General features: G+C 45.7%; 1 non-coding gene across 1 annotated transcript; it reads right to left on the bottom strand.

Annotated features, from left to right (window-relative positions):
- Window positions 1-46,450: 46,450 nt before the first annotated feature.
- LOC145407577 (5S ribosomal RNA) lies at window positions 46,451-46,569 on the bottom strand. Its single transcript, XR_013898736.1, has one exon. It is a non-coding gene; the product is annotated as a 5S ribosomal RNA (ribosomal RNA).
- Between the last annotated feature and the right edge of the window lie 25,520 nt (window positions 46,570-72,089).

Genomic DNA, 72,089 nt, shown 5'->3' with positions numbered 1-72,089 from the left:
AGTGTTGTAATAACCATATACACACTCGCCTGTACCCAAAACACACAGCTGGCAGGTGAAGTTAGTGAAATATCGCCATTTTTATGCTGGTCACCGTGGAGTGAGGATGACAGCGACGTCGCTCCTTTCTCTCTCGTTAGCCAGTAAGATGAAGTTGACGGGAAAGCAAATATCTCCGTGGCAACGCAGACTCCCGGTCTTATTGCAACTGACACTTGAGAATTCCTAACACATGTTGCTTAGCGATTTACTCTGCATATTAGACCTAGTTATTGAGTTTGGAAGTTGGTGTATGAAACGAAATCTAAAACTGCATACAGCAAAGACTAAATTTACGGTCTTTGAGAGGAATGAAGTCAGTGATGCTATACTCATTCTACAATAACTTGGCCTAAAACTCCCATCACTCTAATTTGAATGGTGAGTTGTAGCCAGAGATTAACACTAGAGTATGATGCTAGTCACGAATAAGTGCTATGGAATGGCTGAAGAGACTCAGTATGATGCCAGTCACGAATAAGTGCTATGGAATGGCTAAGAGACACAGTATGATGCCAGTCACGAATAAGTGCTATGGAATGGCTAAGAGACACAGTATGATGCCAGTCACGAATAAGTGCTATGGAATGGCTGAAGAGACACAGTATGACGCCAGTCACGAATAAGTGCTATGGAATGGCTAAGAGACACAGTATGATGCCAGTCACGAATAAGTGCTATGGAATGGCTAAGAGACACAGTATGATGCTTGTCACGAATAAGTGCTATGGAATGGCTAAGAGACACAGCATTGTGTTCCTCCGCCACTGAGTTGTGTGAAATAAGATACAAAAGGACGAAAATCTGACCCAAGTTACGGTGACAGAACTACAGTGACGATGACTGGTCAGGACACACAGCGTGAGTCCCTTGCATAAGTTACCTAGATTACTGTAACCCTAGACATCCTTTACTACGCTGGGTGGTAACCATAACTGCCTCCTGGTGGTTAGTGGGTTAGGGCACAGCAACTGGCTGGGGCTGCATGGGTTTACATCCAAGGCAAGGTTAGTGGGTTAGGGTATACCAACTGGCTGGGGCTGCAGGGGTTTACAATAAGGCAAGGTTAGTGGGTTAGTATACAACAACTGGCTGGGGCTGCAGGGGTTTACATCCAAGGCAAGGTTAGGAGTTATTGTGTTGTCAATGCCACTCAGGGGCCAGTGAGGTGGGTCAGCCTCGCCTTCATTGTCAGCACTGAGTAGACCAGCCCCCGGGCCCTACGTTCCTGATGGAGCAGCACTGCATGATGGACAGATGACATGGAGCAACAAGGACGCTGGTGTAGGTGAGGAAGTGTAAGAAAGGGTACAGCGGGGAAGGAAGCCTTCTGGTTCCATGAAAACACTGACAAGAAATGCAGAAGTGAATATGAAAAAAAAAAAAAATAATAATAACGACTACAGTGCTGGCCATTTTAACATATAGCAGTGAAACTTGGACTCTGCTGGAATGACAAGCCAACAGTGTGAGCAGTGGACACGAGTTATATGTGGAATTACATGTACACACAGGCAGACATTATTATTAGGAAATAAAGGTGTGTAGCGATATTGGCCTGTGTGTGTGTGTGTGTGTGTGTGTGTGTGTGTGTGTGTGTGTGTGTGTGTGTGTGTGTGTGTGTGTTAGAAGTATCCTGATACGGTTGGGCTATGTAGAGAGAATGGAAAACGAGAAATGGACTATGAGGGTATGTATATGAGTGAAGTGGAGGAGGAGGAGGCCAAGAATGAGATAGAGATCGAAGATGAAATAATGAATATGGCAGGAATAGGTTTAGAACAGCCTGCCATGCTGAGTGAAATATATAGTCAGTCTGCCTTCACCTGACACAGATCCCTAACCCCTTATAGCTCAGTTGATGGCCAAATGGGGTTAGATAGGAGGGTGGAGATGACTAGTAACCAAGGAGATCATTCCTACACCATTACTAAGGTTTATCATGCAACGACATACTGCTCAAGGTGTGGGAGTGACATAGTTCCATCAGATGAAAACAAATCAACTATAGTGGAAAGAATACAGTATAATAATAACGCATCTTGAACTGGACTCTCTGTTATTTTGTTTGTACTTTTCCTGGGAGGGAACAGTCTTGTGGGATTCATTCTGGTCTTTGGTTCCTTCTTCCTTGTATTAAAACTCTTCATCATCATCATCATCATATCATTATCATCATCCGGACCTCCTTTCCCACCCTAGGGCAGGGTGAGGAGTAGCAACGTCCAGACAGCCCAAGTTTGCCTAATCCAAGGGACCACGCTTCCATTCACTCATCACTGAAGCCCACGGAATCCTGGCTCTATCTGATACGCCAAATAACTTTCACCACATTCTGTAGCTTCACATAAACTGTTCCTTGTATTAAAACTTCCTCGTATTAAAACGTCCATGTATTAAAACACACAAACCAAACGTAAAAACAAAATGCTACACTTTTATACTGCTCAAACATGACACCAATCCTTTTAAAATTATTGCTCTATCACACAAAGCTATCTATCAGTCTATCTATTGCTCTATCACACAAAGCTATCTATCAGTCTATCTATTGCTCTATCACACAAAGCTATCTATCAGTCTATCTATTGCTCTATCACACAAAGCTATCTATCAGTCTATCTATCTTTGCCAGACGCATTCATCTCGGAAGGGGTGGCCACAAACAAAATCACCACCTCATCCTTGGTCTCCTTCCCCTATATCTCATGAACATTGTATCTCACTCTGTCCTCTGCCATCACGCTGCCCTTCCTCTTACCCACGCCACCCAAAGTCCTATACCTCTACCCCGTCCCTCCACCTCATCCTTGGTCTTCTTCCCCTGGATCTCATGAACATACTCTTATTATATCTCATCAACATACTCTCATTATATCTACCCCGTCCCTCCATCTCATCCTTGGTCTCCTTCCCCTGTATGTCATCAACATACTCTCATTATATCTCATCAACATACTCTCACTACCCCGTCCCTCCACCTCATCCTTGGCCCCCTTCCCGTATATCTCATCAACATACTCTCATTTACTCTGTTCATTTATCTTGTCCTAAAACTGTCACCTCTCCATCTTGAATGCCCAGTTGTAATAATTATAGTTCCCCACTAGAGTATGATACTAGTCACGAAGAAGTGCTACGAAGGGGATGTAGAGCCATAGCAGTCTTTTTCTGCCACTGAGCTGCGTGAAATAAGCTACAAGATAACCAACACCTGGGCTAAGTTAAGGTGAAACAATGTCATGAAGCTAGTCACGAAGAAGTGCTATTAGTAAAGCCACAGCATTGTCTTTTTCTGTCAATCAGCTGTGTGAAATAAGCTGTACAACGACAACAATTTGGGCCATGTTAAGGTGAAAGAACTATAGGCCATGTGTGTATGTATGTATGTATGTATGTATAGTCAGTGTGTTATTCTCTGCACCAGGCCAACCCATCTCAGAGTACTATGTACGTATGTATGTATGTATGTGTGTATGTATGTATGTATGTATGTATGGTCAGTGTGTTATTCTCTGCACCAGGCCAACCCATCTCAGAGTACTATGTACGTATGTATATGTATGTATGTATATGTATGTATATACGTATAGTCAATGTGTTATTCTCTGCACCAGGCCAACCCATCTCAGAGTACTATGTATGTATGTATATGTATGTATGTATATGTATGTATATACGTATAGTCAATGTGTTATTCTCTGCACCAGGCCAACCCATCTCAGAGTATTATGTATGTACGTATGTATATGTATGTATGTATGTATGTATGTATATATTTATAGTCAATGTGTTATTCTCTGAACCAGGCCAACCCATCTCAGAGTACTATGAACATAACAGTACTGACGGAGGAAACTGATTGGATTGCTGCTGAATCATGTATGTATATATGTGTGTATGTATGTATGTATGAATGTACAGTATGTATGTATGTACGATGTATGTGTGTATGTATGTATGTACGATGTATGTATGTGTATGTATGAATGTACAGTATGTGTATATATATATATGTATGTATGTATGTATGTACAATGTGTGTGTGCTTGTATTTGTATGTATATATGTATATGTTTGTATATGTGTATGTATGTATGTATGTACAGTACAGTGTGTGTGTGCAAATATCTGTATGTATGTATGTTTATGTATGTACAGTATGTGTGAATGTATGTATGTATATATGTATAATATGGAGCCTCTGTGGTACAGTGGTAAAGTGTGCGTTTTCGTACACTGAAGAACGAGGGTTCGCGCCCCGCCAGGGTAATAAACTTTGGGAGCGTTCTTCTGGCCACGTACTGCATTGGCGGACACAAGGGGTGCTGTGATTGAACCATTGTCGCTTACTGTAAAGTATGTTTGCACCCAGTCGGCTTGCGCGGGCCGATTACACTTGGTTCACAGACTACACACACATCCAAAGCCACTCCAACACTACAATTACACTTACAAGCACTTCTCACCCTACACACACATCCAAAGCCACTCCAACACTGCAATTACACTTACAAGCACTTCTCACCCTACACACACATCCAAAGCCACTCCAACACTGCAATTACACTTACAAGCACTTCTCACCCTACGTACAATGTCCACCAGACAGCCTAAGCCACTTGGCAGAGATACATTGGCTGTATCGTCCCCACTTTGGTCGGAATAGGCCGGTCCTGCAGTGGACACTCAAACGGCTGATGATGATGATATGTATAATTTATATATTCTTCTTTATCTTTGTATTATGGTAGTCACACACACACACACACACACACACACACACACACACACACACACACACACACACACACACACACACACACACACACTTCTTCAGTCATCTGCTACGTGAAATAAGCTGCAAAAGGACGACATTTTGGATCAAGTTAAGGTGAACCAACTACAGTCATCTTTCACAGGCATTATCTACGGTAACTTTATCTTTGCCTGTCACCTGAGATACTGGTGTGGATGTGGATGTGATAGACAGCGTTGGGAGGAATACACTGAGGTGGTTTGGCCATGTGGAGAGGACTGGGAGCGAGAGACTAGCGAGGAGAGTGTGTGAGTGAGGTGGAGGCCGAGGATGATATGAAGAGATGGAGTGGAGAGGTATTTGAGAAAAGGGGATGTGAGCTGCGTGCAGGGCAGTGAAATGCCAGGAGACAGGGCGACGTGAAGGCGATTTGTTTATGGCCACATCTTACGGGATTAAGGCGTCTGGCAAGAGACAGATAATGATCCCTATCCCAATTCTAATATGATAATGATCCCTAACCCATTTCAGTTCGGTTGATAGCCAAGTGTAGTCAGTTTGGAGGGTTAATCTGACTAGTAACCAAGGAGATTCACATTACCCCATAACTAAGACTCATCGAATTTCACGTAAACACAACCTACTGTAGTATACAGGTTGAGGGGCGGGGGGGGTTGATCTGCCTAGTAACCAAGGAGACTCATTCGAATTTCACGTAACCACAACTAAGTATTCGGGCTGTGACTGACACTAGTAATATAATACTAATACTAATACTAATACTAATAATAATAATAATAATAATGAATACTGCACGGCACATTAACTGTATGAAATTTAGCTTATACTATATTACAACCATCATGCTAACTATCCTACTTAGCGATAGGATAAGTAGCATCCGGAAACATTTACGTCAGATTCAAACAGCCAGGGGGAACAAGGCGTCGCCGATGATGATGATGATTCTGATGATGATGATGATGATGATGATGGAGGAGAAGGAGGAGGAGGAGGAGGAGGAGGAGGAGAAGGAGGAGGAGATGATGATGATGATGATGACGATAATGGTGATGGTGGTGGTGGTGGAGGCGGTAATAATAATGATGATGGTACTTAAACAGAAATCGTGCTTGTAGAAATACCCGGTATTCTGTTGCCAAATATACCTTTAAACACTAGATACAGGAGTAAGGCCAATGGCAACACCAACATGATATATAAACAACAGGCTCAATTATACTGTGAACTGGTGGCCATGGAAACATCTGGGCCTGCCATCCTCACTTCTCCATCAATCATATCTCTTAACCATACTGCAGTTTCTTCCACTCTCTAACTCATGGGCACTCTCTCTCTCTCTCTCTCTCTCTCTCTCTCTCTCTCTCTCTCTCTCTCTCTCTCTCTCTCAATCATAGGCTGTCTCTTAACCATGCTGCAATTTCTTCTTCTTCACTCTCTCTAACTCATGGGCACTCTTACTCACACACTTTCTCTAAATCATATCTCGTAACAATACTGCAATTTCTTCTTCTACTCTAACTCATGGGCACTCCCACTCTTTCTCTCTAACTCATAGGCTGTCTCTTAACCATGCTGCGGTTTCTTCTTCTACTCTCTCTAACCCATGGGAACTCACATTCACACTCTCTCTCTAAATCACATCTCTTAACCATGCTGCAGTTTCTTTTATTCTCTAACTCCCCCATTCCCAACCCTGGGGTCGGGTCGCCAAGCCCTCAAAATATCAAACATGTTCAATTCCCGCTTCTGAGATGTTTGCAGCATATATTCACATATTGGTTGAGGAATCTGGAGATCGTGTTATATACTACTGATAAAGTCAGTCCTGTATGAGCCAGGCCTCCGCCCACAGCCATACAGCGTGTTAGTAAAAAAAAAAAATCAGCGGAAAATCCGTAGACTTCTGGCGGAATTCGTAGTAAAGAAAAATATATAAACGTATCTGTTGATTCTTATTTATGTATTTATGTATATATTTATCAGTATAAAATTATAAGATTGTATATTCAATGTTGGTATCCCTGAGTGCCGTACGCGTTTGGTACGTGAACAGCATCTTGTGTCCTGCAAACGTGAACCGTCCACGTCCACTCTGTGCCAGGCCACCACTCGAGCTGTATTGTCGTAACGGGAAACACTCTTTACCACCCTGTTCATCTTCTGTCGGTAAGTTGATGTATCTTTACCCGTATACTGAATTGGAATGTGCCGCAGCTTTCACTCAGTCTTTCTTTCTTTAGAACTCCTAGGTAAATATGAAAAAGAAACTATTTCACTTGCCGACTAAATATTGCACCAAAGTATGTCAGTGAAAGGTACCGTCCACCATATTTAGAGAGCTAGGGGGACAAGGAAAGAGGAGGAGAAGGAGGGGGGCAAGGGATGAGGAGGGGAAGGGGGCACTTTCCTTGCCCCCTCCCCCTCCAACACTTTCCTTCCTCGCCCTCCTCTTCCCCCTCCTCTTTTCTTACCCCTCCCCTTCCTACTCTTTCCTTGTCCCCCTCCCCTCCTCTTCTTTACTCCTCCCATTCCTTTTTCCTTGTCCCTCCCCTCCTCCTCTTTCCTTGACTCCCTCCCTTCCTCTTTCCTTGGCCCCCTCCCCCTGCTCCTCTTTCCCTGGCCCTCCCCTCCTCCTCTTTCCTTGGCCCCCTTCCCTCCTCCTCTTACCCTCTCCCCTCCTCCTCCTCTTTCCTTGGCCCGTTCCCCTCCTCTTTCCTCGGCCCTCTCCCTTCCTTCTCTTTCCTTGGCCCGTTCCCCTCCTCTTTCCTTGGCCCTCTCCCTTCCTCCTTTTTCCTTGGCCCGTTCCCCTCCTCTTTCCTTGGCCCTCTCCCTTCCTCCTCTTTCCTTGGCCCCCTTCGCTTCTTCATTCTCCTTGGCTCCTTCCCCTCCTCTTTCCTTGGCTCCCTCCCCCTCTCCTCTCCTGACGGACGGTATCAAGCAGCATCTTTTGTCTGATTTATTATTAAGTATAAACTTCATTTCAGATTCTTCAGTGATGTCCAGAAAGCGGGTGTACAAAGAATTCCTTGACATTGGGTATACGCTTCTCATCGATCGTGGGATCGAAAAACCTCAATGTGTTAGATGTGGGGAAGTGCTCAGCCATGAGTTGCTTAAAGAAAACAAGCTCGAGCGCCATCTGCAGGGAAAACACCCGACGCTGGCGGGAAAGACCGCCAGTATTTGAAGAGAAAAGAAGAACAACTGCAGCGTCAGCGGTTAGACACCCCTATGAACACAGGAGTGTATTCTGTTCAACAAGCAACAATTGCATCCTATGTCGTTGCAAAAAGAATTGCTAAATGCAAACAGCCTCATACAACTGGGGAAAAGTTGGTGATGCCAGCAGTCCTTGATGTGGTTTGTACTATTCTCGGTGATGATGCGGTGAAAAAAAAAAAAAAAAAAAAAATTGAAACTATTCCATTGTCAGGCAACACAATTAGCTGACGGATTCAAGAGATGTCGGAAGACATCAAAGAAGAGGTAGTGGTTGCCATCAAGGAGAGCGGAAAATACAACCTGCAGTTGGATGAGTCAACTGACGTCAGTGGCTATGCACAGCTCTTGGTACGAGTATATGTGCGGTACCAAGGGAAGAATGACATGGAAGAAAACTTCCTGTTCTGTAAATGTCTGGAGACGACAACAACAGGTGAAGATCTGTTCAGGTTGGTTGACAGCTTCATCAAGAAGGCCTCAGCTGGGATCAGTGCTTCAGTGTGTGCACGGATGGTGCACCTGCAATGCTAGGGGCACATTAGGTTTTCACCGCTAGGGTAAGTCAACCCCACAGTGATAGTGACTCATTGTCTGCTCCACCGGGAAAACCCTGCCTCCCGGAAACTGTCACTTGAGCTTAACTCTGTGATAGAAGATGTGATTCAAACAGTGAATTTTATTAAATCATCGCTCGGAATTCAATGCTGTTCAGCCAGATGTGCTCTGACATGGAGTCGGAATATGAACACCTGTTTTACTACTCTTGTGTCAGGTGGCTGTCCCGAAGGAAAGTGCTCCAGAGAGTGTTTGAAATGCATGCAGAGGTTGAAATCTTCTTGAACGAGAAGAAACATGCTCTGGCATCAAGGCTTACAGAACCAAGGTGGTTGCTTGAACTGGCATATCCAACAGACATATTTACAGTGTTAAATTTGCTGAATATATCCATGCAAGGAAAAGATGAAACTCATCTCTTTGTCAGGAAAGCTCAAGGCATTCAAGGCGAAACATAGGTCGTTCAAGGGAAAGATCGAGCGGGGGGAAACTGCATGTTTTCCACTCTTGAACCTTTTTCTGGAAGATGAAGCCGTCACGCTTGTGGACGAGCAAAGTGTCATTGTTGAGCACCTTGAGAAGTTGAGTGAGGAGTTTGACAGATATATTCCGGATGAAGAGTTGCATGAGAAGTACAAATGGGTGCGCAAACCCTTCGATGTCCACGTCAAAGACCTCTCAGAAGAAGAGTCTTCCATCCCAAATCTGCAAGAGGAGCTCATCGAGGTATAACATGATGAAACAGTCACTAGCAGTGTTCTGAACTACTGTGAAAAAGGAGAAACCAGTCCTTGGAGGTGAGGCTGTGAAAGTGCTGTTGCCGTTCTTTACAACCTATTTGTGAGGATCAGGGTTTGCATATCTAGCTGCCATCAAAACAAAAAGCAGAAATTGGTTGCAACCTGAATATGATCTGAGGGTAGCACCTTCTACGACTGAGCCACGAATGGAGAAGCTTACCAGCGAGATCCAGGCCCAAGGCTCCCAATAAAATCAATTTATCAGTTGATAAAAAAAAATTTTAGTTTGTCTTTGTGGAATGTGACAAAATATTATTTCAGAAGTGGATGTTTGGGTTCAAATTAAGCCTTTAAATTTCTATAACTAAAATAACATTTAATGATGTTAATTTTGTCTTTTTTCAACCTTACAGTACCTCTCTTACACGGCTATGAATCACACTTGCCCTTTACTGTTACAGCCTACAACCAGTAATATACAATAATACATTACATGCAGTGTATAAAACCAGTGGGGTCGAGGTCATGGCTAGATGTGCATGATTGGGGTCGCCTGGAATAACAGTTGGGAACCACTGCTCTAACTCATGGGCACTCTCACTCACTCTCACTCTCTAAATAATATCTCTTAATTATACTGCAGTTTCTTCTACTCAAACTCATGGGCATTCTCTCTCACTCTCTCTAAATCACATCTCTTAAGCATGCTGCAGTTTCATCTTCTCTTACTCTCTCTCTCTCTCTCTCTAACCCATGGGCAGCCACGTACATCACTGCAACTCTCCCAACCATGATGACTTAGAAGTATTATCAAGACGATGGAGAGCGAGAGACTTACGAGGAGCGTGTATGTGAGTGAGGTGGAGGAGGGGAGAGGGAGGGGGAGGACAAGGATGAGATGGAGGGATGGAGTGGAGAGATATATGAGAGAAAGGGGACATGAGCTGGGAACAGGGCAGCTAAATGGCGGAGGACAGGGTGACATGGAGTCGATTTGTTTGTGGTCATTCCTTACGGGATGAAGGCGTCTGGAGATATCTAGATAGAAGGAGTGATTTTAAAAAGTTGACAAAATGCAAAGGCCAATATATTTTACCGCTAGTACATAATAATAAAATGTCGAATACTGTATATGAATAAGCTTCCAAAAAATAAATGTAAAAGTGTATTACAAAGAAAATGCTCACCGTAAGCATCAGGTGGTTGGCATGGTAGCGAGAGGTGCCTCTCCCCTTCACCACCAATCGCGTATCGCCACTATTCTGCACCAAACTGCTCCACACAACCACCATGCCACCTGGCAACAAATACCAACAGATAGAATAAGATGGAACTGAACTGAATACTGGATTCCTAGCGCCTGTCAAACACCATATGGCACTGATTCAAAACAAAGACACATGATAAACAAAGGTAAAAAAATTGGAGAGACGACAGTAAGGGAGAGAATAATGACTAAAAGCTGTTGACTAAACTTAATTCAATCCTTAATGACCTAGAACAGCTTGCACAGCACCCTACCCGTATCCCTGACCGCCTTGGAGAGAGCTCCAACATACTTGACCTCTTCCTTATAACTAATCCTTCTGCTTACAGTGTTAATCTTTTCTTTCCGTTGGGCTCCTCCGATCACAATCTTATCACCTTAACCTGTCCTATCGCTCTGGTACGGCCTGTGGACCCTCCAAAGAAACGTCGTCTGTGGCACTTTGGAGCTGTGGATTGGGAGGCCCTCAGGCAGTACTTCTTTGATTTTCCCTGGAATGATTTTTGCTTCCATGGTCGGGAGCCATCTGATTGTGCCTTGCGCATTACGGAGGTTATTCTCTCGGGCATGGAAGCATACATTCCTTTCCCATATCCTTTGACTAGTGCAAGAAAGCCTTGGTTTAATCACACTTGTTCTAATGCTGTCCACAACAAGAAGAGGGCCTATGAAAGGTACCAGATACAACCCATCCCTGAATCACATCTTTTATACCTTTCTGCCCGGAATCGTGCTAAGTCTGTTCTTCGCTCTGCTAAAAATAATTTCATCCGTACTAAATGCTCTCAACTCTCCAACTCGAATTCTTCCCACTCCTTCTGGTACCTTGCCAAAAATCTTTCTAACAACTTTACCTCATCATCCTTCCCTCCTCTTTTCTACTCTGATGGCTCTGTAGCTATTTCCTCTACTGATAAAGCAGATCTCTTCGCTCAGATTTTCTCTTCCAATTCCACCTTAGAAGATTCCGGTGCTTTTCCTCCATCACTTCCCCCCTCTGACTTCCTCATGGCTGACATTAAAATTTTTTCAGCTGATGTATTTTCTGCCATCACTAGCCTCAATACTAACAAGGCATATGGGCATGATGGAGTCCCTCCTGTTGTTCTCAAGAACTGTGCTTCTGTTCTTACACCCTGCCTAGGCAAACTCTTTCGCCTTTGTCTATCAACTTGTACCTTTCCATCATGCTGTAAGTTTGCTCTCATTCATCCAGTCTCAAAGAAGGGTGACCAGTCCCAACCCTCTAACTATCGTCCAATTGCGTTAACATCCTGTATCTCAAAAGTTTTCGAGTCAATTCTTAATAGAAAAATTTTAAAGCATTTTTCCTATCACAACCTTCTTTCTGATCGTCAGTATGGGTTCCGTCAGGGACGCTCCACTGACGATCTTCTCACCTACCTTTCAGACTCCTGGTCATCCCCCTTTCGGGATTTTGGCGAAAGCTTTGCCATTGCACTTGACATCTCAAAGGCTTTCGATCGAGTCTGGCATAAATCTTTAATTTCCAAACTTCCCTCCTACGGTTTCTATCCTTTTATCTGTGCCTTCATCTCTAGCTTCCTTTCTGGTCGTTCTATAGCCGCTGTTGTAGACGGCCATCGTTCTTCTCCTAGATCCATCAACAATGGTGTTCCTCAGGGCTCTGTCCTATCACCAACTCTCTTCCTTTTATTCATCAATGACCTTCTAAGCTGTACATCTAACCCTATCCACTCATACGCTGATGATTCCACCCTTCACCTTTCCATTCGGTTCCCACAACGTCCATCTCAGCAATTTCTTCAACAAACAAGGGATGAGGCTATGGCACACCTAATGTCTGACTTGGCTCGTATCTCTGACTGAGGTAAAAATAATTTTGTTTTTAATGCATGAAAGACTCAGTTCTTACACCTATCAACCCGAAAAAATCTTCCACAGGTATACCCACTAACGTTTAATAATATTCAGCTTAATCCTGCATCATCCTGGAACATGCTTGGGGTTTCATTTACTCGGGACTTATCTTGGAAAGATCATATTGCATCTCTTGTAAAATCTGCTTCCAAGAGATTAGGTGTGCTAAGCTGACTCCATTCCTTCTTTACCCCTGCACAATTGTTGACTCAATACAGAGGTTTTATCCGTCCCTGTGTGGAGTACAACTCTCATGTGTGGGGAGTTTCTCCTCATACAGCTCTTCTCAATAGACTGGAGTCAAAGGCTTTTCGTCTCATTAACTCTCCTCCTCTTACTGACTCCCTTCAACCTCTGTCTCTTCGCCGCACTGTTGCATCTTTATCTCTTTTCTATTGCTACTTCAAAGGTCACTGCTCCGCTGAACTGTCTGCATGCATTCCTCCACCTCTACGACGGGCGCGTAGCACCCGTCTAGCAGCAAACTCTCATCCCTTTTCTGTCCAACTCTCTAATGCCTGAGTTAACCGTTACTCCCAGTCCTTCATTTATGCAACAGGTCAACTCTGGAACTGTCTCCCTCTGTCTGTATTTCCTGCTTCCTATGATCTCTAGTCTTTCAAACGCAGTGTGTCCAGGCATCTGAAAATGATCGGATCTTGAATTTGGCTCTCCCTTGTATTTTGTTTTTCTCTTGGAAGGAACAATAATTGCGGGCTCGCGGCCTTTGATTCCTTCTTCCTCACATAAAAAGAAAAAAAATGCATTCCAAGCGCCTATCAAAGATCATATGGCACTAATTCACAGCCAAAGACACATGATATGCAAAGGTAAAAAAAAATGGAAAGAAGACAGTAAGGGTGAGAATAATGACTAAAAATGTTGACTACTTAAATGAATTCAATACTGGATATCTAGTGCCTGTCAAAGACCATATGGCACTAATGGAAAGGAGGCAGTAAGGGAGAGAATAATGACTAAAAGATGTTGACTAATTACACAAGGTTCTCATTGTCAGGTATGGCGTTTAAAATGATGAGTTTTTCCCTGCAAGGGGAAATGTGGTTAACTATGGGGAAACTTGCCAGTGCTTAGTAGTGGTGGTGGTGGTGGTGGTGGTGGTGATGATGATGGTGTTGGTGGTGGTAGTAGTAGTAGTAGTAGTAATATTGTTGTATCCCATGTTCATCCGTTGCCCTTCTCCCTAAGTCCACCCTCCACCTATCGGGGGGCAGGGCAGTAGCTAGGGATGTTATTTAACCAAGCAGTTGAGTCACCCAGATATATCAGTGCCACCACATGAAGGCGTCCCTCTCCACCACCAAAGCAAAGTGGCAAATCAGTTTTATACTCAGAAATGGAACTGTATTACGCTTTTGTCTGTAAATTATTGTAAATATAACCCCTTCAATCCAGCGACATTTATCTATCTATCCATCTATATCTATCTATGGCCACAAGACTTAAACCTATAAAGGGTGGCCACAAACAAATTCCCTCCACGTTGCTCTGTCCTCTGCGATTTGACTCCCTTCCCTCCAACTCACATTCCCTTCGCTCATATATTTCTCCATTCCATTCCTCCATTTCATTCTTGGTCTCCCCCTCCACCTCACTCACACACTCTCCTCTAGTCAGTCTCTCATCCTCCATCCTTACCACCTGGCCAAACATATGCTTCACATTATTCTTGCTGCCTCAGGTGTTTATATTCAGCTTAGGAGAGACTTCAAACTGGCGAGGTTACATACAGCATAACCTTTAATCCCTTTACTGTACCCGGGTGCAGTGGTGGGTGCTGGCCACTACCATCCACTCACTTCATGTGGTGCTGCCTACTTCTTCACGTCTTCCTTCATTCATCATTTCTTTTTTGTGTCTGTCCCACCATCACGCACTCACTTGACGTAGTGCTGCATACCTCTTCCTTCACCTGTCATGCCCTTTTTTCGTCTGGCCTCTTCTCTTCCTGTTTTTCCCATCCTTCCTGTTGTTTTTTACTACCCATCTTTCCACACTAGGTGGCTCTACACTGAGTGACAAGCCTACTGGTTTCCTGTAACCAAGGAAACCCTTTACTATAGTGGGTGGTAACCATAACACCAAACAGCAGCATGATGTGCAGCCTACTATGGCGTCCCTGTTACTGGATGCAGATGCAAATTCCGTCTGGCATCCCAACCTCCATACTCTTCCCCGCACCTGGCATTGGCAAGGTGCTGTCCACTGCAAGGAAACATTGGTTCACTGCATGGCACGGCCCTGCAAGGGGAGTTGCTTGTTCGCAATAGACAGGTCTGTTAAGACAGACCAGGGCTGCTCAACAACTGCTCACGAGTAGTCTTTAAACTGAATAAAATGGTCTAAAGGTACCAGGAACAAATGATTAATACATCAATGGATTGATGGGAGCTGTCTTAAAGCACATAGGCCTAGTGGTGTGCAGATGGCAAGAATAACACTGACAATGGCACTGAATTGAAGGAGTTACAGCTGTCTTAAAGTACAGTGTGGTGTACACATGGCAAGAATAACACTGACAATGGCACTGGATTGAAAGGGTTAATAACAAAAAAGACTGGAATAGGGGCAACATAAAACAAGGAATTAGTGTATTCTTCTCGAGTGACATCCGTGTGACTTAACAACATTTGTTCTAATTTGCGAAGATTCCCAACCCTTTTCAGCTTGGTGATGGCCAGGTGTAGTCTTAGAAGGGTAGATTGACTTAAACTGATACAAACATGGAGAGGCATTTTGTTTGACTATTTTGTAGAATAAGATTGTTTCATGAAAGACCTATTTTGCCCCACAATATGCTCATGCGGAAGTACCACCTACTTTAAAGTCCCCAGCTCCAGGGGTGAACATCCTCTCTCTCAAGCTAATGGATGTGACAAAATGAAAAAATAGAATATGTAAGGTGGTGTGTTGGGTGAAGAGAAGACGAAAAGGGGTGCAAGGAACAGCATGGTGGAATGAAGAGGTGAGACAAACTGTGGTGCAAAAGAAGAAAATATATAGTGAGTGGATGGGCGGCATGGAGGAAGTTGACAGTCTGATGGTAGAGTTATACGTAGACGGGAAGAGAGGGATGAAAAGATTACAATTAATTGTCCTATGCCTGCCATTCTCAACCGGGTTTAGAAAGACCTGCCTAACACACCAAGACACAACACTTGGGCACATCAATTATCTTTTAGGTCTGAGTTGAATAAAATGACCTGGAGATGGCAAGAATAAACTAAGATCTCATCGGAGTGAAGTGGCAAAGAAAGACGTTGACCTGGACTGACAACACACCACACTCAAAGACACTAATTTTCATGTAGGTCTATCTATTTATCTATTGCCAGACGCCTTAATCCAGTACGGGGTGGCCACAAACAAATAGCCTCCATGTCGCCCTGTCCCCCGCCATATCACTGCCCTGCTCCCAGCTTACACCCCCTCTCTCATATACCTCTCCACTCCATCCCCCCATCTCATCCTCGGCCTCCCTTTCCCTCTCCCCCCCCCCCTCCACCTCACATAATCTCTCCTCGTTAGTCTCTCGCTCTCCATCCTCTCCACATGGCCAAACTACCTCAATGTTTTTCTCCTAAGGCTTTCTATCACATCCACACCACAACGCTCTTTTCATGTAGGAAATACAGGCAGAGGGAGACAGTTCCAGAGTTGACCTGCTGACTAAAATCACTTGGAGCCTGCCAGACTAAATTAAGGTGTCAGTGCACTAAGAAGGCTAAAAGACTCACCTTAATTCGAAAGCCACTACACTGGGGCCACTGGTTCTCTGTAACTTAGGCTGCCACGTACCGCTGCCTGACTCTGTATTCATGTTGCCATCTTCCAAGTAACCCAAGTAACGCACTAGTAACAAGTAACATCGTTCCTGCAAGTGAAAGGAAAAATTAGTTGGAGGTGGGGGGAGAAAGTGAACAATTTTACTCTTGTTATTATCAATGAAAATACACCCACATGTTGAGCCTGTACCCCATGAAGAGTCCAAGAGGGGCCAAAATTGTTGTACAAGGCAGTATGTAAACAGAGCTTCACAAGAAACTCACCTGCAATATCTGAGGTGTTGTGGGGACAGCTCAGTGTGATGGTGTGTGTGTGTGTAGCAGTGGCAGTAGGAAAGGAATACGCAGTACATGATACGTTGGTGTGTGGGTGGGTGGGTGGGTAAGTGTAGCAGTGGCAGTAGGAAATGAATACCCGGTACTTGATACACAACTGACACTGACAACACTAAGTCATCCTTACAACACAGAAGAAACAGCCAGGTGGAGTAAAAGAGCAGCGATATAAATGCACCACACTATTTTCACACAGGCCACACAACTTCAATGCAATATTAGAGTACATAGTCACGTTGCCCATACTTTGCAATTTCTGACCCAACCCAGCAGTGCTGAAAGCAGTTTCCCTGATTGCCGTACAAGATTTTTTGTGAATACCAGTAAGTATTATCCTCATCCAAACTTTAAGCCCACAGTTCCCTTTATGACCTATCAGTTCTTATCACCATCCCCTATTACACCCCCTTAAGTTCGTCTCTCTCTCTCTCTCTCTCTCTCTCTCTCTCTCTCTCTCCGTCTCCTGGCGAAATTGTTCATATTGGGGTAGACTACAAATCAGTGGACAAATCTCGTGTCGCCTCATTATACGCAGGTGTGGTTCACACCAAACAGGTATGAACAATACCACAAACCCTACAAACCCCCGGGCCAAACCCCGCCCCAGCCTCTGATCCCCCCTCCTCCTAAATGGCCGCAAACATGGCTACTAAGCTGCCTCTTTGCAGGGTATTTTGCAATTTATGTGGATAATGAAAAGGCAGGATTAACAAAAAACACAATACCCGGTAGTATTGTGCAATATGCAAACTAATTCGCTAAGGAAGAGGTGCTAAGAAAGCCTGCTACACTGAAAATACGATGCTAAGATGATACATATGATACCAGGTAACTTTGGTGCAGTTACCACGTGTACCTGTCAGGTTCCCTTCACCCCTTCAACAACGTGACATATTGCAATAGCATCCTGTGTCTCCATCACCCCCTTATCACCTATTTCACCCAAGTCTTCACAAAACTGTCTCCAGGTGGCAAGAATTACACAAAAAATCGTCTAAGGAAATACATCAACAGACTGATTTTTTAGATTTAATCATAATGTTATGTGCGTCTTTAATCTGATCTCATAATTATACTGTTGTCACTAACTTGGCCTACAACTGCTATCTCTTCCACGTGAACTGTTAGTTATACAGAGATTACCATCAGAATACGATACTAGTCATGAGGAAGTGCTATGGAAAAGATGCTGTTGGGCCACAGCTGTAGAGATTAGCATTAGAATACCATGCTAGTCACGAAGAAGTGCTATGGAAAGGATGCGGAGCGGCAGTATTGTCTTTTTCTGCGACTGAGCTGTGAAATAAGCTTCAAAAGGACGAGAGTCTGGTCCAAGTTAGCGTAAAAATTCTGGCTTTATTTTATCTCTAACAGATTTTATTCCGCTTAGGAGACTCCATGGTAGTGTGTGAGGGTTCATGGTGGCTGTATCTAGCCCTTCCCATTCCAAAACCCGTCTCAGCTAAATAAAGTTAAAATCGTCAGCAGGCAGCAGTAGTAAAGTGTTATTGTGACTCCATGTTGATCTAAACGTACAGATAAAATCGTCAACAGACAGCGGTAGTAAAAGTGTTACTGTGACTTCCTGCTCATCTAAATGTGAACCCGGTGGTCTGCAGGATGAAGTTACCTCTCCGCAATCCCACATCCTGCTTTCATGGGACAGGGATTGAGGAACGTACATATTTGCAATGGTGCTGACGTGGTTATAGCAGTGCCACCACGTGCAGGCATTCCTCTCCAACACGTCATCTGCTTGAAGGAGCTATTTACGTGGAATCCTCTTCAAAAAATACTCCAAAATCCACAATATAAAACGACAATAACCAATAAATCGGCGAAGTTACATAACATACAAACATTCTTAAAATTTCGAGGGCAGAATGTTGACAAAACTTCGGCAAGGACACATAAAAACCCGACATCCTTTAAATATCTCCAAACAACAATATTCTCCCACCAAACTCACACGTATTTACCTCCATTACCTTGCATAACAACAGTAAGCAGAAATAAGTGGGGAAATTAGTTGTCAGTAAGGAAAACGTGGGGACAGAACAGAATACTTACTAAGCCGGAAGCCATTTTCGACGTCTGCTCTAACAGGAATGCCAAATACCTCAATACACCCACCTTCCATCCCACACATACACCCTAATAATCTCTATCTAACATTAGTGAGTAGATTTATGTAAGTAAATTGTATGGAAGCTGCCGAAAAACGAATCAACAGGCTACCAAAGCTGGCCTTCTTCGGCGTCTGTTCTTCCATTTTACACCACCATTCCACAACCATCTCAAAACACGAATATTTCCACCACATACATATACCCTAGTAATCTCCATTCACTTATTTAATATTAACAAGCAGATTGATGCACGTAAATCAGATACTAGTGGCAAAGTTACGGAAGTGGACCAGGATACTCACGAAGCCAGCCTTCTTGATCATCAGCTCGGACTTTGTCGCCCTTACTGATCACGAAACACGAATACTCACTAGAAATACTCACCTCTAAGTCACCTCCGTTGCCTTATCTAATTTTTACAAGCACAATAATACAAATGTGGGCGATTGTGTGTGTGTATGCACCAACGCAAGATCGTGCTAGAAGAGTGAGAAAAGAGTTCTGGACAAATGTGGAAGTGTGCATGGAAAAGTTTGGAAGGAATGAGAGAGTGTTTTTGATTGGTGATATGAATGGTAAAGTTGGTAATGTGAAGGTGGATGGAATAGTTGCTGAGTGGGGTGTGCCTGCTGAGATAGATGAGAATGGGAGTGCGTTAGTGGACATTTGTGCTGGGAGGGGGTTGGTGATAGCCAATACCCTCTTCAGGCATAAAATGATCCACAGGTATACATGGCGAGTGATGAGAAGGGTGGGTGGGGAACTGAATGAAAGGAAGGCAATGATTGATTATGTGTGTGTGGATGAAAGGATGCGAAGATGTGTAAAGGATGCAAGAGTGTATAGAGGTTGGGGGAGTGGACTTTCTGACCACTACTTGGTGGTGGCCAGAATTAGGATACAAGTAAGATGGAGGAATAGAAGAAGGGAAAGACGAGAGGAAGGAGTAGTTGCAAGGAGAGTGGAAAGGTTGCAAGAGGATGAGAAAAAGGCAGAGTATAAGAGAGAAGTGAAGGAACGATTGGGCAAATATGAATTGGAGCAGATGGGAGACGTGGAAGGTGTGTGTAAGATATTTACAGAAGAAATATGTGCAGCATGTGATGTGGTGAGGGGAAGGAAGAGAAGGCGGAGGGGGGTGCAAGGAACAGCGTGGTGGACTGAAGAGGTGAAACAGGCTGTGGTACAAAAGAAGAAAGCATACAATGAATGGATGAGAAATAGGGGCGTGGAAGAAGTTGAGAGGCGGAAGAGAGAGTTATATGTGGAAAGAAAGAGAGAGGTGAAAAGATTAGTAAGAGAGAGTAGGAAGAGAGTGGATGAGGAATTTGGAAGGAATTTGAGTGTAAAGTGGAGGGACTGTAAGAAAATGTTCTGGAGAGAAGTGAAAAGAGTAAGACAGGGTGGAAGTGAAGTTAGCAGGGGAGTGAAAGATAAAAATGGTAGATTACTAGTGGAGAAGGAAGAAAAAGTGAGCAGATGGAGAGAACACTTTAAGGAATTGTTGAACATAGAGGATGGAAGTAGTGCGAGTATAAGTGGCTGGGGAATGGCTGGGAGAAGGAGGGAGGTGAGAAGACAGGAAGAAATCAGTAGGATAGAAGTTGTGGAAGCAATGAAGAAAGTTAAATCGGGGAAAGCCCCAGGAATTGATGGAGTGTGTGGTGAAATGCTGAAGCATGGGGGAGAGATAGTAGTAGAATGGATATGGAAGATGTGCAGATTGGCCTGGGAGGAAGGTAGAGTCCCGGAGGATTGGAAGTCAGGTATAATTATTCCCCTGTACAAAGGAAAAGGGGAAAAAGAAGTGTGTGGTAACCATAGAGGCATTTGTCTTCTTAGTATAGGAAAAGTGTATGGTAGGATACTTATAGACAGAGTTAGAGAAAGAACAGAGAAATTAGATGGAGAAGAACAAGGAGGCTTTAGGAAGGGAAGAGGTTGTGTAGATCAGATATTCATTCTTAGATCTTTAGTGGAAAAGTTTCTAGAGAAGGGAAAGAAGTTGTATGCAGCTTTCATGGATTTGGAGAAAGCATATGACAGGGTGGATAGACAAGGATTGTGGAAAGTGTTAAGAATATATGGAGCAGATGGGAAGTTGTTGAATGCTGTGAAGAGTATGTACGATGGTGCGAAGGCTGCAGTGCGTGTGGATGGTGAACTAAGTGAATTTTTCTCCTTGAAAGTTGGTTTGAAACAGGGATGTGTCATGTCTCCATGGTTGTTCAATCTGTACATGGATGGGGTAATAAAAGAGGTACAAGGTAGGGTAGTGGATGTTGGAGTGGCCCTGGTGAGAGAGGATAGTGTTTGGAAACTCCCTGTACTGTTGTTTGCAGATGATACTGTGTTGTTGAGTGAAGACGAAGGGGAGCTGCAAGGCTTGGTGGATGAGTTTGAGAGTGTGTAAGAAACGGAACCTAAAGGTGAATGTAGGGAAGAGTAAAGTGATGGTCTTTGAGAGAGGTGAAGTTAGTGAATGTACAGCGAGGTTGGATGGTGAGGAATTGGTAAATGTGAGTACGTTTAAGTATTTGGGTAGTGTGATGAGTAAGGATGGAGGTTTGGAGGGTGAAGTGCTTGAAAGGGTACAGCAGGGAAGAAAGGTTGCTGGTTCTTTGAAAGCAGTGATAAGAAACAGGGAAGTGAGCATGGAAGTGAAAAAGTTACTACATGACAGTATTGTGATACCAACTCTAACGTACGGAAGTGAAGCTTGGACATTGTTGGAAGGACACAAGTCAAGAGTGAGAGCAGTGGAAATGAGTTATTTAAGAGGAGCCTGTGGAGTCACGTGGAGAGACAGGCTGATGAATGAGGATATAAAGGAGCGTTGTGGTGTGGATGTGGATGTGATAGGAAGCGTTATGAGGAACACACTGAGGTGGTTTGGCCATGTGGAGAGGATGGAAGGTGAAAGACTGACGAAGAGAGTGTATGTGAGTGAGGTGGAGGGGGGAAGAGGGAGGGGGAGGCCGAGGATGAGATGGAGGGATGGGGTGGAGAGGGATATGAGAGAGGGGGGTATGAGTTGGGAGCAGGGCAGTGAAATGGCGGGGGACAGGGCGACTTGGAGGCGATTTGTTTGTGGCCACCCCAAACGGGATTGAGGCTTCTGGCAATAGATAGATAGATAGAGACAATAATACAAGTAAATTAGCTGCAACTGGTTGAAAAACTGGAATTAACCCCAGGCGTCCCGTCGACGTATGAGTACGTTGCAACATTTTGCATTTGCCAGTCCCGTCAACCTACTGGTACGTCATGCAATGGCAAGGTTCATAATTTGCACAATTTTTAATTTTCGCGTGTGATTTTTCGCACGTATACACGGGACACCTTCCTCTATTCCTCTAGAAGATGCCAAGCAGGGACAATGCCTTACACCGCATAACCTCCCCCCCCCCACACGCCATTGTCTTGGCAATTCACCTGTTACCAGTGACCTGGCCAATAAAGACATTCAGGGCCAGAGTGATTCCCCAATCGATGACAATGTGGAGGACAAAGTTTACATAGCATTAGAGGAAGAAACAAACAGATGATGATCAAGTAATGTAGCAAAAGAAGGTCAGGTATGGTGGTGAGTGAAACAATGCTTATAATGCCTATATTGCTGTTTGATAACCAATATACTCTCATACTATATATAAATTCGTACCAAGTAAATAAATAAACACCGTTTATGAGTGGTGTGAAATAGTTACCCTCTCACAGAACTCGTTTTCTTTGGTGCCAGCTTGTTAGAAAACCCAGTCAGGTAAGGAGGTACTGCTACCTGGATCGAGTATTTCAAACTTCAGGTGAGCGATTTCTCTATGAAATTTCGATGTTTCTCACCAAAAGCGGAGGTTTTAGCCAAAAAATAATTTTTCGAAAATACCTCGGGATTGGGGGGGGTCGGAGGTGCGAAATAGCTCGGGACGTGACGGGTTAAGGCAGGATACTCACCACAACACCTCAAGGTCTCCTGAAACATGGTGTCGATTACCATTTACACTCGCAAACCAGTGTTGCCACACAATTAGATGGGAATTATCATACCGGCCCTTCAAAATTATCGATTTTTCGTTGGAATTATCGTACATTCTTATTTTTTTAAACAGTGTTTAAAAATCTGATGTAGCCTATTTTAAAACTGTCACTGATGCCTTGGTTATTTACAGAAAACTTACCCTTTACAATTATCTTCATCAGAACCGTCATTTTGTAAGGTACTGATGTATACTCAGGTGTATATATATCACTTTAGTTTGTATTAGAATAGAGCATACCACGAAAATCTCATAATGATAATATTACGATAGTATAATCATATCTTTTATTACAAAAATAATATTGCAAGGAAAAGAAATAGCCTTAGTGCCACTAGAAAATCACTCTGACTAGCACAGAATGCTGTCCATAGGACTTAGATAATCCATAGAAATGTGCTCACTCTTGCAGGTAATAACTCAGTAGAACCATAAATATATATATATATATATATATATATATATATATATATATATATTTTCAGTGATGACCACCACATTAGCTCTTAAGATCCTCGTCTGTCACATTGTGGAACATCTGTGCATGATTAGCTATGCGTGCCACAAAACTTACTGCTATGCTAGCTTTCAGCCCAAAATTATCGTACAAACTGTACGATAATAGAAAATGGTATCGTACGTCGTACCAGAGGCAATATTATTGTATATATACGATAATTATCATACATGTGGCACACTGTCGCAAATGCCGACAGTCTCGGAAGTATTCATAAAAGATCTTAAACAACTTCCGAGATTTAACAAGTCTTCACAGCATTTTAAAAGCATTAGAAACAATTTTGTTTGGTTGATTATTTCGGTTTTTATATATTTTTTTGGCTTGGTTGCGTGAAAACTGAATAACAAACATGCAATTTTACACACGTGCACCAGACACTCAAAACATTTTATAATTTTGTAACCTATTTTTTTTTTTTTTTTCTGATGCAATGCCCGTGAAGTTCAAATTGGTATCATGGTCTTGATCAATTCGGTGGTTTATGCGCTAGTGTCGCTGCACTTATGATCGAGTTAACTGTGTAAAATATGTTTATAAGCTACATTCATGTACATTATTAGTACATGACTACTACTCCCTTACGAGATATTCAGAGTTTGCTGATAAGATGAAGTCAAGGTCAGTAATTACGAACAAAATTCCCACACCTTGCATCTCCTTTCTAGTTCCACATTCTCTCCCTAAAATTAGTTAAAACCTCAGGAGTACTAAATGTTATCTTTTTAGAGACTTAGAAATCATGGTACAATTTTCCTTTGCTTCCCTTAGACAAATATAATGTACTGTGATAGAGATACCGCGGTGTAGTAACAAATAGCATGTGTAGTAAGGTGGCGAGATTTTTTTAAGAACACACAAACTATATACTTATGCCTGTGTCTTGAGTTGTCTAGTAGTTCGCTGTTGATGTTTTATTGCATTTTTAGTGAGTATAGGTTATTTGGTGGCTGCATTTACTCTTGAATTATAATTCCTCGACCCAAACTTTTCCTTTTACAACTATAATCACATACCTCAGAGGCAGAAAACGATAATGCTACTACTCGACATCTATACCTCTTTATTACTATAGTCCGGCACGCGACTCTGAGGTTGTTATTATCGTGCTCTGGCAACTACCATTCAAAAGTGCGTCTGATTTCGTGTATAATGAGACACTTGTGATTCGTGTATAATATGTTCGTGTATAATGATATTCGTGTATACTATATTCGTGCACAATAAAATGATTCGTGTATAATATGAAACAAAATCGGAGGCAATTTTGAATGATAGGTTGCCAGGGTATGATAATGACCTCAGAGTTGTGCGCCACGACTATAGTGGCACATGCCTGTTTACCTGATGGCAATTGCCCAATTGCAGATGGAAGAAATGTCGGTCCCTGTCAATAAACGCAGATTACAGTAATGCAAGAGAAACCATAAAAATATGGTAATATCAGAGGTATGTGGAATAGGACGCGTCAAATCACCTGGTTACAGTTTTTTGCCCCGCCCAGTAGTGTAGTGGCCTAAGTCTACTAATACCAAGTCGGTTCACTTTCCCTCAGTGCGCAGGGAGGCGTGGCTTGTGTGTGACGTCAGTCGGCTTAAGTAACAGAAAATGTATAAAAGGGAAGACTCAAACTGAACATTTATAATAAGGGAAAACGAAGAAGGGGAAGAAGTGCGGACTCGTTTCACCGTATAACATAGCAGTAGATTCCCTCACACCCCCATACCTTCCCTTATACATTTCAGTCCCTTCCCTCACTTTGGGTTGAAAATGTGTCATGATCTGGAGAGTGCAGCATACATCCACTCACCACCACGGTCAGGCATCAACTGAACTTGCATTTCATGCCACCTGACATCACTCCAATGCTCCGCCCCTGCGCCAGCTTGGACCCGTCTTAGATGGAAGTGATCCAACTTGGTATTAGTAGACTTAGGTAAAGGCTGTGTTCGAATGCGTGGCTCATGTTTGGTCTTAACACTGCCCACCACGCATCTCTAGTCAGAGATTAGTAATCATGAGTGTACCTTTTAGAACAGAAAATTTCGGGACAAATTATGTCAGAACAGCAGTCAATGGGGTAGAGTATATTTGATACCACACGGCTGTGGTATACAGTCCAAGAGGCACTGGTGTATGTGAGCAAATAATACCACTGACCAGCATCACATTTACTGGCCCTCCTTATGGTAGCATACGGCACTCAAACCAAGCAAGGGCTTGGTTTGGTACAGTAGGCAGGGGTATGGTAGGCAGGGGTGTGGTAGGGTATGGTATGGGGAAGTGTGATATGGTACAGGCTACTGTTGGATATGATTAGGTGACGGTAAGGTAAGCTAGATTTAGACTGGGTATGGTATGGTGAGGTAGGGTAGGGTAGGGTAGGGCAGGATAGGGTACGATAAGGTAGGTTTGGGTAAGGCAGGACAGGGTAGGGTACCGCAGGGTAGGTTTGGGTAAGGCAGGACAGGGTAGGGTACTGTAGGGTAGGTTTGGGTAAGGCAGGACAGGGTAGGGTATTGTAGGATAGGTTTGGGTAAGGCAGGACTGGGTATGGTACAATATGGTAGGTTTGGGTAAGGCAGGACTGGGTAGGGTACAATAAGGTAGGTTTGGGTAAGGCAGGACAGGGCAGGGTATTGTAGGGTAGGTTTGGGTAAGGCAGGACAGGGTAGGGTACTGTAGGGTAGGTTTGGGTAAGGCAAGATGGGGTAGGGTACTGTAGGGTAGGTTTGGGTAAGGCAGGACGGGGTAGGGTACTGTAGGGTAGGTTTGGGTAAGGCAGGACAGGGTAGGGTACTGTAGGGTAGGTTTGGGTATGGCAGGACAGGGTAGGGTACTGTAGGGTAGGTTTGGGTATGGCAGGACAGGGTAGGGTACTGTAGGGTAGGTTTGGGTAAGGCAGGACAGGGTAGGGTACTGTAGGATAGAATATGAGAATATGGCAACACAGGGTAAGGCAGGGCAGAAATGGCAACACAGGATAGAGTAAGGCAGAATCTGGCAAGGCAGGGTAGGGTACAGAAGAGTTACGTAGGGCAGAGTATGGTAACACAGGGTAAGGTAGGGTAAGGCAGGGTAGTAGGGTAGGGTAGGGTAGATTTGCATGGGTTAGACTAGGGCAGGAGAGGATAAGGCAGGGTTAACTATGATAGGTTAGGGTAAGTAAGGGTAGGGTAGGGTAGGGTAGTAAGGTAGGGTAGGATAAGGTAGGGTAGATTTGCATGGGTTAGACTAGGGCAGGAGAGGGTAAGGCAGGGTTAACTACGATAGGTTAGGGTAAGTAAGGGTAAGGTAGGGTAGGGTAGGGTAGATTTGCACAATCACCATCATCGCCATTATTACAATCACCATCAACAATATCATAAAAATCACCTAATAACCGTCTATCATCATCATCATCATCATCATGATCATGCTAACCACTACATCCAGTACACTTACTGGGCTGGGCATCATACACATAGTGAAAAAGGAAAATACAAAGCTGGGAGAACTACCCATAAAGTGGCCAGTGAAATGAGCCATACATTCATTCACCATTCCCTCCTTCACAAACTAAGCCACTTTTAATTCAACTATAGGGCGTTCATTTGAACTTGGCCGTGATTTTTGTCCTTATGTAGCTTATTTCCTGTAGCTCAATGGCAGAATAATACAATATCAAGACAACATGCCTTTCACAGCACTTCTTTGTGACTAGCACCATATTCCAGTGTTAAGCTCAGTATATATATTTAAATTGGAGATGGGATTTGTGCACCAAGTTAAAGTGAACAGAGTATATGTACAAAATTCTCTTTTCTTTACAATTTTCTACGACCACAAAATTTGGACTTTTTCAAACATATGTAACAAGCCTATTATCCCCAGACGTTTCCACAAATTCATCTATGTCATCTTCAGTGGATCTAAAAAGATACAAATGACCTGTCAGGTAATTCAATGGCTAAAAAAACTATTTGAGCTGGAGCTCATTGTACTTACATAAAAAAGGAAAAAACGTCATGTAAATTACAAGGAGGACGTAGCTGCACAATATATTCAGAGGGACAGCAGACACGCCTTTGTTTAGGGCCGGTTGTCGTTGATAAATATCAGTGGATTTCAGTATTCTTACTGGTACATGTGTCTATTATACACAAAATGTTTAGGGCCGGTTGTCGTTTATAAATATGAATGGATTCCAGTATTCTTACAGGTACATGTGTCTATTATACAGAAATTGTTTAGGACGGTTGTCGTTGATAAATATGAATGGATTCCAGTATTCTTACTGGTACAGTAGCTCCCAAAAGTATCTTAAAAAAAAAATACCATACATTCTGACACAATGGACGATGTATCTGACACGTGTTGCGTGAAGCGGCAACAAAATTGGTAGACCTGCATGTTGGGAAGTGGTTGCCATACACCTGCATATGCCCTGGGATTGTATATACCGTTTTCTAACTGACGTAATACTAATCACTTTGTCATATGTAGATATATTTGATGTTATTATGGTGACAACTAGTTCGTTTTAACATAGGCACGGTTACTCTTTCTGTGGTTCATCTGTAATGCTTTCACGAGTGCCAGCACAAGGTTATCAGCACTCTAGATAAATAGTATACAAGCTTTCCCAGAACTGATATATTTTGAGAAAGTGTTTATATAATATCTGTGATTATGACTGGGAGACATATGACACCCAGTGTAATGTGAACGGCACAAAAATATTAGAGAGACAAGTAGAGGTAAACGAAATGTAAAGACAGTAAATTAACTTATCTGAAACTAATCCCTAGAGCAGCGTATAAACCCATTTGTCACTGATACACCAGCCGTATTGTGGAGGTGACATGCGAGATTCATTCTTATATTGGACATTATATGTAAAAATAAATACAAGGTAAGGTTAAACACACTTTGGGGGGCTCCTTTTATTCATTTAATAACCACTGTATCCACCGCCTGCATCCAGACCTCTGTTCAATCGACGCGACACCTACTATGAAGTTGTGCCATTCACGTAACGAAACACCATACCTCAATATCTTCCGACATCGACATATTGCCACATTCGGGTAGTATGTATAAATAATGATGTGTGGTTAAAATTGTCCGACATGCAGACCCTATAGGCTATTATTAACCTCTGCATTGTTAATCTATTTGTAGTTGTGATAACGAAAGAATTGTCATGGGTATTTTTCTCATGCTGTTTAATAATCTGAGTTTCACGTATATTCAAGGGGGGCTGGGTGACTCGATGGTGGCATGCGTAGCTCAAGACTGTGAGGTAGTGAGTTCGTGCCCCACCCGAGTAGCTACTCAGCTGAAAGTTAGCGCTCTCATCACCCTATCAGGGCTATATGGTCTAATATAGGCCTAGCTCGGAGAATTCATTCCTTCACTTATATTCGAACATGACAACTCAGCCCATCGCAGTCAGTTTTCGAACATGGCAACTCTGCCCGTCACAGTTACTATGTTTCCCAAGATACATTTATCACAGTATAATGTGTGTAATTGGTTATATTCTTTAACACCGAGGTATAAATATCGATGAACTGTTACCATTTACAATTCGATGGATGTTTGCAGTCACATAGTGGCGTTGATGTGTTTATTAGCAGTACCACCCACGATACATAACCATGCGTACCAACCGCACCGAGACAAGTGGCCGGGAATAATATTTCATTCTGTTCATTCTGCCATTCTTCGCACCACACTTTAAACATACTTTTGTGAGCTACTGTACATGTGTCTATTATACAGAAATTCTTGGGATCAACACAAGTATTACGGTTAAATGAATGTTCCCTTACCGCTGAGTGAGGAGGGTCGCTCACAGGCACACCTGACCTGCTCCACTGACCTCTGTGGTGGTCAACCCTCAGCTTGATGGCTGGTTGTGCTGCCAATATACCCTGTGTGGCAACCAGGCCACTTACATTCACTGACTAGCGGACGGCAGTCGGTAGTCGGTCTTTGTAATGAAAGTCAGATAGTGCCAGGATTCCGGGGGCTTGAATAATGAGTGAATGGAAGCATGGCCCATTGGATTGGGCAAATTTGGCCTGACTTGACGTTGTTACTCCTCACCCTGCCCTAGGGTGGGAAAAGAGGTCCGGATAATGATGATGATGATAATGATGAGATGGAGGTATGGAGCAGCGAGGTATATGAGAGAGAGAGAGAGAGAGAGAAAGAGAGAGAGAGAGGGGGGTGAGCTGGGGAAAGGGCAGTGTAATGGCAGGGGTAGAATGACATGGAGGCGATTTATCTGTGGCCACCCCTTACGGGATTAACCCTTCGCCCCGCATCGCCGGGGCCCTCTGCGATCCGCTCTGAGGACAGAATCAGGTGGGGAGTTTGACTGGGGCGGTACATCTGTCAAATGATAACGCAGGTGTCCTAAGGCCAGCTCAGCGTGGACAGAAACCTCGCGTAGAGTAAAAAGGCAAAAGCTGGCTTGATCCTGATTTTCAGTACTTAAGGCGTCTAGCTATAGATAGACAGACAGAATGTACGTGCGGTATTAATGTATGTATGTATGTGTGTGTGCATGTAAGTACCAGTATATATGTATGTCTTACAGAAACTTTGTAGCTTCTTGTAGTGTGTTTTGTAGATCAGTTATACATATATTAGACTCGTGGACGAGCGGTTGTTATACGTGAGTAGTTTTGTAAGTAGATAATCTTTGTTCCCTTTTGTCATGCAATGACAGGAGAGGTAAAGATTAGTATGGGACTATTTTTATTTGTCTTGGAAATATTAACAAAGTCTCTCACACACCAGTGAAGTATTGAGTCCCGCTAGCTACCTCCCTGTCTCTCTCTCTCTCTCTCTCTCTCTCTCTCTCTCTCTCTCTCTCGCCCATGTTGCTAGCCTCCTTCTCCTACTACCTGTCGGTTCTATGGCCTGTCTCCTTCTGAACTCAGATTCCTACATTCTGGTGTAGCAGGGGTTGTGTCACGTGTGCTCTACTGTCGTGGAAGCTTCTAGAACACTGTATGTCTGTGTGTATGTACTGCTTCCGGTGCACAATCAACATTCCTTCACTTAAAGAGTTGCAAGCTAATATCCCGTTCCCACACCTAGCCTGGTGCTCTGTCTATCGATCTATCTATCTATCCATCATGCTTTCCGTTATGATTTGTATTTATAATATGGAGTCCTGACATATGTATGTATGTATCAGTAAGTATGTACTGTATGTAACAAATCTGCACACAGCACCATCTCACATGGGTGGGCAAGTGTACACATTCACACCAGTATGTATGTATGTATGTATGTACCAGTATGTATGTATGTAAAAACTTGCACACAACAGTATGTCACATGAGAGGGCAAGTGTACACATTCACACCAGTATATATGTATGTATGTATGTACCAGTAAGTATGTATGTAACAAACTTGCACACAGCAGTATCTCACATGGGAGGGCAAGTGTACACATTCACAGCATATTACACAGGTGGTGAAGGGCAACTGACGTGTATGGCTGACCAACATCACATTATATGCCTGATAAGCTGATCTGACCTCACTCTGTCTATTAGTCTATCTATCTATTGCCAGACGCCTTAATCCAGCAAGGGGTGGCCACAAACAAATGGCCTCCATGTCGCCCTGTCCCACGCAAAACATTGCCCTGCTCCCAACTCACACACCCCCTGTCTGTAACCATTTGTAAATATTATGTACTGTAAATATAGTATGTAAGTAGTTGTAAGTAGAATCCAAGTAGGGCGTCACCGCCCAATGTTATGTCTATGATGAGCGGATTATTGTGCCTACCTTGAGTGATTCATGCCTTTGTGATCGGGACCACCGCTCTAGACGGATGAGAGCCGGCGAGCAGTAGCTGTCTGTATGGGTCTGGGGTTGGACACGGATGCTGTCCGGTGTTGCTGTACAAAGATTCAAGACGGCGTTTAATATATTGTCAGAAAACTAACTCCTACACTTTGTCTTCACCTACATCTGGCGTCAAGGGGGGTTGACAGCATTAACATTTGATGGAAAGCAAGTGGGATTATAGAGATTTTACATCTTCTGTGGGCTGGCTTAGCTGTGTCTGTCTTCCCACGCTGCTGTCGCTGCTGATCTTCCCACGACGACACACAGTTTATCTCCGCCCTAGCCTCCAGCCCTGTTTGCAGTCTTGGTGTGGAATCGTCCTAGCAGCTTTGATGTAATTTTGGGAATTTTCTTCACATTAACACCCCACCTACCACCACGCCACTACAGCCACGTAAGCCTCCTGCTCCTATCAACCTACAACCTGCCTTTGCCTGCCTGTGTTCCTGTCCGGCCTCCTGTATGGGTTAGTCTCAGCCCCCAACAAACTCCAACTCAGACCCCACTCCAGGAAGCAGCCCCCAACCGCCGCCCGGCACCGTTACGTCATCGTTTTCCCCACCCACTACACAGACCGACGTCACCCAGGGAGCATGGCCACTCACACCAAGCTACGTCACAGTCTCCTGCTCCTATCAGCTTCTCGTTCCGCCCAGTGGTGAGCCGCCACCCAATGACGTCACGGACACTTCCACCCAATCACGAGGAGATGAGAGCCTCACTTTTTCTCCAGCCTTGGCACGGACCGCATCTCACTACAAGTGTTTACTACCTGCATTTTCATGCAATTCCTCATTCCATCACATTCATCAATCCCTTTCTACAGAGAAGCCAAGATGTCTCTATAGACTGTGATATTTTCACTATTTACTCTTATTCATTCATTGCATTCTGGTCCCTCATTTTCCATTCAGTCAGAATTTTTCGTTCACTTACTCCTACTTCATCTCATTTCCTTCCAATTATACTCATACTTAGCTGTAAATAAAGCATTCATTTTCACTCATATTCATTGTATATAAATCATTTCTTCACAGATTATTTCCATTTATTTATTCTCATTTATTCATCCATTTGTTCATTCAGTTTCATTTGCTTACTTCCTATTCTGTTAATGTCCTTTTATAAAAAGGTAGATCTCTCCCCTATTGAATCTGATGGTAACACAGATAACGCTGTATGCAGTGATAATGTAAATCTTCGTAATGGCAGATCTTATAGCAAACCAACCGTATGTTCCCTACCTGTTTCTACTACTACTGTTACTCCTACCCTAAATCCAGATATATTAACTCCAGACACTCTATCATCTTCTCCAATTGATTCTCCTGAAACCACTCAGTCTTCTCCACAGCCTTCATCCTTCCCTACTATTACACATACACCATCACTATCCACGACACACACCACTACCGCCACAACACTTTCTTCCCACACACTCTCTCAGTTCACTACTGTGCCTACTTCCTCACCTTCGCGGTCTCACCCTCTTCCTACGATGACGACTCAGAACCCTCCACCTCCCCAGTCTATATATTTGGATGATGTTAAAGGACCCAAAAATACAGGAAAGGATAGCAGTTTCGATTTACGATTTCCTCAGAGAGGTCGAAAATGACATTCATAATCGCCAAATCATAACTGAATCCTTGAAGGTTTCTTACCTGCTAAGTTGACTCCATCAAGGCAGATCACTAATAGGAGCCACTATTCGTGCGGGGCACTTCGAAGATTGCCAAACTTTTGACGTGTTTCGCCAACGGCTTACTCAATATTGTTGCCAACATTCCAATGCTGCATCTCTTATAGGGTTAACTAATCTCCTCAAACAAATGGAGGAGGACATGAAGGTACCTCCCCAACATGCAAAACTAATTGAGGCAGCCGCTACTATGAGGGCGACGAGTTCAGAGTTGCACCAATTATTCCGTGGTACTCAATGGGTAACACAACGCAACGGGGAGATCATGATTGCATTCAGTATTTTTGTGGACTTGTTTGGTTACTTTAGATTTCTCAATTGGCTTTCGGACTCTCCAAAACAAATAGCACTACAGCTTAGCTTTAACCCCGGAGACAAAATAATGGACATTAGCAAGGCTATTGTACAAAGGTCAGGAACAGACTTCACTCGCCATGTCGATTCTTACAGTTCACCCTCTCCCTCTGCAGGTGGTACTGCGAGAGTACAACACACCAGCATTACTTCATCTGATTCCTCGCATTCACGGCCAACTACAAGAACCAAACCTAGTAATCGGTCTCACTCACACTATCGCTCACCTTCTAGTGGTCGTGACAATTCAACTCTGCGACGAAGCAAACAATCCTCAATTTTGTGCTGGCACTGCGGTAATATAGGTCATCGAGAGTCTAGCTGTGCACGCAAAGAAAGACGTTTTCGCTCACGGGAACGCCCGAGCGCACCCTCGCGGTCCCGACGTCTAACATGCAAATATCATAAGAATAATGGACGAGTGCCGTTACCTTAAGAGCCGTCAGTCGCGGGAAGACGAGTGCTCGGATTGGAGAAATGTAACCTAACAGCAGAAGATCTGCTGGTGTCTGAAAATAGGGTAACAGAAAATCAACTTTCCATTCGTCAGGTAGGACCTATAACATCTTTAGGCTTAGTCATTCTAGGATGGAGCGAAGGGGTACAAATCTCTTTCTTTATGGACACTGGATCTATGGCAAACCTGATCTCAGATACCTCTTTAAACAACATTAGGAAAATAACTAAAAGAGTTGGGCTCCTCAAACCACCTGACATTCTCCTATGCGGTGTGGATGGCTCAGAATTTCAGGTCAAAGGAAAGACCACACTAGAAATACAACTTCTTAAAGCCTTAAGACCTTTTGACGTGGAGTTTCATGTCACTAATGATCTTAAATATCCAGCGGACACTGTCATTGGCTTTTTGACAATGGCCCAAGAAGCTATTGCTCTCCTCCCTGCTTCTCGTACAATAATTGTCAATGGTTTCCCAATATCTAGTATGGAATATCCACGTCCGGTACTTTCCCAAACCAACTCAGTTTTTAAAGCTAACGTGATTCCAACAGTACTCAACAGTAAATAGGTACACACACCATTACCTGAACACCCAGGTACAGTACCATCTAGTACTACATCCTCTGAGCATTCAACTGTAGATCGTATCAACCCCTCTGACAGTGGCACACTCGCCGACTCAGACACATTTCATTTAACTACCTCAGATAGTGTGAATGATGTTTTACAACACACAGAGACAAGGCGTGCAGTAACAAATCAGTGCACAATTTTGTTGCCGCACAAATTTACCAAAGTCTCTGTTCATGTTGTGGGTGCAAAAGCAGGAATGGATGTACTAACCTAACCTGAGACGTGTTGTATGAATGGCTTAGCTTATGAGTCGGCTTTGTGTACGGTGCTGGAGGATGGTTTATGTTACTTGTACATTGCCAACATCACAAATGCTGCATTCACCTTACGAACGGGAACACAGATTGGCGATTTCTTGGTATACCCAGCGGCCGTACGTGTGTACCAGGATTTCCCACACACTGTTGCCGATGTGTGCTCAGTTGTTCAGTCCACCGATATTCCATCTAATCTTGAATCACATGTGAACCAAAGTGATTTCCCGGAACACCGACATCAATTAATTAATATCTTGCGAGACTATCGTGAAGTAGTAGCCCTACCCGGTGAGAATATGGGAAAGACGGATTTCATAAAGTATAACATTACATTACAGCCTGGAGCTCAGCCAGTATATATACCTGCCTAACGTTTACCACATAGCCAATGTCAACAAGCTGATCGTCTTATTCAAGACATGTTAGATAATGAGGTCATTGAACACTGATAGCCCGTGGAACAGCCCACTATTTCTGGATCCAAAGAAAGGTGGTGAGTTTCGACCAGTAATAGATTACAGACGCGTGAATGCACTGACTGTCCCGGACAGATTTCCAATTCCTGTACTTACTAATTTGCTGGAATCCTTAGGCGAAAACAATTGTGTTTTTTCCTCCCTAGATCTTTTAAGTGGCTATTGGCAAGTTGAGATGAAAGAATCATTTAGCAGAATATCAGATAAAAGGCTATAATATTTTTGTGTCAAACCGTCAGGGAAGAAAGGGGGGAGGGGTAGCTATTTATGTAAAGGATTCATTAATCTGTTATAATAAAGAAGACATTAAAGTAAATAGGGACACAGAAAGTGTCTGGGTTGAAATTAGTAACAATAGGGAGAAATTAGTCTTAGGAGCAATTTACAGATCTCCTAAATTAAGTAGAGCTGATAGTAAATACCTTTGGGAGGAAATGAGGAAAGCATCACAGTCCAGCTTAGTAATAATTGTAGGGGACCTTAATCTGCCAAGGATAGATTGGAGAATTCAGACAGGAGATGCAGAGTCAGAGGAATTTCTAGAGGTAGTACAGGATAATTTCCTTTATCAGTATATAAGGGAGCCCACCAGAGGTAATAATATACTAGATTTGGTTTTAGCTAATAAAGAAAATATCATTAGCGATATAGAGGTTGGTGGACGACTTGGTAATAGCGATCATGAAGTAATTAAGTTCAAATTTATTTGGGATGTCTGTTCCACTGAAAATACCTCCACCGTTCCTAATTTTCGTCTAGGAGATTTCGATGGCTTAAGAGCTTATTTTCGAACGGTATTCCACAGGGAGATTAGCTATTGGAGGGAATGCCAGGTCAGTGTGGAATCCCAGGTCATAGATCAGGCGCAGGAAACACCTGGGGATGTCCGTCAGGTGTCTGTGAGGGAGGAGGTGGTAGATAGGAATGTAGTCCAGGTGACGGAAATTAACTCAGCTACAGTACCAAGCAGACGTTCAACCAGTGAGAAGTATAACGAGTTAATAAATATAATACACGGAGGCCAAGATAGATATATTCCTTCAAAGCCGTTTAGAACTAATAATTCGGAACCTAGATGGTTAAACAACAGATTAAAATCTCTCATAGGCCAAAGGAAAGGAATATATAGAAAAATAAAACGTGGAGAGGAACACTTACGTAACCGGTACACAATTTTAAATAGAGAAGTAAAGAGGGAGATAAGAAAAGCAAAGAGAAGTTATGAAATTAAGGTTGCCAGTGAATCAAAAGAAAACCCCAAGGGTTTTTATCAAATGTACCGAACGAAAAATAAAGATAGGATAGGACCACTCAGAACAGAATCAGGTGACATTACCAGTGAAGATAAAGAAATGTGCTCCATCCTAAATAATTATTTCATATCAGTATTCACCAAGGAAAATCTAAGCCTGGTCCCTCAAGCAGCAAATATTTACCATGAGAATACGGAAAATATTCTTAGTAAAATAACCATTAGTAAGGAGGACGTATTGAAAGAAATTAATAAGTTAAAACCTCAAAAATCGCCAGGTCCGGACGATATATATGCAAAAATTATAAAAGAAACCAAAGAAGAATTATGTCAGCCACTTTTAACGTTATTTAATGACTCTTTAAGTTCAGGAGAAGTTCCAGAGGCGTGGAAAACCGCAAACGTAGTGCCCATCTTTAAAAAGGGTGATAAATCAGCTGCGTCGAATTATCGTCCGATAAGTCTAACGTCAATAGTAGGAAAAATGTTAGAGTCAATTTTGGCAAATAAGATTAGAGAACACTTCGAAAGATTTAATCTTATAAACGAAAGTCAGCACGGATTTAGGCAAGGACGATCCTGCCTCACAAATTTGTTGTCATTCTACTCGGAGGTCTATGAGGCAGTAGATAGCGATAAAGCTTACGATGTTATTTATCTGGACTTTAGTAAAGCTTTTGATAGGGTCCCACACGAAAGGTTAGTTAGAAAGGTTCGAGCACACGGTATAGACGGCGATATCTTAAAATGGATAGAATCCTGGCTGAAAGGACGAAAGCAGAGAGTATTAATAAATGGAACTAAGTCGGACTGGGGATTAGTAACTAGCGGTGTACCACAGGGTTCAGTACTCGGTCCCTTATTATTTATCATATATATAAATGATCTAGACTTAGGAGTCAATAGCAGCATCAGCAAATTTGCCGACGATACAAAAATAGGGCGTATCATTAACTCGACTGACGATTGCCATAACTTACAGAAAGACCTCGATACATTGTCCAAATGGTCTAAAACTTGGCAAATGGAATTTAACGTTGAAAAATGTAAAGTACTTAACGTAGGCAAGACCATTGGAGATACTAAATACAGCTTAGACAACAAAGAAATTAGCAAATCGGAATGCGAGAGAGATCTAGGAGTTATGATTAGTAACGACCTTAAACCTAGGCAACAGTGTATTAATGCGAAAAATAAAGCAAATAGGGTCCTAGGATTTATTTCGAGAAGCGTGAGCAATAGATCATCTAAAGTAATACTAAAACTTTATCTAGCATTAGTAAGGCCACATTTAGACTACGCAGTACAATTCTGGTGTCCTTACTATAGAATGGATATTAATTCGTTAGAAAATGTACAGAGAAGAATGACTAAAATGATACATGACGTCCGGAACCTGTCATATGAAGACAGACTGAAAAGACTAAGTCTGCATTCGCTAGAGAGGCGTAGAGTAAGGGGAGACTTAATTGAGGTGTTTAAGTGGATGAATGGTATAAATAAGGGAGATATTAGCAAGGTACTTAAAGTGAGCATACAGGATAGAACTAGAAATAATGGTTTCAAACTAGAAAAATTCCGTTTCAGAAAGGAAATCGGTAGAAATTGGTTTGGTAATAGAGTAGTAGACGAATGGAATAAGCTACCTAGTAAAGTAGTTGCTGCCTCTTCCATTGAGAGTTTCAAGCATAGGCTAGATAAGCATATGACAAATAAGGGGTGGATATAGAATAAAGAAATTCTTATAACCAATACTAATTCAAAAAATTTTCTTTTCAGGTTACACTATGATAGTCTCTATTCTCCTTTCACACTTTCCTGTAAAATGTCCACGCCAGTTTTTCTATACGGTGTGGTGTTCTTTCTGACTTTTTCCTGCCGGCTTCGGCTGGAGGGTTTGGAGGGCGGGGGAGAGCCTTCTTCTTTGCTGTCCTTATCTCATTCTAGTAGTTCAGTTACTCTTCTAGGAGCTGCCTAGCATGGGCCAACCGGCCTACTGCAGTTATCCTCTCTTCTTATGTTCTTATGTTCTTATGTCCTATCACCGCCTGCAGTACTCCATCCGGACATTATCAATTCCGTAGACTTCCATTCGGTTTGAGAAATGCACCATCAGCGTTCATGCGGCTAATTCATACAGTTTTCGCCGGCATGATAGGCCACTCAGTTTTTGCTTATCTAGATGATGTCCTAATCGCTAGTCACTCGGTGGAGGAACACTTAGAAAACTTAGCTGGTGTTCACTAGACTCAAACAAGCTGGACTAAAGATCAAACTATCAAAGTGTGACTTTCTACGTAAGAAACTCCAATTCCTAGGACAAGTTGACGCTCACGGAATTCATACATCAGATGACAAGGTTAGAGCCGTGACGAATTTCCCAACTCCAACCAACACCAACGCTGTACGCTGTTTCCTCTGTCTCAATGGGTATTACAGAAGATTTATTAAAGGGTATGCCCAGATAGCTGCACCGTTAATAAAATTGCTAAAGAAGGATGCATCTTTTGTGTGGGCTGATGAACAGCAACCGCATTCACAACACTGAAAAATGCTCTAGCACAATCACCAGTTTTGGCATTCCCTGATTATTCAAAACCATTTCTTCTCTGTACTGATGCTGCCGGAGTAGGCCTAGGTGCCGTTCTCATGCAATATGACTCCGAAGGAAAGAAACGTGTCATTGCCTATGCTAGCCGTGTGCTAAACTCCACGGAAAAGAATTATAGTGTAACTCATTGGGAAGCCCTTGCCGTGGTCTGGTCCCTAAAACATTTCCGCGACATCATCTACGGATATCCTGTTCACATCCAAACACACCATCTTCCCTTATGTGACCTGTTTCGGGGACGTAACCTTACCGGTCGACTTGCACATTGGGCAGTCACTGTGACTGACTATAATCCGACATTTGAATACATTCCTGGGAAATCCAATGTCGTAGCCGATGCCCTCTCATGGCATGTTGCCACAGTCTCAACCGGTTGCGACGTAAACTTGGCGTTCATTTATGACACACTACATAGGTTCCAGTGTGAGGACCCCATATGGTCACAGGTCATATACTTCCTAGATTCAGGCGATGATTCTTCTCTGCCAAAGTTACCAGTCCCTGTATCTGATTTCTTCCTCAACAATGAATGGCTCTATAAAGACTCAGTACTGAAAGGTAACAGTCGCGAAGTTAAGCAACTAGTCATTCCAACAGACTTAATTGCTGCTGGCCTCCACTTAATCCACGACACCCCTCATGCATCACACCCTGGCAAAGACAGAAGCTTACAGCAAGCACGTCTGTCATATTATTGCCCCACTATGAAAAAGAATATAGAAGTGCACTGTGATGCATGTTTATCATGTGCCCGTCACAAGGGGACAACCTGTCAACCTGCTCCTATATTGCAGTACCCAGTACCATCAAAAGCTTGGCAAACTGTCTCTCTTGATCTTCTGAAGTTGCCTCTACCAGAGTCTGGCTTTGTTTATCTGTTAGTGGTAGTCGATCATTTCTCTAGATTTGTTATCTTAGTTCCATTGCGTGAAAAATCTGCTAACGCAGTAGCACATGCCTTTATTAATTCAGTTATTTGCCCTTTCACAACACCAGAAGTAATTTTAACTGATAACAGGTCAGAGTTCAATAATTCAGTTCTGGAAGAAGTTTGTCTTCGATACGGAATTAAGAAATGCAATATAGTGGCCCATCATCCAGCCTCCAATGGCCTAGTAGAGTGCCAGAATAGAAAGATATTGGAGAGTCTGCGTCACATAGTGGAAGATCGGACTTCCACCTGGGACGAATGGATTCCGCAGGCAGCTGCTTCAATTAATTCATCCATCAATAAGTCAATTGGAGAAACACCATTATTCATCATATATGGCTTTGACAAAAGACTACCTTATTCACTGTCGCAATCCAATTCTGATCCGATCTACAACTATGATAACTATGTGCGAGTCAACCTGTCCAACTTCCAGAAAGTTCATAAATATGTTCAGGATAATCTGGCCCTTACAAATGAGGAGATGGTAAGTAACCATCATGCCGCTGCCACAGATGTTACCATCCAAGTAGGTGACTTAGTTTTTGCCCTAGATCATGACAGAGAATCAAAATTAAACAGTAAATTCTTGGGTCCCTTCCGTGTCATATCTCGTAAGGGTAATAATTTCGAATTAAGAGATCCGCACAAGGCAGAGATGACATGGGTGCATGCAGATCATCTCAAACGTGCACCAAAACGCATAGTCTTGGAGAAGCCGAAACCACATCCCCACAACAAACTCCTACTCAGCCTTCTCCCTCTTCTCTAAATCTTCCTTCTGACACTACTATTCACCCTTCCCCTACTGTTAATGACTCTCGTGCCAAATTGCGTTCTGCCACTAAGTCTCTTGCATAACGTTATCATCTCACACTGTCGTTACCATCTGTATCAACATCATCTCTAAGATCACCTCATTTTATAGGAAAGATGCTGCGGGTCTACATGCTGGCAGTGCTGACTCTGGTCGGGTCTGGATCTGGTGAGGACAATGGTGCCATACGGCCCGGGGCCTTGGTTGGTGCAGGAGGCGAGGTAATGGTGGTGAAAGATGTAGTCTCCTTGCGCTACGACCTAGAGCCGCTGCCCGCCGTGGCCATCGCCCTGCCTGACCTTGCACGTCAGCTAGACGACATGCAGGGAGTCCTCTCAGATATTAAAAATCGACATCCCACTGACACATTTTTGTACCCACTCTACTTACCCATCTGCTGGAAGTTAGATTATATTCGTTATCAGTTCAACCATCTTCAAGATTCCTTCCCTCACCAAACGCCTGTGGGTCGCTCACGAGTGAAACGTGGACTTTTTGACCTTGGAGGAGAAATCCTCAGTGGATTATTTGGTGTAGTGACTACACGTGAACTTTCTGGATTCAAAGAAGACTTATTTCAATTAGCAAATGCCCTAGAGTCACAAGACAAGGTGTTACGTGTTAACATTCTATGCTGCAAGAGATGAGCCACCATTTAAATGATGTTACCAGTACTTTAAATAATTTCACAATTATTAAGCATGAAGTATCAAAGACAAATATTATATCAGAGTTGATGTATGTTAAATTACATGTAGATAATTTGCAGGTTTCTGTGGACTCTCTTGTCTCCCAAGTTTCTAGCCTAATTCGTATTTTAGTCAATGCTGTTGATAGTCGCGTGACCCTAGATTTAGTATCTCTCTCTACCTTCGTTCTACTTTGGAATGGGCTCACTCAACCTTCGGCTTGTCTCCTATGATTCCATTTTCCTCTTTAGAACACTACTACCCAATACTAGAGGCCACATTCCTTACTAAAGATATAATTGTTCATATTCCTCTTCGTTCTTCCATCATACTCGATCTCTTTCACATCATTCCTTTCCCTTCTGGTACAATAACTCCCTGGTACAAACCTCTGTCTCCTCAGAGTACTTTCTTCTCTCCCATGATCATCTCTATATTGCCTTTCTCTCCTCAAGTGACCTCGGTAGATGTGCCCTTCTCACACCCAACTCTCGAGCTTGTGCTGCGTACCTCTTAATTTTTCCTGGCAGCGTTGCTCCTTGCGAATCTGCCTTAGTCCATAACTTCTCAGTACAACCTGTCTGTACCTTTGTTCCTGCCCCCAAGAGCCAGGTACACCATGCTCATCTAAATCACATCCGCTATTTCTTCTTTAGTGTCTCAGCTCCTGTCAGTCTTATTTGTCCAGGGACCCCTGTCCGTTCACTATCCGTAGTTGGTTTATATAAGGTCCCTGATTACTGTACAGTAAAGTCTGAGTCTATAATAGCCCATGCCACACATTATCACTTCGCACTTCGCTCCCACAAGTATGACATCTTCAAACCTATTAATACTACCTTTCATCTACCAACAGACAATCTTTCTATCACATCAGAGAACCTATGTATGTTGAAATATCTAAATCAATCTGAATTCATTATGAACCAGTTCTCTTCAGCTTTTAACCTATCCTGGTCACATCCAGTCTTTGTATTCCCTCCGGTGGTATTATGTTTTCTAGGGTTTATTGCAATTGTTTGTATCCAGTACTGTTGTCTCAAGCGAATGGACAAAAGGCTGCATGAGATCCGTGTAGCAACAAGGTTAGTGCGACAACCAAAAGACCTGGAAAATGGTAGTTCTGAGTAAAACTCATTTTGTGATTACATACGTATATATTAAAACATCCATTTGTAAATTGACCAAACCTATATGTTTATGCTATTTTTCCAACATGGCCATGTACTGTAAATATATTAATCCCATCTTACGTCCAGCTTTGTGAATTATGTAATAATATCTCATTTATTATTATACTCCCATGTAGTCCCGGTTGACTGTATACTCAGACTGTAATGCCTCACCACTGTGTCAGGAGACACACTTTTTGATGAAGGGGAAAATTGTTTGTAACCATTTGTAAATATTATGTACTGTAAATATAGTATGTAAGTAGTTGTAAGTAGAATCCAAGTAGGGCGTCACCGCCCAATGTTATGTCTATGATGAACGGATTATTGTGTCTACCTTGGGTGATTCATGCCTTTGTGATCGGGACCACCGTCCTAGCCAGATGAGAGCCGGCGAGCAGTAGCTGTCTGTAAGGGTCTGGGGTTGGACACGGATGCTGTCCGGTGTTGCTGTACAAAGATTCAAGACAGCATTTAATATATTGTCATATTGTCAGAAAACTAACTCCTACACTTTGTCTTCACCTACGTCTGGCGTCAAGGGGCATTGACAGCATTAACACCCCTCTTTCATATACCTCTCCACTCTATCCCTCCATCTCATCCTCGGGTTCCCCTATTAGGACTCCATATTATAAATACAATTAATTATAGAAAACATGATTGATAGATAGACAGACAGATAGAAGCAGCAAGTCAGAGGTATTGTGTCTGCAAGAATTGAGGAATACTAAACATGCTTACACACTCTAACTCAAGGAATGCTTTATAGGCACACGACAGCGCCTAGTGACCATACACACATATACACACATACTCACACACAGGTTTCTAGACCATTCCAACCACAGTGTAACACACGTGACACGACCCCTGCTATACCAGAATTTAGGAAGCAGAGCTCAGGAGGCTAGCTATAGAACCAACAGATAGTGGAGAGAGTGAACAAGAAGAGGGGTCCAACTAGACTTAATTAGTATATTAAGTCTCTGTAATACATACCCTGCTCAACTTAAGATTTTCTCTGAAGATAATAAATCAAGATCAACTCCCTGTATTCATTTTTAACTCCTACTACAAGAACCTGCAAAGTTATTATAAGATATGGTGGCAGCGAACATACGAACCTCGTCTACGAATCTACAGTGAATTCCTACAAAATACAAGCTACAAGCCTACGAGTCTACAAGCCTACAAGCCTACGAGTCAACGAGTGTACAGTTGATTCTGCATTCTCAAGATTGAAAAAAAAAAAAACTCTTACAACCAACAACTCACAACCAGCTCCTGACAGTATTCTCTCCAACCCCCCCTCCGTCTGCCCGATCATCACGCTGATTTAGAGGTGAAGAGGTCACAGGACGTCTTTCCAGTAGTTTAACAAAATATTGATACAAACAATCTTCCAGTTTCTACAACGAACCAAAGAACTATAACCATCTACAATCAACTACAAGTAACAACTCTACAAGTCATCTACACGCACCTACAAGTAGCGGCAGTCTTCATCCCACAACGAGTAAATCACAAGAGAAAAGGACCGAGAATACATCGAGAAAGAAAAACACGACTCAGAACTCACAACCACCAGACCTCACCCTCCTTTCTCTCCTACCGTCCCCCACCTCCATCACTGACGTAGGAGTGCGAGGTCAAGACGACGAAGCAAATACCAAGCCCATATTCACAACTCATCTTACTCACACATCTTCACTCAAGTTACTCATCGCTACACATTTACTTACCACAGCTACCAGTGTGGGAAGTCGACGTTACCCTACGTGTTTGCTGACAGGACGCCACGCCTATCAACGTGAGTCTGACACCCCACAACACGTCAATCAACCCATGAAGGACAACGCTATCACCACGTGCAACACCACTCACACCATTTCCACCACGGTAAAAATTAGTGAGGTACATAGTTACTTCATTCATACGATACACAGTAATAGACACAGTAATAGACAACACATTTTGCACAAACATATAAAACGTGCTGTATCGTTACAACTTAAATACATATACCTACTTCAATTATCTTCATAATTCAATCATTAAATACTTGGACCAATAATAAATATTCTACACTGTATATATTCATTCATTTATTATAGCATTTATATACTACCAACGAGTGTTACCATTTATACCTACATAAAATACGTGTTTCATACATACAGCTATACATTATTACATCCACAAAGTAATAAAGAATATATACTATCACAGCTGCTCAGTGAGCGATCAAAAGAACTGTATTAAACATTTATTAATTAAAGTTACCTAGTGGAAACAGAGAAATTAAGTTACAAGGAAAACCAAGAAAAGAAAAAAGTAATGGCCAACACAAATGACGTTAGCAAGATTGAACATCTTCAACACAATCATGAAGACAGATTTCCACACAGTGCTGACACATATATTGCCCACGATAGATACAAGTGAACAACAAGTCAGTGTATATAGTTAATACTGTATATAGTGTATATATATGTTTTGTATAAAATAACAAAATATGGGGCTATATAATATCATTTTCAGTAATATCTGTGCAATATTAACTAAACCTTAAAAAAGGGTCCCAAGGGTATTAACCAGCAATTATGCAACCATGAACAACACAGAAAAAGCGTAGACAAACGAAGAAAAACAAACTATAGAAAATCAATACATCCAAAAAAAAAAAGAAAGAAAGAAAGAAAAAGAAATAGAGTAAGATCACATAACAAACAATATGTAACAATTATGTAACGACAAACGATTGCATTATGTTACACTTGCTACAATTATGTAGCTACAAACAATATGTAACAATTATGTAACGACAAATGATTGCATTATGTTACACTTGCTACAATTATGTAGCTACAAACAATATGTAACAATTATGTAACGACAAATGATTGCATTATGTTACACTTGCTACAATTATGTAGCTACAAACAATATGTAACAATTATGTAACGACAAATGATTGCATTATGTTACACGTGCTACAATTATGTAATTACAAACAATATGTAACAATTATGTAACGACAAACGATTGCATTATGTTACACTTGCTACAATTATGTAACTACAAACAATATGTAACAAGTATGCAACGACAAACGATTGCATTATGTTACGCTTGCTACAATTATGTAACTACAAACAATATGTAACAATTATGTTATGACAAACGATTGAATTATGTTACACTTGCTACAGTTATGTAACTACAAATAATATGTAACAATAATGTAATGACAAACGATTGCATTATGTTACACTTGCTACAGTTATGTAACTACAAACAATATGTAACAATAATGTAAAAGTTCCATTAACAAGATGTAACTTTTATGTAACTTTAACTACAATTATAAGGCCAACACAGTTATGCATTACCACAATAATATGTATAAATTAATACAACGTTACCACAATTCTGTATTACCAGAATCATCACACAAGTTAGGTGCAATATTAGACATTACTAAAGGGATAACTCAATATGTAATGTAATAACCTAGCAGTATTACCATTGCACAATCATATGCGTATGTCTGTTATTCATACACATAATACAAAATGTCATACAATAACCATTGCATTTATTCAAATATGTATACAACTTGTTTAAAATGTAATATTACTGGATCAGTACAATATTATCATGAATATTATGTCTATATAATATTATAATCAATATTATGTACTAACAGATTAGCATATGTCAATGATGATTGCTGTCGGAGGACCTTCGGCGCCGTGACCGAGCAATGTTCCATCCATCCATCCATCCATCCATTGCCAGACGCCATGTATCCCAAACAGGGTGGCCAAGGGCTTTGAGTTAATTGTTTTACAGGGAGGGGCACTAATCCTCCACCAACCCCACTTGACACGTAGGGATGCCAACAGCATCTGGTGTTCCCAGGCGGTCACCCATCCAAGTACTAACCAGACCCAACGTTGCTTAACTTCGCTGATCGGATGGGAAGCGGTGTACTCAACGTGGTATGGCCGTTGGCTAGGACTCCATATTATAAATACAATTAATTATAGAAAACATGATAGATAGACAGATAGATAGATAGATAGACAGATAGATAGATGCAGCAAGTCAGAGGTATTGTGTCTGCGAGAATTGAGCAATTCTAAACATGCTTACACACTCTAACTCAAGGAATGCTTTATAGGCATATGACAGTGCCTAGTGACCATACACACACATGCACACATACTCAGACACAGGTTTCTAGAACATTCCAACCACAGTGTAACACACGTGACACGACCCCTGCTATACCAGAATTTAGGAAGCAGAGGTCAGAAGGAGGCTAGATATAGTACCGACAGGTAGTAGGAAGAAGGAGCCTAGCAACATGGGCGAGAGGATGGAAGAGAGAGAGAGAGAGAGCGAGCGAGACAGGGAGGTTAGCTCGCGGGACTCTATACTTCACTCGTGTGTGAGAGACTTTGTTAATATTTCCAAAACAAATAAAAATAGTCCCATACTATTCTTTACCTCTCCTGTCATTGCATGACAAAAAGGAAACGAAGATTATCTACTTACAAAACTACTCACGTATAACAACCGCTCATCCACGAGTCTGATATATGCATAACTGATCTACAAAACTTCAGTACAAGCACCTACAAAGATATTGTGAGACCCGCTCCCTCTACCCCCGTCCATCTCGCTCACATACACTCTCTTCGTTAGTCTCTCTCTCTCTCCATCCACTCAGTACACAAGAAAGGTGTTAAGGGATTTTGAACTGTAGTGAATAATGCCAGTGGAGATGTGCTGGAGTAATTGCATTTGTGGCTGACAGTGTGTACAGTTATAGAAACAATATTACAGTGACAAGGTTGAGGTGCTGCAGTGCCGCCTGAACCCATCATCAGCATAATAATAGTCATCATCATCATCATCATAACAATAATAACGATAATCATCATCATCATAACAATAATAATTGTAATGCTAGGTGCAAAAGGTCTGACTCCTCGGTCCTAGAACACCTAACATGTAGCGGGGTCCTCTTTCAAGACCGGGGCGTGGTGCAATAAAGAGAGGTAGGGCACAAAAACTCTAGGCAATAACCTTTACACGTATATAACCACAGTCAGACACAGGACAAATACAGCAGATATTACAACACAGTATATGACAGAAATGAAACCTTAACTAGAATAATAGTATCTCGCAGGATACTGGCTTAACAGATATTGATGCCAACACTGTAGTTTATGATACAGGTGTACAAGGGAATACAGGGCTCCGGAGCGCGGAGGAGGGTGAGTCTCACGGGGGGGGGGAGTGAGGGGTGATGCGTGTAGGGTCAGAATATAATTATGGTAATATCGGGAGGGAAATAGTACTACTGGTTCAGACTTTCTAGTAGCAGAGGGATTTTGACAACTGACTCTATTCCTCGTTCAGGTTCTTACACACGCACTGGTTGCTGGGAAGAGATTCTTTAAGGGATGGCAGACAGGGGGGGGAGCACTGGGATTTTATGCTAGTTATGGTAATGTCGCGAGGGAGTATTCTTAACACTTTTTCTTCACTGCTCCCTAGTAACAAATGACATTTATTAGTTTCAGTATAGGGAGTCCTTCGGGATAATAATCTTACTGATTTTCTGTAAGGGTGTCACTCGTGGATTTACATCACCAAAACTTAGTTTCTGCACTCGCCCTTAATTATTGGCCCGTGATCTCACTTGCCAGACATCCACTTACTATAAGTCACTCTATCACTTATACTGGGGCATCGTCCACTTAACATAAGTCACTTCACTGTGTTTAGAGCAATATCACGCTCAACATACTTTACTCATTTGGTGTGGGTGGCAGGGCGGCATGCTGGTGACAACTCGGCCAGTGAAGGCCCGGGCGTCCTGGGGTGGGCCTGGAGGGACAGCGGGCTGCAGTCCCCTAAGTCGAGGGACGCCATCAGGGAAGGGCTGTGGCACCGACCTGAACTAGGGTCCATCATGTGGGTCTGTTCCAGGGCCAGGCGCAGGGAGCAGAGACTAGGGGAGGCCGCGGAGCCTGGCAGGGGCTCTCCGGTACTGGAGGGCCGGGCTCTCGTCTCACGCTAGGGCAATGGTAAGTGTGACACCTCCTGACCGTGGGGCCCGGCAATCAGCCGTGGCTGCCCAAGGGCGCGACTAATCGGCGCCAAGGCCCGGCAATCGGCCGTGGCCTGGGTAGGGGAGTCAGCACACCTCTGGTCACCTCCTGAGTGGCAGTGGGCCGTCTTCTTCTACAGGAGGGAGGAGCAGCAGTAGGCCGTCTCAGGGTCAGTGCCTTCGAAGCGGCAATTGGCCGTCTTGCAAAGGCTGGAGCGGCAGTAGGCCGTCTCCTTCTGCAGGAGGGGGGAGCGGCAGTAGGCCGTCTCCTTCTGCAGGAGGGAGGAGCGGCAGTAGGCTGTCTCAGGGGCAGTGCCTTCAGAGAGGCAGTAGGCCGTCTCCTTCGGCAGGACGGAGGAGCGGCAATAGGCCGTCTTAGGGGCAGCACCTTCAGAGCGGCAGTAGGCCGCCTCCTTCGGCGGGAGGGAGGAGCGGCAGTAGGCCATCTCCTTCGGCAGAAGAGAAGAGCTGCAGTAAGCCGTCTCAGGGGAAACACCTTCAGTGTGATGCTTGGCCAACTGACGAAGGCGGGAGCGGCAGTATACCCTCTCCAGAGGGGCGCTGTCAGGAGCTGAAATATCAGCTCCACCCCGGGCTGGTTTGGTGGCCCCACTTTCCAAAGGTAGTGTCTTTTTCCTGCTAGGGCAACGGTGGGGCAGCTGGGTGTTATAGGGGCGCACGGCCTGGGCTGACTTGTGTTGTTGTTGCATGGGGTTTCGGGGTTTGGCTGTGGGTACTCAGTGGGGTCTGTGTGGGGATGTCAGCAGTTTTCTGGGGGCACTGAGTTCTAAATCATGCATTTCACCACTCTCCCCTCGGAAAAAGTCACGTCCCCGTGGCTGGAGGTGGTATACATGAGTGTCGTGCATGGCGTATACAGGCTGGAGGTGTTGCAGTAGGACCTGCCAGGCAGCAGTGTATTGATCTTCTTCTTGCTCCACATAACAGGTGAGGAAGAGTGTGGAGGTGGTGAGGTAGGGATGGAGGAGGATCAGCAGGTGGTGTGGCCCACAGAGCCGGTGGTTTATGCCGAGGGTCGGTGTCCATACAGCCCGTCTGACTTTCATGTTGCTTGGTGTTGTTGCTGGTGTAGTAGGGTGCTGTATCCTGGAGACTGAGGGTCGGGGTAGGGTTTTGTGCCGTGATAATGCGGCGTTGAGTCCCTGGGGAGTGTGGGTGGAGGGGATTTGGGCCTGGTGTATCATGATAGTATGAAGTCGAGGGGAGGCGGGTGGTGTAGGAGAATGGGTGTATCGGGTGGGTGGGCGTGAGAGGCGGCCTGAGCGGGTGGTGGTGGTTCTGAGGGTGGGAGTGGGTGGGGAAGTGGGTGTGCGTGGTGGGTGGGGTTTGGCAGCACGGGCTGCTGTGCTAGTGGGGGGTGCGGTTGGGGGTGAGGCTGTTGGAGTGGGTGTACGCAAGGGCGGTGGGCAGTGGTAGTGGGTCGTGGTGGGGGCTTGGCGGCATGGGTGGGACACATAGGGCTGGGCGGTGAGGGTGGGGCGGCGGAGGGAAGGGGTGAGGGAGAGCGGGGGGAGCTTGGTATGATGGGTGAGGTGTCAGGTGTGGTGTGGGGGGTGGTGGCAGCCAGGGAGGCTGAGGTGGTAGGAGGGGTGGAGGGGAAGGGTGAGGAGGAAATATAACACTCATATGTGGAAGTGGAAGGCTGCGCGGGAGCAGGGGGAGGTTGAGGGTATGGTGTCGGGGTGGCAGTGGCGGGTGTGCAGAAAGGGTGCACGTGGCGGTTTCGGAGGGTGCGGGGGGTGCCGTGATAATCCACAATAACCTGGTATGGGTTGGGGATGTGGGTGATTGTGTGGGGCCCCGTGAAGCGGGGGGCGAGTTTGTGGGGAATGGAGAGTTGGGCGATAACGACGGTGTTGCCCGGGTAGAAAGAGTTTGTGGCTGTGTCAGGACTGAGGTCTAGCATTTTTTGCAGGTGGTGTAGTCGGCCCTTTAGAAGATGCAACGGGTCTGTAGTGGGAGCGGAGGTGGGTGGTTGCAGGTGCTGGTGTAGTGGTAATAGAAACGGGGTTTCGCCGAATACCCTTTCGTGTGGGGAAACCCTGTCTTCTCGGGGACAGGAATTCATGTCCCACTGGACGATCTTCACATGAGCAGGCCAGTCATCATTTTTCGTAGCCTCGATACGTGTGCGTAGTTGGTTCATGAGGGTACGATGGCTACGTTCACATAGCGCGTTCCCCTGTGGCCAGTAAGGAGAGGAGTGGGAGATTTTAAATCCAAAGGTTCTGGTGAGTTCCTCCCAGATCTTCCCGGAGAATTCAGGGGCATTATCAGAATGGATGGCTTGAGGGATGCCAAAATATGGGAACACGTGTCAGAGAAGGGCATCGGTGATGGCAAGGGCATGATGGTTTATTGCTGGACAGGCTACTACAAATTTTGAATAGGTGTCCACAATGGTGGTCACATATTTGTGTCCAGATTTGGGAGGGAGAGGACCTACTACATCTATCGCCAAGAGCTGCCAGGGCTTGTGGGCGGTGCTGTGGCCTGAGGGTCCAGCGGTCTGGGTGACATCTTTCCCCAGCGCACAGGCGCAGCAAGCTTGAATGATTTCCTTGGCGAGGGTGGAGGGGTTTGGCATCCAGTAGGTGTCGTTGAACACTTGTAATAATTTTTTGGTGCCCAGGTGGAGGTCGTTATGGGCATGAAGGTGGCGCAAGGTGTCATGCGCTGTGTCGGGGGTCAGGAGAATATGCCCAGACGGGGTTAGAAGGTGATCACCCTGTCGGCATAGTTTGGTGAATAGGTGGGCAGGAACCCAGGGGGGTCATTCCTTTAGGTGCCATAATTGTAGGAGGTCCGGGTCTGGCTGTACCGCGTGGATGGGGAGGCAGGAGAGGGCATCGGCACTGGTGTGGAGCTTCCCGGGCCTGTAGGAGATTTCATACTGAAACTCCTCCAGGGTCTTGTGCCATCTGACGAGTTGGGCATTATGCGAGTCAGACTGGCGTAACCACTGGAGTGACTGGTGGTCGGTGATAATCGAGACCTGGGTCCTGGAAAGGTAAGCTCTAAAATGTTGGAGGGCCCAAATTATGCCGAGGCATTCTCGCTTGGTTGCAGCATAATTCTTCTCAGCTGGATTCAGGGTGCGACTGGCGCAGGCAATGATGTGTTCCTGACCGGCTTGCACCTGGGCTAGTGCAGCGCCTATGGTGGTGAGGGAAACATCGATGTAGAGGCGAAAGGGGAGGGCATAATCAAGAAAGGCCACGACAGGGGCAGAGACGAGCTTGTCTTTCGGCTGTTGGAAGGCAGCTCGCCGTTCTTCAGTCCAGACAAACGGCTCCCCCTTCCTGGTCAGATCGTAAAGAGGCTTTGCAATTTGCACGAACCCCTATACGAAGCGACGATAGTCGGACGTGAGTCCTAGGAAGGCACGGATGCCATGGATGTCCTGTGGAGGCGGTATGTCCACTATGGCATGGAGCTTGTCAGGGTCCAGAGAGATTCCTGCCTGGGATATAACATGCCCCAGGAATGAGACAGTCTTGGCGGCCAGGACACATTTAGAGGGGTGGAGCTTGAGGCCTGCCTGGTGAATCCTAGTGAAGACTCGGTGGAGGTGCTGCAAGTGGTCGGCCCAGGTCTGGCTAAAAACGATGACATCATCCAAATAGGCCAGACATATTTCCCAAGTGAGGCTGCTCAGGACAGATTCCATTAGCCTGGAGAAAGTGGCGGGGGAGTTGCAGAGGCTGAAAGGCAGAACATTGAATTCGTAATGTTTGCCATTGCTCATGGAAAAGGCCGTCTTGCCTCGGTGTTCTGGATGTACAGGGACCTGCCAGTACCCAGACCGGAGGTCAAGAGTAGAAAACCAAGATGCCCAGTAAAGGGAATCTAAGGAATCATCAATTCGTGGGAGGGGGGTGGCATCTTTGATGGTGACATTGTTCAGGCGGCAGTAATCGATGCAAAATCGCAACGTGCTGTCTTTCTTTTTTACTAGAACGACGGGGGAGAACCAAGGGCTGGTACAATGGGAAATAATGCCCGCCTCTATCATTTCGCGTACTTGGAGGTCCTCTTCCTCCCTTTGACGGGGGTTCTGTCGGGAAGGCTGTCTGATAGGTGGGCCTGTCATGTGAATTTCATGGGACAGGTACATGGTGTGCCCTATGTCTGCTGGTCCTGTCACAAACAGGTCCTGGAAATCCAGGAGAAGGTGGCGTAGGGTGTCCGACTGCTGGGTGGAGAGATGGTCGGGATGGAGGGTAGGGGGGCAGGGAAGTGGAAGGAGGCTGGGGAGCAGGGCTTGGCTCCCTCCATCTCTCCGATAACGAGCCCTTTAGGGAGGGTAAGGGGGGAAGGGGCGAGGTTGGCTATGCAAATGGCGGTGTGGTGCGGAGAAAGAAAATTGGAAGATAAGAGGCAGGCAGAAAGGGGCCCAGGTGGGAGGAGGGGGGAGAACAAGACAGAGAGACTGGAAGGCCGGTTAAGGGGCACCAAGGCCTCGTGGTGGGAGGGAATGGTAACAGCGGTGGAGATGGTGGCGGGGAAGGAAGGAGGAGGGGTGGCCCCTGGGGGGGGGGGCACTGGAAGAAGAGGAGAGGAGGGCGGAGGGAGGGGAGGAGGGGATTACGGGCCGGGTGGAAGAGGCGAATCTTCCGGCCAGGGCCAGGGCGTACAGGTGCAGACGGTCTGAATGGGGTGGAGTGGGGGGCGGAACTGGAGCTGTCAGTAGTGACAGTCAATCGTAGCTCCAAGTTTTTGGAGCAAATCTAGTCCCAAGCACATGTCATAGCTCCGGCAGGAGGAGTCGAAAATAATAAATTGGTGTTGGGTGGACACTGGCTGGTGGGTGTCGACCCATAGGGCCTGAGTTTCCCCACGGATGGGCAGGGGGCCATCCCCCACGTCCACAAGGTGAGTAGCAGTGGGGCGGAGTGGGCCAAAGGTCGATTTGTGGCGGAAGAAATAGTGGCTGTAAAGGCATGACCTGGCAGCTCCCATATCGACTAGCAGTCTGGCCTTCACGCCGTTTAATTTCATCTTGTGGTACACTGGGAGGCGATACTTAGGGGTAATGGCCCCCGCTACCGTGGGTTGGTCCGGGGGTGGGCTTAAAAATCCAGCTGTCTGGGGCTTTCATTCTCCTGTTCCTGCTCCTGTTCTCCTGGAGGGGGCTCGTTCGTGGGTGCCAGTTTGTCTTCGGGGGCCTCGCTTTCTAAGGAGGACACCTTGCGAGAACCCGGGGCCGTGGTTCTGCGGCGGGGAGCTTTAAGCTGATCCCATATGTCATGTAGGGGACAGCGGGAGCTGCAGGCTGTGAATTCCCATGGATTCACTAAGATTAGACTCGGATTTTCTCGCAGGGCAGGGCGCCGGTGGGAGGGGTGTGCCCTAGGCGGGCTGGGTGCCGGGGTAGGGCTGGTGTGAGGCAAAGGCGGATGTGGCATGGTTGGGGGAGCCGGGGGTTGAGTGGGAAATTTCTTTACCACATTAATTTGTTGGGGAGTAGGGCAGGCGGTCAGGAGGCGCCGTATGAGCTGGACATCTCTATCCATGTCTCCAGTTGGGTCATGGATAGTAAAGTGTTGTTTGACAACACTCGGAAGTACTCTAAGCAGTGTTAAATGTATGGTGGTCCCGGGTTTCTTCGTCTACCTCCGGGTAGGCAGCAGTAACTAGGCGTCTAGCCTGTATCAGGGTATTATCCAAATTCCCGTCGAAGGAAAAACTATCCAGTTGGGATAGAGCCACCACTCTCCCTAATGATGGGGTGATGGCTTGAATAATGAAGTATGTGAAGTTCTGCCAGGTGAGCTCCGGGGCAACTTTTGGTGCTATGCTCGCTGCCGCTTTACCCAATAGTGGAAGTGTGACGGCAATTTTTTGTTGGTTATTATCAAAGCCAATATCCAGTAAGGACTTGATTATTACCAGATACGTGTGTATATCGTACTGGTTGGGGTCAAACTTGGGTAACTATACGTGTGGTTAGTTGCCATTTTGTCAAATATTTTCCTGCTATCTCTCTTCTATGCTCGGGTCAAGAACCACCGCTGGCCACCAGTGTAATGCTAGGTGCAAAAGGCCCAACTCCTCGGTCCTAGAACACCTAATGTATAGCGGGGTCCTCTTTCAAGACCGGGGCGTGGTACGGTAAAGAGAGGTAGGGCACAAAAACTCCAGGCAATAGCCTTTACACATATATTACCACAGTCAGACACAGGACAAATACAGCAGATATTACAACACAGTATATGACAGAAATGAAACCTTAACTAGGATATTAGTATCTCGCAGGATACTGGCTTAACAGATATTGATGCCAACACTGTAGTTTATGATACAGGTGTACAAGGGAATACAGGGCTCCGGAGCGCGGAGGAGGGTGAGTCTCACGGGGGGGGGGGAGTGAGGGGTGACACTCGTAGGGTTAGAATATAGTTATGGTAATATCGGGAGGGAAATAGTATTACTGGTTCAGACGTAATGTTTTTTGGTAGCAGAGGGATTTTGACAATTGACTCTATTCCTCGTTCAGGTTCTTACACATGCACTGACTGCTGGGAGGAGATTCTTTAAGGGAGGGCAGACAGGGGGGGGGAGCACTGGGATTTTATGCTAGTTATGGTAATGTCAGAGAGGGAGTATTCTTAACACTTTTTCTTCACTTCTCCCTAGTAACAAATGACATTTATTAGTTTCTCTATAGGGAGTCCTTCAGGATAATAATCTTACTGATTTTCTGTAAGGCTGTCACTCGTGGATTTACTTCACCAAAACTTAGTTTCTGCACTCGCCCTTAATTATTGGCCTGTGATCTCACTTGCCCGACATCCACTTACTATAAGTCACTCTATCACTTATACTGGGGCATCGTCCACTTAACATAAGTCACTTCACTGTGTTTAGAGCAATATCACACTCAACATACTTTACTCATTTGGTGTGGGCGGCAGGACAGCATGCCGGCAACAACTCGGCAGGGGAAGGGGCACCGTCAAGGGAGGGTGTGCTGAGAGGGCACGGGACGACTCGCAGGGGCGTCCTCTCGCATCCAGGGCTGCAGGTGGTGGAAGAGCCTGTAGTCTCCGGGCTAGGCTCGAGGGTATGGCCCTCAGGACTGGGGCCGAACAGGTCCAGGAACCACTGGTGTAGGTCTCGGCCGGAGGTGGGGGCCTTAGACTGCCTGGTGGGCGTGGAGAGATCGCGCCCGGGCGTCCTGGGAAGGGCCTGGAGGGACAGCGAGCTGCAGTCCCCAGAGTCGAGGGGTGCCATCAGGGAAGGGCTGCGGCACCGACCTGAACTAGGGTCCGTCAGGTGGGTCTGTTCCAGGGCCAGGCGCAGGGAGCGGAGACCAGGGGAGGCCGTGGGGCCCGGCAATCGGCCGTGGCTGCCCAAGGGTGCGACTAATTGGCCGTGGCCTGGGTAGGGGAGTCAGCGTGCCTCTGGTCACCTCCTGAGTGGCAGTAGGCCATCTTCTTCTGCAGGAGGGAGGAGCAGCAGTAGGCCGTCTCAGGGTCAGTGCCTTCGGAGCGGCAATTGGCCGTCTGACGAAGGTGGGAGCGGCAGTAGGCTGTCTCAGGGGCAGCGCCTTCAGAGCAGCAGTAGGCCGTCTCCTTTGGCAGGAGGGAGGAGCGCCAGGAGGCTGTCTCAGGGATAGCACAGTCAGAGCGGCAGTAGGCCGTCTCCTTCGGCAGGAGGGAGTGGCGATAGGCTGTCTCAGGGGCAGCGCCTTCAGAGCAGCAGTAGGCCATCTCCTTCGGCAGGAGGGAGGAGCGGCAATCAGCCGTCTCAGGGGTAGCACCTTCAGAGCGGCAGTAGGCCGTCTCCTTCGGCAGGAGGGGGGAGCTGCAATAGGCCGTCTCAGGGGCAGCACCTTCAGAGTGGCAGTAGGCCGTCTCCTTCGGAGAGAGGAGCGGCAATAGGCCGTCTCAGGGGCAGCGCCTTCAGAGCAGCAGTAGGCAGTCTCCTTCAGCAGGGGGTAGGAGCGGCAGTAGGCTGTCTCTTTCTATGGAAGGGGGGAGCGGCAGTAGGCCATCTCAGGGGCAGCATCTTCAGTGTGGCAGTAGGCCGTCTCAGGGGAAACACCTTCAGTGCGATGCTTGGCCAACTGACGAAGGCGGAAGCGGCAGTATACCCTCTCCAGAGGGGCGCTGTCAGGAGCTGAAATATCAGCTCCACCCCGGGCTGGTTTGGCGGCGCCACTTTCCGAAGGTAGTGTCTTTTTCCTGCTAGTGCAATGGTGGGGCGACTGGATGTTATAGGGGCGCATGGCCCGGGCTGACTTGTGTCGTTGTTGCATGGGGTTTCAGGGTTCAGCTGCGGCTAGTCCGTGGGGTCCGTTTGGGGGTGTCGGTGGTTTCCCGGGGGCACTGTGTTCTAAATCACGCATTTCAGTAATAATAATAATCATCATCATCATCATTATCATCTTCATCATCATAACAATAATAATAATCATCATCAGCATCATAACAACAATAATAATAATAATAATCATCATCATCGTCATCATCATCATAACAATAATAATAATAATAATAATCATCATTACCCCCCTGGGGGTAGGGTTTTTTTCAAGAATACTCCCCCAGTATCCCTGCTTGTCGTAAAAGGCGACTAAAAGGGTTGGCGGAGGGTTAGTGCCCCTCCCCAGAAAACAACTAACTAAAAAAACAAACAAGAAGCCTCGGACAAGGACTGACCAAACGATGACGACCCAGGACCGGACAAAGGACTTGGTAATGAGTACATGGAATGTAAGAGGAGCGAATGATGAGGTGAAAGAGAGAGAGATTGTCCAGGTGCTTGAGGATGCGAAAGTAGATGTATGTGGAATAACTGAAACAAAATGGAGAGGAGAAAGTGTGAGAGAATGGGAGTATGGATGGGGTATATGTGCAGGAGTAGATGAGAATGAGAGGGCAAAGGAAGGAGTGTGTATAGTTGTGAGTAAAAGATGGAAGAAGAGCATAAGACAGTATGGATCAGTTGGGTCAAGGATTGTGTGGGTAAAGTTGAAAGTTGGAATACAAATGTGGGCGATTGTGTGTGTGTATGCACCAACGCAAGATCGTGCTAGAAGAGTGAGAGAAGAGTTCTGGACAAATGTGGAAGTGTGCATGGAAAAGTTGGGAAGGAATGAGAGACTGTTTTTGATTGGTGATATGAATGGTAAAGTTGGTAATGTGAAGGTGGATGGAATAGTTGCTGAGTGGGGTGTGCCTGCTGAGATAGATGAGAATGGGAGTGCGTTAGTGGACATTTGTGCTGGGAGGGGGTTGGTGATAGCCAGTACCCTCTTCAGGCATAAAATGATCCACAGGTATACATGGCGAGTGATGAGAAGGGTGGGTGGTGAACTGAATGAAAGGAAGGCAATGATTGATTATGTGTGTGTGGATGAAAGGATGCGAAGATGTGTAAAGGATGCAAGAGTGTATAGAGGTTGGGGGAGTGGACTTTCTGACTACTACTTGGTGGTGGCCAGAATTAGGATGCAAGTAAGATGGAGGAATAGAAGAAGGGAAAGACGAGAGAAAGGAATAGTTGCAAGGAGAGTGGAAAGGTTACAAGAGGATAAGAAAAAGGCAGAGTATAAGAGAGAAGTGGAGGAACGATTGGGCAAATATGAATTGGAGCAGATGGGAGATGTGGAAGGTATGTGTAAGATATTTACAGAAGAAATATGTGCAGCATGTGATGTGGTGTGTGGAAGGAAGAGAAGACAGAGGGGGGTGCAAGGAACAGCGTGGTGGACTGAAGAGGTGAATCAGGCTGTGGCACAAAAGAAGAAAGCATACAATGAATGGATGAGAAATAGGGGCGTGGAAGAAGTTGAGAGGCGGAAGAGAGAGTTATATGTGGAAAGGAGGAGAGAGGTGAAAAGATTAGTAAGAGAGAGTAAGAAGAGAGTGGATGAGGAATTTGGAAGGAATTTGAGTGTAAAGTGGAGGGACTGTAAGAAAATGTTCTGGAGAGAAGTGAAAAGAGTAAGACAGGGTGGAAGTGAAGTTAGCAGGGGAGTGAAAGATAAAAATGGTAGATTACTAGTGGAGAAGGGAGAAAAAGTGAGCAGATGGAGAGAACACTTTAAGGAATTGTTGAACGTAGAGGATGGAAGTAATGCGAGTATAAGTGGCTGGGGAATGGCTGGGAGAAGGAGGGAGGTGAGAAGACAGGAAGAAATCAGTAGGATAGAAGTTGTGGAAGCAATGAAGAAAGTTAAATCGGGGAAAGCCCCAGGAATTGATGGAGTGTGTGGTGAAATGCTGAAGCATGGGGGAGAGATGGTAGTAGAATGGATGTGGAAGATGTGCAGATTGGCCTGGGAGGAAGGTAGAGTCCCGGAGGATTGGAAGTCAGGTATAATTATTCCCTTGTACAAAGGAAAAGGGGAAAAAGAAGTGTGTGGTAATCATAGGGGCATTTGTCTTCTTAGTATAATAGGAAAAGTGTATGGTAGGATACTTATAGACAGAGTTAGAGAAAGAACAGAGAAATTAGTTGGAGAAGAACAGGGAGGTTTTAGGAAGGGAAGAGGTTGTGTAGATCAGATATTCATTCTTAGATCTTTAGTGGAAAAGTTTCTAAAGAAGGGAAAGAAGTTGTATGCGGCTTTCATGGATTTGGAGAAAGCATATGACAGGGTGGATAGACAAGGATTGTGGAAAGTGTTAAGAATATATGAAGTAGATGGGAAGTTGTTGAATGCTGTGAAGAGTATGTACGATGGTGCGAGGGCTGCAGTGTATGTGGATGGTGAACTGAGTGAATTTTTCCCTTTGAGAGTTGGTTTGAAGCAGGGATGTGTCATGTCTCCGTGGTTGTTCAATCTGTACATGGATGGGGTAATAAAAGAGGTACAAGGTAGGGTAGTGGATGTTGGAGTGGCCCTGGTGAGAGAGGATAGTGTTTGGAAACTCCCTGTACTGTTGTTTGCAGATGATACTGTGTTGTTGAGTGAAGACGAAGGGGAGTTGCAAGGCTTGGTGGATGAGTTTGAGAGTGTGTGTAAGAAACGGAACCTAAAGGTGAATGTAGGGAAGAGTAAAGTGATGGTCTTTGAGAGAGGTGAAGTTAGTGAATGTACAGCGAGGTTGGATGGTGAGGAATTGGAAAATGTGAGTACGTTTAAGTATTTGGGTAGTGTGATGAGTAAGGATGGAGGTTTGGAGGGTGAAGTGCTTGAAAGGGTACAGCAGGGAAGAAAGGTTGCTGGTTCCTTGAAAGCAGTGATAAGAAACAGGGAAGTGAGCATGGAAGTGAAAAAGTTACAACATGACAGTATTTTGATACCAACTCTAACGTACGGAAGTGAAGCTTGGACGTTGTTGGAAGGGCACAAGTCAAGAGTGAGAGCAGTGGAAATGAGTTATTTAAAAGGAGCCTGTGGAGTCACATGGAGAGATAGGCTGACGAATGAGGATATAAAGGAGCGTTGTGGTGTGGATGTGGATGTGATAGGAAGCGTTATGAGGAATACACTGAGGTGGTTTGGCCATGTGGAGAGGATGGAGGGTGAAAGACTGACGAAGAGAGTGTATGTGAGTGAGGTGGAGGGGGGAAGAGGGAGGGGGAGGCCGAGGATGAGATGGAGGGATGGGGTGGAGAGGTATATGAGACAGGGGTGTGTGAGTTGGGAGCAGGGCAGTGAAATGGCAGGGGACAGGGCGACTTGGAGGCGATTTGTTTGTGGCCACCCCAAACGGGATTGAGGCGTCTGGCAATAGATAGATAGATAGATCATTATTATCACCACCATCTAATCCAGTGTTGCCCCATGAGGAGCATAGGAGACCGGGGCTAGGCAAGTTGGTCCTGATATTTAAGATGAGAGTGACGAGTCTCACTCATCCCTGAGTGGCATTACTTGAGCAATAAACCCCAACCACCCCTTGGAATTAAACCTGCACCGGTTCAATCTGACTGGAGCGCCTTAATTACCCACTAAACCACCAGGCGCCATAATCTGGTTACATGGTTACCACCCAGAGTAGTAAATGGTTTCCATAATACAGTAATACTAAAAATAAAAAGGCATGCAAAGGGTGGTACGATTCAAACAGTTTCTGTAAAATATCACCACCACCACCACCACCACATCACCACCACCACCACCACTGCCAGCGCCGCCAACATCATCACCATCATCATCATCACCCTATTTGCTACAGCAAATAAATGGGAGTGGGTAGGCTGCTTTGCATGCAACTAAGTAGCAGACTAAAAACAATTGACTTTTTAAAACTGAGAGATAATGATGATGATGATGATGATGATGATGATGACGACGACGAAGAATGATTGATGTGATACTGTCTGCATGAGGAGTATGACAGTGTGAGTGAATTAGTGTATACAGCAATACTGATAAAGTAAGTTAGTTTGCCCTCACAACATGAAGGACTGGCTGTAAATTGGTCTAAGGAATATTGATAGTGAAATAATATGTCTAGAGATGAAAAATGATTGGTGTCGATATTGTCTACTGAACATTAATATATCATCATCATCATCTAATCCTGCGTTTCCCCATGAGCAGTGTAGGAGCCCGGGGCTAGGCAGGTTGGTCCTGATATTTAAGATGAGAGTGACCAGCCTCACTCATCCCTAAGTGGCACTACATAAGCAATAAACCCCAACCACCCCTTGGATATAAACCTGCACCAGCTCAATCCGATTGGAGTGCCTTAATTACCCACTAAACCACCAGGTGCCAAAATTTGGTTATATGGTCACCACCCAGCATAGGAAATGGTTTCCTGGTGTACAGGAAACCATGCATATTATTGCAAGATTGATTATATTCTCAGCGCCATAAGAATGACGTGTAAAAATTGTCAGCAGAATAAGAATGAAGTGAGTCTGTTTACAGGAGAATGAGTGTGTGAGTGATACTGCCTACAGACCAGTGCAAGTATGAATATATTGTCAACACTACAAGAATGATATGCAAGTAATTATGTGTTCAGTACTATTAAGAGAAGAAGAATGATCTGACTGATTCTGTCTGCAGAGGAAGAATGATGGAGTGAGTGAACATATCTACAAGACAAGGAAAAGGGGAAAAAGTGTGTGACAATCATATGGGCATTAGTCTTCTTAGTGTAATTGGGAAAGTATACGGTAGGAGACTTTTTGACAGGGAAATAACAGAGGAATTAGTTGGAGAAGAACAGGGAGGTTTTAGGAAGGGAAGAGGTTGTATTGATTAGATAGTCATTCATAGATCTTTAGTGGAAAAGTTTCTAGAGAAGGGAAAGAACTTGTATGTGGCTTCATGGATTTGGAGAAAGCATATGACAGGGTGGATAGACAAAGACTGTGGAAAGCATTAAGAATATTGTTATGCTGAGTGTTTTTAGGTCGACTCCTCGTCCTAAAAACACTAGCGACTGAGCGGGGTCCTCTTTCCGGACCGGAAGTAAAGCACCAACAGAGGAACAGGACATAAAAACTAGGCAGTATACCTTAACACATCTATTGCCTTAATTCTAAAACCGTTACAATATAACACAGAGTGATATTTAAGATATAGGATACAGGGACACAGAGTTAGACTTTGATAGCACAAAATACAGTTGCACTTAACACAAGATATAATACATGTATACCAACGTCTTTAGTTATTTATACCCATATTTCATTTAAACCCAAAACATATATGCACTTGATAACAAGGGAAATAAACAAGGTTAAGAGTCCGTGGGGGGAATATTACTATAAAGAAGACAGGGTGCGGATCACGACACTCGACACAGTTACCTGGTCGCGGCGGCACTTTACACAGGCTCTTGATTCTCCCGCGCACCCTGATCTTCATTCACAATTATGGAAAGTTCTTTTATTCCGGGGCAGGTGTAATTACTCTACTTTCTATGATTGGAGGTCTAAGTATTTTCTACTCCGCTGGGTATGTAATTCTTTTGGATTAATAACAATTGTCACTGGTTATACATTAATCACACTCTGTCACTGTTCACTGTTCTTCTTCCCCTAGCTTATTTTCAGTATAAGGGGCGTCACTTATTTACCTGTGTTTCCTGGGTTGTTACACTCTGTCATCGGGCGTGAGGAGAGGACCTCAGGGGGACTCTGCCTGTAACGGGCAACACACTACCCACAGGGGAGTCACTGCCCAGGTCCGGGCCGTCGGTGAGGTGCAGGGAGGCCCTCCCATCTGGGGGCCTTGACCTGAAGGGAGGCCCTTACCTCGGGGCCTCGTTGGTGGGGTGCAGGGAGGCCCTCCTGTCTGGGGGCCTCGACCTGAGAGGTGGCCTTTGGGACTGGGGTCAAACAGCTGGAGGAGGCGGGCCTGGCGTCGGTGGCTCCGCGGGGTGAGAGAGTCGGGGTCGCCCTCACCTGTAGTCTGCTGGGCTCGCCTGGGGGTGCGGTCGTCTGCCAGGGGACGCGCCATCAGGGTTGGACTGCGGCCTCGTCTCCTGCTGGTGACTGCAAAGGACAGAGATTTCCCAGGTGTGGGAGGCAGGTCCGGTCTCGGACTTTGCCGCCACTCTGGCGACACCTCCGGGGCAACACTCCCGGGTGGTGACGAGCAGTTCTCACAGGGGAACGAGATAGGCTGAGTGTACACGGAGACCGTGTCCTCTCCTATATATAGGGAGGGAAGCACAGAGGCAACTCTCTCTCCTGGTTCTGTCACAGCCGTGGCTCCAGGTCTTTTCACCTTGGGACCCACTTCTAGCTGTCTGCTAGGGCCTCCTGCCCTTGGAGTGGCTGAGGGTACTAACGCCTTGGTGCACACTATTGGGCCTCCTGCCCTGGATGTGGCTGAGAGCACTGACACCTCGGTGCTCACTATAGGGCCTCTTGCCTTGGAAGTGGCTGAGGGCACTGACACCTCGGTGCACACTATTGGGCCTCCTGCCCTGGACGTGGCTGAGGGTACTGGCGCCTCAGTGCTCACTCTAGGCCGTAGCCTTGGGCCTCCTGCCCTTGAAGGTGTAACTATGGCCGTCGCCAAAACGTTACTTGGGACTGAAACCTGTTCAGTCCCACCCACTGCTGACAATGGTTGTCCCGCCTGCAAGGTCGTTGCCGATCTTTGTTCACCTGGTGTCGGGGCAGTTGCGGGGAAAAGGGGCGCAGGTCAGTAGTGGACGGGTGACCCTCTTGCCCTGGGTCACTAGCCCCACTGTTGTGTCTTCCTGGGGTGGTGGTGTGGCGGTGGCCCGGTGGTGGGATGGGTGGTCCGGCGGCGGGCATTTTACCACCCTCTGTGTCGAAAAAGTCACGACCTCGTGACTGCAGGTGGTAGGTGGTGGAAGTGGACGTCTTGTGGGCCAAGGTGAGGTGTTGTAGGAGGTTTGCCCATGGTGGGAGATGTTGTTGGGCTCCCGATGGGGGTTGAGAGAGAGACGGATGGAGGATGGATGGTCGGTCTGGCGTAGGAGGCGAAGTAGGTGGGGTGTCCCCCAGATTCTGATGGGTGGTTGGTCGTGAGGGAGCCAGTGGACTCTGGTAACCCTCATCGTGGTGGCTGGTGCCTGGTGAGGAGACAGAAGCTGTATGCTGGAGAGTGATGGGGGGTTGGTGCTTTTATGGGGAATGGGTCTGTGGGAGGAGCATTTCACTTTGGGGAATTGGGATTTGGGAGGATTCCATCGTGCTTGGTGGAGAGGGAGGGTGATGGGGGAGGTGTTTGGGGTAGGGTGGGTTTGTGGTGGTGGGTGGCGGGCCGGGCGTGCACTGGGGGGTGGTGTTGGAGTGTATCTGGATGGTGGGCATGAAAGGCGGCCTGATCTGGTGGTGTTGGTGGTGAGTGTGGGTGTGGGTGGTGAGGGTGGTTGTGCACGTGGTGGTGGTGAGGGCGTGCGGCTGTTGGGGGGTGAGGCAGGTGGGAGTGCGGTGTGGCGTGTATAATGGGCATGGTTGCGGGGGAGGGGGGGGGTGTTTGATGGGGTAGGTAGGGGAGCGGTGCGTGTGCAGGTGGCAGGGGGGTGAGAAGTGAGGTGTGAGGAGGTGGCGGCTTGAGGCGGCGGTGGTGAGGTAGGTGGTGGAGGCAATGTGGTGTGGGAGGTGGTAGGAGGATGGGTGGTAGAGAGGGGTGTGGTAGGCTGTGAGTGGGTGGTGGTGCTGGGTGGGGGTGGTGGTGAGTCGGGACCAGGTGTTATGGAGGGTGGTGTGGTTGTCGGTGAGGTGCTGGGTGGGGGGTGAGTAGGAGTAGGAGTCTGGGGGGTAATTCTCAGAAATTTCTGTGTGGTCAGGTGTGCAGGAAGAGGTGCAGGGCGCGCGGGTGTGGGAGTGGTCATTGTTGGGTGGGTGGAATGGTCGCACGTGGCGATTGCGATACGTGCGTTGTTGCCCTTGCTGATTTATGATTACTTGATAGGGGTTGGGGACTCAGGTTATGGTGAAGGGGCCAATGAATCGGGGTGAGATCTTACTGGGGGCAGGGAGGTGTGCCACGACAACGGATTGGCCAGGTTTGTATGGGTTGGTGTGGTTGGTGTCGGGTGTAAGGTCTTGTTGTGTTTGTAGGTGGTGGAGGCAGCATTTGAGGTGATGGAGAGGGTCAGTAGTGGAGAGCGGGGTGGGTGGCTGGAGGTGGTGGCGGAGGGGTAGGAGGAGCGGGTTTTCTCCGAAGACTCGTTCGTGTGGTGTTATGCTGTCTTCTCGTGGGCATGTATTTAGGCCCCATTGGACTATCTTGACATGGGCAGGCCAATCTTCATTCCCTGTTTGCATGATGCGAGTGCGGACCTGATTCAGGAGGGAGCGATGACTTCTTTCACAGATGCTGTTGCCTTGGGGCCAGTAGGGGGATGAGTGGGAGATGTGGAACACGAATATTTTTGCTAACTCTTGCCAGACTTTTCCCGTGAACTCTGGTGCATTGTCCGAGTGCAAGGCCTGGGGAATGCCAAAATATGGGAATATGTGGCGAGTTAAGGTGTCAGCGACGGATACTGCACTGTGATCTTTTGCGGGGCATGTGATGATGAATTTGGAATAGATGTCCACGAAGGTGATTATGTATTTGTACCCTGTTTTGGGTGTGAGGCGGCCGACAACGTCAAGGGAAAGTAGTTGCCAGGGTTTTGTTGCTGTTATTTTTCCTGAAGGGCCGGGTGTGCGGGTGATGTCTTTTCCCAAGGCACAAGTGCGGCAGGATTGTATAATGTTTTTGGCTATGGTGGAGGGGTTTGGTGTCCAGTACATGTCATTGAAAACTTGTACGAGTTTCTTAGTCCCCAGGTGAATGCCATTGTTGGCGTGAAGGTGCAGCATGGTGTCGTGGGCGGTGGTGGGGCTTAGGATGATGTGGCCGTTGGGGTCGAACAGGTGTTCACCGTGCAGGTGGAGTTTGTTGAAAGTGTTTGGCGGGATCCAGGTAAGGCGTTGCTTATTGTGCCACATTTAGATAAGGTCCGGTTCTGCGGAGATGGCGTTGATGGGTAATCGGGAAAGGGCGTCGGCGTTTGTGTGGAGCTTGCCTGGACGGTATGATATCTCAAAGTCATATTCCTCGAGAGCTTCTCGCCATCGTATGAATTGTGCGTTGGTGGTGTTGGACTGGCGTAACCACTGCAGGGATTGGTGATCGGTAATGATAATCACGTGGGTGCCTGAGATATACGAGCGGAAGTAATCGAGGGACCAGATAATTCCCAGGCATTCACGTTTGGTGGCCGCGTAATTTCTCTCTGCAGGGTTTAAGGTGCGGCTGGCACAGGCGATGATATGCTCACGCCCGTCTTGGACTTGGGCAAGGACAGCCCCTATGGCGAGGAGTGAGACATTAGTATATAGACGGAAGGGCAGGTTGTAGTCTGGGAAGGCGACGACTGGGGCGAAGGTCAGCTTGGACTTGAGGGTGGTGAATGCGTTCTTCCTGGGTTCTGTCCAGAGGAAAGGTTCTCCTTTCTTGGTGAGGTCGTGCAAAGGTTTGGCGATGTCTGCAAAACCTTTCACGAAACGCCGGTAATAGGAGGTTAAACCTAGGAAGGCTCTGGTTTCGTGCACATCGCGAGGTAGGGGGATGTCGGCGATTGCACTTAGCTTGTCGGGGTCGGGAGAGATGCCTTCTGCATTGATCAGGTGTCCGAGGAAGAAGACTGAGCGTTCTGCTAAAACACATTTTATGGGTTTTAGTTTGAGCCCGGCCTGGCGTATATGCTGGAATACCTGTTTGAGGCGGTGGAGGTGGTCGGCCCAGGTGTGGCTGAAGACGATGATGTCATCTAGGTAAGCCAAACAGGTTTCCCAGGTGAGCCCGCTCAGAACAGATTCCATGAGGCGGGAAAATGTGGTGGGGGAGTTGCAGAGTCCGGAGGGAAGGACGTTAAATTCATAGTGCTTCCCATTTGATGTTGAGAAGGCGGTTTTGTGTTTGTCATCGGGGTGGACTGGGACTTGCCAATAGCCTGATTGCAGGTCTAGGGTAGAGAACCATGTCGATCCATGGAGGGAGTCCAGAGAGTCGTTGATCCTGGGTAGTCGGTAGCGTCTTTGACTGTAACGTCGTTCACTCTGCGGTAATCGACGCAGAAACGCATGGTTCCGTCTTTCTTTCGCATGAGTACAACAGGTGAGGACCATGGGCTAGTGGAGTTTGAGATGACACCGGCATCGAGCATATCCTGGACCTGCCGGTCTTCTTCTGCCCGTTGTTTTTTTTTTTTCTGCGTGATGGTTGGCGAATGGGAGGTCCTGTAGCATGAATCTCGTGGCTGAGATAGGTGGTGTGGCCAAGATCGGTTGGGCCGGCGGAGAATAGGTCCTGAAAGTCCAGGAGTAGTTGGAGACTTGGTTTGGGAAGGGGATAGATGTGATGGTAGGTTGGGGAGAGTGGGGTGACTGGGGGGTGGTGCTGGCATGGTTCTGCTTCTTCCGTATCGCCAATGATGAGTCCTCGTGGCAGAGTTAAAGGTGTTGTGGCGAGGTTTGCGATACGGATTTGTTGGGCGTGGGGGGGAAGGAAGGTGGAGGCCACTAGACAGGATGATAGGGGTCCGGTGGGTATGGATGGTGAGAAAAGGCCTGATGTACCTGAGGGTCTGTTGAGTGTCACCCAAGCTTCGTGGTGAGGTGGACTGGTAATTGCGGAAGCGATATTGGCAGGGAAGGATGGAGAGGGGGGGTAGTAGGGGTGGAATGGGAGATGGGGATGGAGGGGGATGAAGTGAGGCATTGAGTGAGGCTGGGGTGGGGTTACATGTACAGGTGGGTTGGGGCAGGTGAGTGTTGTAGGGGGGTGGTGTGTGGGTGGTGTGGGGGTGGTGGTGTTGTTTTTCGTTTTCCTTCGGTTTTTGTTTCCCTTGTTGATGGATGCTTGGTTGGGGCGGGCTGGACTGAAGTGGAGGCGACGCTGATGACAATCGATGGTTGCGTGGAGTTTCTGGAGGAGGTCCAGCCCAAGATATCCATCATATTGATTACATGTAGAATCAAATATGATGAAGGGGTGGTTGGTAGACACTTGTTGGTGAGTGCTGGTTTGTAGGCCTGGGTTTCCCCACGGATGGGTAGGGGTCCATCCCCCGCATCTACGAGCTTGGCTGAGGTGGGGAGGAGTGGGCCGAATGCTGAGGTGTGGCGGGAGTAGAGGCATGACCTGGCTGCTCCCGTATCCACCAGTAGTCTTGCATTGACCCCGTTCAGCCAAATCTTGTTGTAGACTGGGGGTCTGTAGTGTGAGGTGGCCCCCGCTACCGTGGGGAGGTGCGAGGGAGGGCCTAAAAATCCATCTGCTGAGGTTGGGTGTGATCGTCGTCGTCCAGTCCTGGGTAGAGTAGTGGCGGCGCGTCGTCTTCCAGGGTGTCGTCGTCTAACGAGGAGACTTTCTTGCCCCCCTGGTGGAAATTCCTGCGCCTGCTTGCCTTGAGCTGCTCTTTTATGTCGTGCAGGGGGCAGGTGCAACTGCAGGCCGTGAATTCCCAAGGGTTTATGGTAATCAGGTTGCCTTGTTCCCTGGGGTTTGGGTGTTTCTTTTGTGGGTAAACCCTGGGCACGGTAGGAGGCGGCTCTGTAGGCGGCTGGTGAGGCGGTGGCTTAGGTTTTGGTGGAGGGTTGTGGCCTGTGGGGAATCTTGTCACTGCGTGAAGGGGTTGTGGTGTGGAACGGGCGGCGAGGAGACATCTGACGAGTTGCAGGTCCTGATCCATGTCCCCAGAGGGATCATAGATAGAGAAGTGCTCCCTGACTGTGCTAGGGAGAATCCTCAGCAGAGCATTAACCCTCTCGCGCACGATAAGTTTCAGTAAGTTTTCTGGCTCACGATTTTTCACTACAAAGCCGCCCAGCCGGGGAGCACGCGCGCGGCAAATTTGAGCGAATGAAACACATTCTTGCCTTATTTTCGCCACCCAAAAATCCATGTATTCCCATGAAACCTATCTACAGGTATGCATCGATGTTTGTTCTATCTGATAAACAGGACCAAAACACAGGAAAACACCAGCAAAAAAAGTTATTAGCCCTGGAAGCATGGTCGAGTAAACTGTTTTCACTTCCCAACATCGCCGTTTGAATGTTTTCCATCATACAGGAAAATGACCTCATAAGTTTTTATAGAGAATTTCATCAGCTTTCTAACGAAACAAATCCGGTTGAGATACGATGTATACTTTTCGAGAAAATGGCCAAAAACTGAAAGCCATTTTCGGAAAAATTTCACTGACCTCTGAGAGCTAAGTTTTCCCAGGCACCTTATGTTTTTATTACATAGTAATATGCCCCAATTCACCAGCTTTCCCCATCTCAAATAAGAACCCCATACGCCTCATAGTTCTCGAGTAAATCGAAAAAAAGTACTAGGCACTCCGTGCATGATTGACTTTCGTGATGCGCGCAAGGCGTACGCAATGTTCCCGTCTACGTAACAACGAATTCTTATCAGAAATATTACATAGTTATGTATTGTACATATGTAGAATTTACTGCTCTTCATCATGGTTCAAACGTGAAATCGATACGTCCAATAGTTTCCGAGTAATTGGCCGAGAAAGAGAGAGTATTACTACAAGCATTTTTCAATGGTAACAGCCGGGAAGAGACACTCATTTCCACCGCCTTTTCTCGCACAACACGTAACATAATGCTTACATTTTGGTATTGATCATACGTAGAATTTAGTGGTATAGATCATGGTTGTTACAGAAAATCGATAAGTCTAACAGTTTTCGAGTAACTGGCCGACAAAATGAGGCGATTACTCCAAGCGCTTGTCACTGATAACAACCACGAGTGAAAAAAAACATTTCCCTCGCCTTTTCCCCCCCAAAACGCTACCCAAAGCTTACATTAGGGTATTGATCATACGTTTATTTTAGTGGTATTGATGATGGTTGTAACAGGAAATCGAAAAGTCTAATAGTTTTCGAGTAATTGGCCGACAAAGTGAGGTTACTCTTCCAATCGCTACCAACTTTTACACACACTGTAATTTCCTTGCACACTTGCCTGAAGACTATGATACCAATTATTTTTCCCCCTATCTGTACATACTATTACATCTTCCATGGATGTTTTCCTGTTGTTATAACCTACTACACATAAACATAACTTCTATTGTTACTGCTGTGGAGATTTACTTTCTTTCATATGTGTAATCTGTAGGAGAAAATGGTTATTTCTCTGAAAATTGGAGAGGTAATGATAATAGATTATCATATATATCAACCAAATTTGCAGAACTCACTTCCTCCAGGGGTGTTGATCCACTTTGACCAGGGATTTGAAGATGAGGAGTTATGTAGTGTGAGTGTGTTAGTGTGTGTGTGAGTGTATGTGCGTGTGTGTGAGTGTATGTGTTAGTGTGTGTGTGAGTGTCTGTGAGTGTGTGTGTCTGTGTGTGTGAGTGTGTAAGTATGTCAGTGTGTGTGTGTGTGTGTGTGTGTGTGTGTGTGTGAGTGTGTGTGTGAGTGTGTGTGTGAGTGTGTGTGTGAGTGTGTGTGTTAGTGTGTGTGTGTGTGTGTGTGTGTGTGTGTGTGTGTGTGTGTGTGTGTGTGTGTGTGTGTGTGTGTGTGTGTGTGTGTGTGTGTGTGTGTGTGTAAGTGTGTGTGTGTGTGTGTGTGTGTGTGTGTGTAAGTGTGTGTGTGTGTGTGTGTGTGTGTGTGTGTGTGTGTGTGTGTGTGTGTGTGTGAGTGTGTGTCTGTGTGTGTGTACACTCCACTAGGGAATACTTTGCTCGGTATGGAACCGTTCAAAGCAATCCCCTACACAAAGTGGCACATCACAAACAGGACACATGTGACTTGTGTCCCTCCTCATCTTGCCCAGGGAACACAGGGTGCACCGCAGCCTCCTCCTGTTAGGGATCCTCTCCCGATGGTGCCCCAGTGTGTTGTCCAGCCGCTGTCTGTGGTCAACAAAGCGACGTCGCCTGCTGGGCTGGAGTCCTGGGTGTCCCTGGTCCTGTCGTCCTGGAGGTGCAGCTGCAGGCCCGGGCATGTCAGCGACAGCAGGTTCTCCCGATGGACCAGGAAGTGGTGATGGCTCCCTCTCCACCTGTGCTGGTTGCTGAAGTGATGGTGGTGGTGGCTCCTGTGCTGGGACTCCTCCTGCAGGTGGTGCTCCTGGCTGGTCCAGGTCCCCTCTTGGTGGCGCAGGAGCCAGTGGTGTTGGCAGCTGTGGTGGTGCTGCATCAGGTGCTGGGAGTCCTGCTGGCCATTGGGCTGGAAGATCAGGGGCATGGTGGATGACGTGCCCTGACGGAGGCCACTCTGCTTCGTCAAAGAAGAGGAGCTTGTCGATGATTTCTTCAAGGAACTCCAGCAAAGTGACCTGCCTACGTACGGTTTTCTTGTAGAGGGTGAAGGCGTTAAACATCGCCATCTGGATGAGGTAGAAGGTTACCTTCTTGGTCCACTTGACGGTCCGGCGTTGCAGTGGGTAATATTGGACCATCTGGTCAAAGTGGTCTACCCCACCCATATGGCGATTGTAGTCATCCACCACGACGGGCTTGTCCACGGCCTTCTGGATGTAGCTGGTCGTCCTGTCACGGGCCCTGGTCTTCCCTCGAACCCGCTTTGGGATGGTGTCTGCGCTGTGGAAGGTGGAGATCATGTTGACGATGCGCTTGTCCTTCCACAGCAGCACCATCACATTATCTTTGTGCATCGCTGTGATGCCCGGCTCCGGTAGATCCTTGTTCCTTGCGATGTCCTGCAGCTGCTTAGGTGCTCCTCTAGCCAGACGTAGGGTCCCACACATGTAGGTTCCTGCACTGAAGAGGAGTTTGCACAGGGATACAGAGTTGTAATAATTGTCCATGTACACTTTGTATCCCTGATCCCTCAGCGGCTCTACAAGGCTCCATACTGTCTGCTCCAAGGTCTTCCTCTGACCCGTATACACCTCCAAGTTACAGATGTAGCCCAAACAAGCCTCAGCCAGGATGTAAAACTTGATGGAATACTTGGCAGGCTTCATTGGGTTGTAGACGTGGAAGCTGAGCC

This window comes from Coenobita brevimanus, chromosome 73 (assembly GCF_032717465.1).
Source record: "Coenobita brevimanus isolate Jiangsu-jjx chromosome 73, ASM3271746v2, whole genome shotgun sequence".
Lineage (NCBI taxonomy): Eukaryota > Metazoa > Arthropoda > Malacostraca > Decapoda > Coenobitidae > Coenobita > Coenobita brevimanus.
The sequence above is the reverse complement of the archived record's forward strand: the minus strand, read 5'-3'. Positions and strand labels throughout refer to the sequence as shown.